Source organism: Chaetura pelagica, unplaced genomic scaffold, assembly GCF_000747805.2.
Source record: "Chaetura pelagica isolate M959 unplaced genomic scaffold, ChaPel_1.0 scaffold66, whole genome shotgun sequence".
Taxonomy (NCBI): domain Eukaryota; kingdom Metazoa; phylum Chordata; class Aves; order Apodiformes; family Apodidae; genus Chaetura; species Chaetura pelagica.
Window position 1 is genome coordinate 6,194,571 of NW_009953811.1, and position 70,838 is coordinate 6,265,408.

General features: G+C 43.5%; 3 protein-coding genes across 3 annotated transcripts in view; 2 read left to right on the top strand and 1 right to left on the bottom strand.

The window, feature by feature from the left end:
• Positions 1-556: 556 nt before the first annotated feature.
• On the top strand, positions 557-17,486 carry KIN (Kin17 DNA and RNA binding protein). Its single transcript, XM_010001298.1, has 13 exons — positions 557-703; positions 2,543-2,637; positions 3,802-3,845; positions 3,976-4,098; positions 6,038-6,219; positions 7,659-7,707; positions 8,030-8,087; positions 11,537-11,660; positions 12,154-12,204; positions 12,701-12,769; positions 13,817-13,916; positions 15,409-15,509; positions 17,169-17,486. Exons 1-13 carry the CDS (start codon positions 557-559, stop codon positions 17,229-17,231), a joined length of 1,206 nt encoding a protein of 401 aa, XP_009999600.1. The 3' UTR covers positions 17,232-17,486.
• Positions 17,487-19,581: 2,095 nt separating this feature from the next.
• Positions 19,582-49,899, bottom strand: ITIH2 (inter-alpha-trypsin inhibitor heavy chain 2). Its single transcript, XM_010001277.1, has 21 exons — positions 49,768-49,899; positions 47,989-48,063; positions 42,481-42,516; positions 41,575-41,747; positions 40,255-40,359; positions 39,748-39,910; positions 38,381-38,488; positions 36,793-36,921; positions 35,777-35,893; positions 34,328-34,496; positions 32,823-32,948; positions 31,770-31,951; positions 30,048-30,233; positions 28,924-29,063; positions 28,203-28,375; positions 25,301-25,444; positions 23,068-23,181; positions 21,835-22,033; positions 21,030-21,202; positions 20,189-20,300; positions 19,582-19,735 (listed from the first exon to the last, which is right to left on the bottom strand). The coding sequence occupies exons 1-21, from the start codon at positions 49,849-49,851 to the stop codon at positions 19,588-19,590; spliced, it is 2,856 nt and encodes a 951-aa protein (XP_009999579.1). The 5' UTR covers positions 49,852-49,899; the 3' UTR covers positions 19,582-19,587.
• Positions 49,900-57,333: 7,434 nt separating this feature from the next.
• The window catches only part of ITIH5 (inter-alpha-trypsin inhibitor heavy chain family, member 5), a 47,358-nt gene continuing 33,853 nt past the window's right edge, over positions 57,334-70,838 (top strand). The window contains exons 1-5 of the mRNA XM_010001278.1: positions 57,334-57,453; positions 61,226-61,270; positions 65,647-65,810; positions 66,984-67,091; positions 69,040-69,290. Coding sequence (XP_009999580.1) covers positions 57,334-57,453; positions 61,226-61,270; positions 65,647-65,810; positions 66,984-67,091; positions 69,040-69,290 — 688 coding nt within the window. The remainder of the gene's footprint in view (positions 57,454-61,225; positions 61,271-65,646; positions 65,811-66,983; positions 67,092-69,039; positions 69,291-70,838) is intronic.

Here is a 70,838-nt window from a genome sequence, read left to right on the forward strand (position 1 = left end):
GACCCCGTCCCGGCGCCGGCCGGGCCTGCGGCCGGGGGGAGCGGCCCGCCCGGGTCCCTCGGAGGGAGGGGGTGTGGGGGGCTGCAGCCTGCTCGGAGGGGTCCCTAGGCCTCTTGAGAGGGACTCTTCTCCTGGAGATACACGGCGGGGCAGATCCCCGCCGTTGAGGGGCTCAGTCTCTTCGTGGCGTCTCTGATCTTCCTTGCAAGCGTCCCTAGGGGCTCCGATCGCCCTTGCAGGGGTCCCTGATCCTCTCGTGGGGGCTGCGATTCCGTTAGGGGGTATGTCATCACATAACCTTTTAGGGTTCCCCAGTCCTTTTGTGGAAAGGTACAGTGCTGTCTCGGATTCCCCTCATAAGGGTCCCCAGGTTCCTTGTGATGGAGATCCCATCGGTGGGCTGCAATCCTAGGGAGCATCTTGGCCTCACTTGCTGGGACCACAGGCAGTTGTCTTCAGGGTAGCATTGGAGAAGGCACTTATTCTCCTCTGGGGGTCCCCAGTCTCTCTTGTATGAACCACTGTCCCCTTGGTGGGGTTTGGAGGATTTCTAATTATGAGGCAATCCTGGGTGATCCCCAGGAGAACTGGAGATCTCCAGTCCACTGTGGGAGAAGCCCTCATCCAGTTTGGAGAAAGTATTTTGGCCCTGATCCATCTCTGGGGATGTTCAGTACCCTGCTTAGTGACTGATCAGCTCAGGGTGAGAGGGAGCACAGGGTGGCCCCAAACGCCCTGAAGGGTGATTGCCTCATTCAGACCTTGAGAAGCAATTTTGTCGCTCCCATCTGCCTGAGAGGGAGGGTGAGGGTAGCCATGATTTCCCTTTGGGCAGGGTGGGTGTAGCAACAGGCCCAAGGGGTGCACATCTGGAGCACTGGGAGGTCCCTTTTCATAGATTCATAGAGTGGTTTGAGTTGGAAGGAACCCATAAATGTCATCTAGTCCAGCCCCCTGCAGTGAACAGGGACATCTTCAATTAGATCAAGTTGCTCAGAGCCGCATCCAACCTGACCTGGACTGTTTCCAGGGATGGGGCATCTACCACCTCTCTGGGCAATCTGTGCCAGTGTCTCATCACCCTCATCTTAAAAAAAAATAATAATTTCTTCCTTGTATCTAGTCTATACTCCCCTCTTTTAGTTTAAAACCATCATCCCTTCTCCTGTCACTACAGGCCCTACTGAGAAGTCCATCCCCATCTTTTTTATAGGCCCTATTTAAGTACTGGAAGGCTGCTGTAAGGTTTCCCTGGAGCCTTCTGTTCTCCAGGCTGAACAACCCCAGTTCTCTCTGCCTTTCCTTATAGCAGAGGTGCTTCATCCCTCTGATCATTTTTCTGGCCCTCCTCTGGGCCTGCTCCAAACAGGTCCTTGTCTTTCTCATACTGACAGCTCCTTTCTTCTGGTTCTGGCTCTTTTTTTTCCCTTCTTCTCCTGTTACAAATACATGCTTTTTCTCTGGAGATTCCCCCTCTTTTTTTACACTTGTCTATTCATTTGGACCCAGATGCCCATGGGACATGAGTGTCCCTTTCTGATTTCCACCAGAGTTGTGCTCCAAAACTGCCTCCACTTAGGTTAACTCTGCTTTTAGTTTAGCATTCTCCATTAATAGGTTTCTTAATGTGCCTTAGAGAAGGGAAGTAAAGCAGCCTCTGGATATTTGACTGTCTTGTTCTTCACCTGTTTCTGCCCTCCTCTCCCTTTTGCCCAAGCAGTTTAAATCCTATTCTCTTCCTAGTGACTACAAGCAAAAAATCTTCACTGCTTTACAACCAGATCTTTTTGTAAGAGGAGGGAGTGGAGCTCCCATGGAATGAAATTTGCTGTAGATACAATCATCTAGTAATGGAAGAGCATTATACTAGGCAAAAAAAGGATGAGGTTGAATATCCTATGTCTGGGTGCTTTTTGGGCAGCTTTGATGACTTCAACCCTGTGCCAGAGGTGACCAGACTATCACAGGCCATAGCTTGAGTTTTCCAGGACCCCATCCCTTCCTTACACGTGTTTGTATCAGTGTTTGTCAGGCAGGAATCCAGCAGGTATTTCCAGTGCTCTTGCACAACTCCTGGATGGGTCATGAGTGGACCTGGGTAGTCTATCCCGTTCCACAAGGGACATAGAGGACTGCTGGGATGTCCTGTCTCTTGACCCCTCTCACATTGGTCTGGAAGCTCTTGGCTTCAGGCAGAGTTTTGTTTGTAGCTTGCCCAGTCAGGAGGAACACTCACCCCATGTAGGCTGAGTTAAGGTATCTTCTGTGGCATCTCCAAGAAATTGTACTTATAAAATGTTACTTTAAATCCTTTGTGAGTGTTGCAAATTCACAGAATCACAGAATGGTTAAGGTTGGAAGGGACCTTAAAGATCATCATGTTCCAACCTCCCTGCTATGAGCAGGGACACCTCCCACCAGACAAGGCTGCAGAAGCCTTATCCAACCTGGCTTTGAACAACCTCCCTGAGCAACCTATTCCAGTGCCTTACTACCCTCTACCAAAAATAAATGAGACTAAGTATATATTTTTATTTTATAGAATGGCTTCAAATGTCATTGCATGTCTGAGTCCCACCAGAGGCAGTTGCTACTGGCTTCTGAAAATCCTCAACAATTCATGGATTACTTTTCTGAGTAAGTTTGCTATATATTCTTGCCCAAATCTTCCTTCCTGTGTCACATCTGCATAACCACACCTCTAAAGCCCAGTCATGTCCCACTCAAGACACTTAATTCTGATGCATTTTAGTGTCAGCTTGCTTTTTAATCATAGAATGGTTTGGGTTGGAAGGCACCTTAAAGGTCATCTAGATCCAACCCCCCTGCAAGGGCAGGGACACCTCCCACTAGACCAGGTTGCTCAGAGAAAGGAGGAGAGTTCTTCCCTCAATGCTGAGCCCGTGCTACTCTTGGTGCAGCCCTGGAAGCCCTGAAGCCCTTTTCTGTGCAGCCCAAGTGCACCATGAGCTCCCCACTGCTCCCAGGAGACCCTGGCAAAGGGTCTTGTGTCCAGGCAAGGGGAGAGAAAAGCATTGGAGAACATGGGCATTGATCCCACTTAATTTAAATTCATTTGAAAAGTCACATGATGTCACTTTCTGATGCACATCAGAGGTTCCAGGGAACCATGATGTTGAACCCAGTTTGACAGTTTCCTGTAATGTCTGAGCCCTGTTCCAAGCTGCTCTGTCACAGAGCATGTCACTCTCTGCCCCAGCTACATGAGAGCCACACCTGAAGAGTGACAGACCTACAAGAACCACTACAGAGAGAGAACAAGTCAGGGGTGTGTCCGACAGTGTCCCCCCAGTCCTTTGTCCAGCTGACCTAGGTGACAGCCGGGTTGACTGGAGCTGTCTTCAGCAGGCGCCTGGAGCCAGGCTTTGTGCTCAAGGCCTTTAATTAGCTCTGAGATGAGTGATTAACCAGCCCCATCCACCCGTGCTGCCTTTTGTCCTGCCCTGTGTTTTGTGTCAGGGAAGATACCTGGCAATGAAAGACCAGCAATTAGGGGGAAGTGTTTAGATTTCCTTCTTTCCATTGTATCCCTTTGAAAGGGAATTACCTTTTGAAGATTTAACCTGTGTGTGCAGGTACCAGGTTGTGTTTCTTTGTGGGTACAAACCACGTTTAATGCTATTTTACTGAAAAAGGGAAACGAGTATCTGAATTGCATTGTGCTCAGTTTAAAGGAATACTCATTTTTTGGACTGCAGATATTTCGTTAATACTGACAAGAGAAAAATGCTTTGTAATTGTTCCAAGTTTTACTAAAATTCTTTCTTTTTATTCCCTGAGGGAATTCCGAAATGATTTCCTAGAGCTGCTCAGGAGGCGATTCGGTAAATACTTTACTGTTTGTTTGCTTGTTTGTGTGTTGCTAATGTCTGTTATTTGTTCAGAACAAGAAGTTTTGGTTTCTTTCTTCCAGCTCCCATGTTTATGTTTAATAATGCTAGTTCTGTATTACAGGAACAAAGAGAGTCCACAATAACATTGTGTACAATGAATATATCAGTCATCGAGAACACATCCACATGAATGCCACACAGTGGGAAACACTGACTGATTTTACTAAATGGCTGGGGAGAGAAGGTAAATGTAGTTGCTCAGGGTTGGGAACTTTTAAAATTATTGGGTAATTGCTTTGCTGATAAGCGATCAGGAAACATTTATGTTAGTTCTCCCATCCCCCTTTTCTTTCTTCCCCTCCCCTCTCTATATATTAACATATGTCTGAGCATATTTCTTTACTAGCCATTAGGAATTTGCTTACGAAAATAAGTCTGAGATAAATGCATCAATCTTGAACCTTTCCTTGTTTCATCTGTTAGTCTATATTTACTGGAAGTATCACTAAGTTCTAACAACTTCCAACAGTTGCCATTTAAAAATGAAAAACTGTGATAGAACATTTCTTACAACTATAGAATCCTTCTGTCGCGAGCCGGTACCAGAGGGCTACCGGCTGTCAGGATGTTTTCGCGACTTTCCCCCCCCCCCAATGAGGAGAGGTTTGTTAAAAAGCCCGAGCATCCACCTCTCTCAGAGGAACGGCCGCTGAGGGTTCGTTTCTAAGAGGGTAGATTAAAGTACCCTCCCACCACGTTCACAAATTATTACTGAGACTAATGTTTAGTTTGCAATTAATCAATTTATTAAGGGATAATACAAACTAAGGGATCAAGGTTCAGGAGAGGTTAACTAGGTATGTATATTGGAAAAAGGATTTAAAGGCACTAAGGTTTGTGAAAGCACACTCCGAAGGAGAGGTGTAAATCAATGAAGTGAAAGGGTAGGAGTTGAGCCTAGCAAGAAAGTTAAAGTGTGTGTGTGTGGTGTGTGTGTATTTACCCTCCTTCCTTGCGTAGTGCAGTTCTCGAAATGTGCTGGCAGGCTGGGCTGGAGATCTGCAGGGGGGCCTGCGTCCCAGTAACCGGGGCGACCCAAAAATGCAGGCTGGGCAGGCTTCTCCGGTCCGGTTCGGTCCAGGCTGGGCAGGCAGGGTCCCTGGGAGCGGGCACAGGCGGTGCCCCCCTCTTTGCTTCTCCTCGCAGCGGAGTGGCACTCAGGCAGGTTCAGGTGCTGCAGCGGGGTCTTGTCCCAGGCAGGCAGAGAGAGCGAGCAGAGACCCCCAGAGAGCAGATCCTACTCTCTTCTTATAGATCAGAGACCATTGTTCCAGGAAGCACCACGGTCTGAATTAGCCAATCACCATTGGCCAGGTACATATTCTGTTAGAGGCAGTTTTTAACCTATTGTCTATTTCTCTGCCACTTATTATGACCCTTGTGCTGCTTCTTTGCTCTGCACTTATCTGGTAGTGCAAGAGGCCTGCTCATTCTGTCCTTGAGTGAATCAGTGAAAAGGCATCACTCCTGTCTTGCTGACTTGAAAGGCATTTGTTGTTTAGTCTTCTGTAGAGGGGAAAAAGAGGGACTGTTCCCCACACCTTCCATATTTAAGGTGACAAGAAATGAGCAGTTTTCATTCCTAGCCTGCTGACAGGGTTAAAGCTTGAGATCTGCAGTTTTGTGTTCTGGGGGAGGAAGAGGGCTTGAATGGCTCTGTGGTGTGGCAGAAAGTTGACTTTGGCTCTGATTGCCCATGCCCTACAGGATACATTCATGAGCTGTGGAGTGTTTGAAAAGTCACTCTAGTGAGAGTTAGTAACAATACTGTGGCAGACTGAAGTTTCCTTTAGTGTGATGCTGTTAGTGTGTATTGTTTATATATGTTGGATATCTGTTTTCTTGTTAAAACAGTGGGAAGGAAGCATTTTCTTCAATAAGGAAAGTGTTCTAAAACACTCCATCCACTTTATTACACTCTCTGGCATATTTCCAAATAGAACTGGCCAGCTGAAACATACACTAAAGATCATTCAAAGTCAATTTTACCAGGCCAGTAAGGGGAACATTGTTAAAGTATCTGCATTGTTGTAGGGAACATGAACTGTGAAGATGATATTTTCTTAGTCCTTTGCTTGGTTTTGTGAGTATTAATCTTACTTTATCTTGCATTAACTGTGCAGGTCTTTGCAAGGTTGATGAGACACCAAAAGGCTGGTACATTCAGTACATTGACAGGGACCCGGAGACTATTCGCAGGCAACAAGAGCAAGAGAGGAAGAAGAAACAAGATCTTGATGATGAAGAAAAAACTGCTAAATTCATTGAACAGCAAGTTAGAAGAGGTTTGGAGGGGAAAGAACTGGTGAGGAAAATGGCACTCTGTGTCAACCTTCAGCTCAAAACTCTTCTTGCTGAAGTTCAGGGTGAATTTGATGTTGCTGGTATCCTTGTACTGGTATTTTCCTTGGCAGTCAGTCAGAAGGTGATGAGTAACCTTCATGCCTCACGTTACAGGCTGATCACAAGTTCAAACTGGGAACCAGTGAGCATATTTGGCTGCATTGCTTTCTTTTCTAAGCCACAAGGAATAGTTTTCTCCCTGATATCTCTGACAGGAACCTTGACTGACTGATTTTTGTTGACATCACAGCTTGTTAACGTTTCCTTTACTAACCAACTTGCCAGTGTTTTTGACAGTTGTGAAACATAGGACCTCTATGAAATTACAGTTTCAATAAATAAATACATAAATAAATAAATAAATTAAAGAAAGCTGAAGTTTCAGCTCCTTTTAGATTTGAAGTGTTTTGAAATCTGGTAGAAATGTGCCCTGTGGCCCTGGTGTCTTGCTTCTGGCCATTTCAGACTTTGGTTTAGACTGTCTTCTTCCATGGTTGAAGTTCACTTATGTTCTGAATTTTCTGCTATGCAGTTATCTTAGATTGTCTATCTATTGTAACTATCTTAGATAGTTACCTTGGGAGAAAACTTGGTGTAATTTTGTACTTGGTTTGCTTTAGTACTAAGGGAGTAACAATTACTTCTCTTCAAGTGTTTAGTGATTTAAAAGTCAGTCTTGAGTTTAAGAAGGAAGAGCAAACAATACAGTAACCAGCAGGATGTCTTAATTTGTGGTATTTTACAACTTTTAAGGCTGCATATAACAAGTACCTTGTACAGTGGGAAGGCTGAGATAAATAACCAGGGGGATAATCTATCATAATCAAATCCATGTAGTACCACACTGCTGGTGTGGTTTTTGGGATCTATTTGGCATCATTCCATGAATTCCATACAGGTTGTTGCCTGGAACTGGAACCTCCCATTTGATTCTGGGTATTGATAGGTACATTTAAATGCTGTTGTAAACGATTATCTTTTTCTTAATTTAAAACTAATTGAAATGTAAATGGTCTGAGCCTCCAGTGTTAAAAATTTGGAAAGATTCCAGAATTTCCTTCTTTGTGTAATCAGTCTGTCCAGAAACCAGTCTAATCATGCTGGTTCAAACAGAGAAAACTAATACAATAAGGCCACTTTCCTTTCATTCTGGAATCAGGCAAGTTTAGACAGCATGTCTGTAGAGAGTGTTAATTAGAGAATTTTGCACAGAAAGCTGTAATGAGATCATGTTTCCTATTTATAATCTTCTTATGAGTCAAGCCAGGTTGAATATTACAGTTCCTTGCAATAATCTTGCAGAAGTCTGTAAAGCTGAGCTAATCAATGATCACCAACAAATGGTATCTTGGCTCAGTGTTCTGCTTGACTCTTAAGATGTGTTCTGTGTTCTTTTGGCAGGAAAAGCCAGTTTATACTGAACTGAACAGAGAAAATGAAGAAGAAAAAGGTAACTGGATTTTTATATATGTTATTTTCTAGAACCTACCAGAGCTGATTTTGTGATCAGAATGACATGAGCTCTGAGGTTTGCTCAGTGCTTCACAGAATGCTTTGAGATCACATACAAAGAGCACTGGAATATAGAAATACAGATAATTCTTTATTATAATGTTTAAAGTAATTTATTTTAAAAGCTGAACCAAAGCATAGATTAGTAAATACATTTCAAATTGATGGTATTTTCCATCTGCAGATTTTTAAAATGTTAACATCCTTCAATGTAGTTATATTTAAAGATAGAAATAGAGTAATGTCTTTTTATTTTTTAGTTACATTTAATTTAAACAAAGGAGCAAGTACTTCAATAGCAGCATCTTCTAAAACAAGGTGAGAAAAGAATTTAAGGGCAACCTTTACTGTTGCAAAGTGCTTCTCTGACAATATTTGTATGGGCAGAAAGATGTGTCTTGTCTTGAAATATTTGAAGTCCAGTATCTCATCCAGTCTTGTTGTTCAGGAGGGGATACTAGGTGACCTCATGGTTCCTTTTGTATTTAAAATGGACTAAAAGGTTTATCTTAAATGTGTGCTGTGAGAAGCCTTCTGGAATTCACCATGGTTGATGGCAGATGCCCATAAGGTAACAGGCAGTTACAGGGTCCTAGAAGATACCCTTGGGTGAAAGGGTGGATAAGGATCAAATCAAAGCATGTGCAGCATCTAGTCCCAGATGCCTTCTATTAATTCATGACTTCTTAATTTTGGTTCCTAAAATGTTTGATTGCCTTGTCTAACTGGAGGGAATACTTTCTCTGATCATCATTTAAGAAGCTGAATCTACTTGATGTAAATCTTTCCAAAGTTTGTGAATGTAACTGTCATAATAAAACCATGAGCAATGCAGGACAAAAGGGATCAATAATGCAAACAATGCTGACTTAGAGCTGTCTGTGAAGCTGTTTGATGAGCAGCACAGCTTCTCATGTGAGGCAATATAGTAATTAAATGTATTGCAGGTAAAATGAAAGCTTTTCTCTCATCATAAGCTCAGCTCTTAGATAAGGTATCTGATGGGAGAGATGCCAGGCAGAAAATGAGACAATCAAGTAGTTCTTTGCAATAGTAGGTACAGATTTCAGGCTTTGAGGAAAACTTGTAAATTATCTCTAAGCATTGAGTTGTGCTTAAGATGAGCCTGAAACTTAATGCAGACATTCACTTGAATAGTTTCAGTGAGGAATACTTAATATGCTTGCTACAGTTTGGCTGAATGTGAAATCATGTATAGAGTAGTGTTATTTTTTCATAGCATATGAGAGATGCTTGTCTGTAAACTTTGTAATGGTAGTGTAAAAGAAAAACTAGGATATCCAAATCCCAGTACAGGAGTCGCTTCAGAGTCACATGGGGAAACTGCTTCCCTGTGTCAGTGTAAAGGTGTCTTCTGCAGCTGTGAGATATGTTGGCTGTTAATGAGGGTCAGTTGTGTCAGCCCTGATGTCCAGCACAGCGTGCAGCAGGTCTCACTGGCTTCCCACCTTCTCTGTTCACAGTACAAGCTACAGAAACCTGGCACTTTTATTTCCTGAGCAGGGTGCAGAAAGAAGACCAGGAGGTTGTAGGTAGTGGATGGTTGATTCTTGAGGGCATGGGGATGCTGCTGTTTGGGTACAGAGATGGAGCTGGAGCTGAGAAGGGGAGTGGCAGGGGAGGTGCACCTTCCCTTGAACATCCGTGTGGCTGACACGAAGGTAGGAGTCACTATGGCTTCTGGTGCTGACTGCCCTTGGGCAGACTGGGAGCCCTTGGCTTTTTCCCCTCAAGAGCTTACATCCTCAAATCCCTGCTTAACTCACTCACTGGACAAGTAAGATTAGAGTTACTTCTCATTAAGGAATAAGTAAAAGCTACGATCAAGGTCAGTGTCTCCTGTCTGCTAGACTGCAAGTCTACCAGTGTACAATCCTGTCTGCACACTGATCAGTTAAGGTCTTCGCACTGGTAACTGTCACCTGTGATTATAGAATCATAGAATCACTGAATGGTTTGGGTTGGAAGGGACCTTAAAATATCATCTAGATCCAACCTCCCTTCATTGGCAGGGACACTTCCCACTAGATGATGTTCCTTCAAGCTCCTTCCAACCTGGCCTTGAACACTTCCACGGATGAGGCTTCCACAGCTTCCCTGGGCAACCTGTCTGTCTCACCACCCTCACACTAAAGAATTTCCTCCTAATGTCTAACCTAAATCTCCCCTCTTCCAGTTAATCCATTACCCCTTGTGCTGTTGCTACAAGCCCTTGTAAAAAGTCCTTCCCCAGCTTTCCTGTAGCCCCCCCTTTAGCCAGACCTCTTTCTGCTTCTGTTATTCTTAAAGAGCTTCCAGTAGGTAGAAGGTAATCAGAGCAACCTTTTCCGAAGTATGGGAGCTTGCATAATGTGCTTTTGAATTTTGCCTTTTCAAAAACATTATTTTTGAGATAAACCTGTCCCTTCTGGTTTTCTTTTTTGTTTCCTCCATATGTATGACAATTCCCAAACTAGGACAATGACTGAACTGAACAGTGTTGGTGGTTGTTTTTGGTCTCTCACTCTTTGTCCCAAGATCTGTAATGAATATCATAGAGTCACAGAACGGTTTGGGTTGGAAGGAACTTTAAAGATCATCTAGTTCCAATCTCCCTGCCATGGGCAGGGACACCTTCCATCAAACCAAGTTGCTCCAAGCCCCATTCAACCTGGCCTTGAGCATGTTGAGTTGGGTTTGTTATAGTATTGACACCCAGGAATCCCTTAGGAGACTCACAGCTAGATGTGTTTTCCTTCTTAGAGGTAGGCACTGCAGTTGTTCTGTTTTAATTGTATATTACCCTTTATGAGATTTTAAGTGCTTGCTATTGGATTTGTGATTTAATGTGCCTTTTCTTCTAGAGCTCTGCTTTGGACAGTCTTTCTCTGCAATACAATTATTTTGCTTTCAGTTTTGTTGCTACTGCTTTTCTGTGACTTCATTTCCATTATGTATCTTCCCTTTACTAGTACACTGAATGTCCTCACCACAGGCAGAACGTGATTTGTTGTAAGCTAATTAGTTGTTACTAATACTACCTTACCCTCCACCTCACAGCATCTTTTGAAATGAGAGAACAACTTAATTTTTTACTGCGTTTAAATGCCTTTTACAGAAATGCCTTAGCTCAAGCTGCCTTTAGGCAGTTCTCACTTTACCTAGATCTTCCCTGATCCCCAAGATATAACTTTTTGTGCTGATTCCTCTTTTCTTTCATAACTGTTGAGCTATTTTGATCATGGTTGTAAAGATGGTGTTTGTTTGCTGGGTGTGGAGCCCTTTTCTGCAGAGTCCTGTGTGTTTTCCCCCTCTGATGGATAGTTTAAGTATCACTGTCTGGAAGAAGTTCTAGACATCTACCATATTTGAGAGTTGCTCTGTCCGCGTGGCTTCTCTAAAGCTAGTAATTTGTCCTTCCAAATTTGAAAGCTTCATTTGCAGACCTGCTTTTTGCCTTCCCCACTGAACTTAAGACTCCAATCAACTCTTTGCTTTTGCCCCAATGAGCTGATCATTAGCTTGTTGTCATTTTACTGGGCTGCTAGCAGCAAACCTCAGTGAACATGGAGTTTGCACTTCAAGGAGATCAGTTTTAGCTGCCAAATGCAGTCCTAGAGAAGGAGGCATGCAGAGTCTGGAAGGTGACTTGCACAACTGAAATTAAATAGATCAGCAGGCCTTTTTGCACAACCAGCTCTTCAAATGCATCTTGGTAGAGAAGACAATTTAAGGTCTGCTGTGAAAACACCATCTTACTCTTCCAGCAGTGTCCTTGGACCAAATGCACTGAAGATGGTGGAAGGGGCAGTTAAAAGAAAAGAATCAGCTCATAGCTCTGGTCAGTCCAAAGAGAAAAAGAAGAAATCTGCACTGGATGAGATTATGGAGGTAATAATCATGCAGGATCTGTGTCTTTATAGCCCTGTGCCTATGGCTGTGCCCACTTTGCCAGTGCTTCCCTTTGAAATGACCTCAGACTTTCAGTTCACGTGGAATTCAGACTTTTTTATCTTATCTGGCAAAATTATTTCAAGTCCCCATTAAAACTGGTTTCTGCTGCTCATCTGTGCCTGTTCCCCAGACAACTGACATGTTGGAAGTAAAGAAATGCAGATTTTGGAAGAGAAGAAAATATGTAGAAACACTTGATGAAACCAGATATAAGTCTCCATAATTTTGTCATGGATTCCTGGATCTCTTCTGATAGTTTTTTATGCAGCAAGTACACACTGCACACTGACCTACTTTTACCTATTTTGGGGCTTTTTTTTATTCCCTACTTGATGTGGCCGTGGAGAATTGGTTCAGCTTTTCAAATGCTTGGGAAAAAGCTGCAGTGAAAGGAGGAAGTAAATGGTGATTATTTGTTGTTGTTCTGTAGCTTGAAGAGGAGAAGAAAAGAACATCTCGAAGAGACTACTGGTTACAGCCTGTAAGTGTCTTTAAATTTACTATAATACCAAGTGCAACCAATTCCTCATTTCTAAAGCTGCTATTGACTTGTGTAGAGATCCAAACTAAATTCACTCTTATTTTCCAACCTGCCAAATGTGAAGTATTACAGTATCTGGAACGAATTACTCTTCTGGTTGAGCATGATCTGCAATCTGAAGCATGGTGTGCTTGATCTCAGATGGGGTGGAATTCTCTGTGGAAGGGGTTGGTACTGTGAGTCTACAGATCATGTGTAACTACTTGTAAAACAAACAAACAAAAGTCTGAGAGACACTACTTTGAGGCAATAATTTGAGGATAAAGACAAGTTCCTGAATGCTGAGTCTTTACTGTCACTGCTTCCTGCACTGTGCTGTGCAGTCTGTGGTTGGACTCAGAGTGATCTGAACGTGCAGTTCAGTTTAGAGCATGAGTTTGTTTGTACATTTTGGCATTTGATTTATTTACTTATTTTTTTCTTTCAAATCTTCCAGGAAATAGTTGTAAAAATTGTAACAAAAAAGCTGGGAGAGAAGTATCACAAGAAGAAGGCAGTTGTTAAGGTAAAGTGTGCAAGTGGAAGCAGGTGGCATTGATGAAGCTTTTCCTGGTATCAGATGACTTCTGAAGTTTTGTTTCATGATTTAAGTTGTTCAGCCATAAGTGAACACTTATGGGCTGAAACTGTCACCTGAACTTTACTGGGACTTGTTCTGAGCAGGGAGTGAATCTCTGTATTGGTTTAGTGACATTTACTCAGCAGTTCTTTCTTCAGCACTGTTAACACATCCATCGTGGAGAATAGTCACTTTGTCAGCGTGATGTGACCAAGAGCAGTGCAATTGAGTTTTAATCTCAGACTATTTTTGCATGGGTATTTAAGCAGCAGAGCTGCCTTTCAACAAGATCCCATTTGTGTACAAAGTTGTCAAGCTGCAAGTCTCTCTCTGTTGTTGCTCAGAAGTACTTTCTTTTAGCCTCTGTCAGTGAATGATGTTGTGCTTGGTAGCCCAAAGCTCAGCAGTCTCTGGCAAAGGCACCAAAGATGACACCCAGGTGTGTTTTAAATGATCTACAAGAATGATAGAGCACAGAGTCACAGGTAGTTTTGGTAGGCATCTGGAAGGCTCTAGGAGTTCCAGTGGCTGTCATCCATGGAGCTCTGAACATGAGGTAGAACATGGTTAATGCTAGGTTCAAAGATGATCAGGGACAGTTGGCCTGATTGAGGCCAGTTGTCATTGTGCAGCTTCAACCCAGCATAACCTCCATAGGGGAAAGGAGCCTCTAATTTACTCCCCAGCTTTGAGAAAATAGTTATAATAGCTGACCCAGAGGTTGACAGAATCTGCACACAAGGTCAGCAAAGTTTGGTCAACTGGACCAGTCATTGATGGTCAAGAGGAGCCCTTTTAATCTGGGCTTAACTTCAGAATGGAGCTGGGCAGCAGTTTGTGAAAACTGGATGCCTTTAGCGCAGCTCAGAAGTACTTGCTGCTTTTGAAAATGTAGAAGTACAGACCTATGACCCTGAGTTTGTTAATTTTGAAATGTAAATTTAAAGAACTTAAAAAAAAAATATTCTGATTCACCTCTGCCTTTCATAACAGGAAGTGATTGACAAATATACAGCAGTTGTGAAGATGATTGATTCTGGAGACAAACTGAAGCTTGATCAGACACATCTGGAGACTGTAATACCTGCACCAGGTACAGCCATTTTCTTTGTTTCTCAGCTATCACTGCAAGACTCGTATCTCAGTTCTTTAAAACTGTAGTTCATCCATTTCCAAGTACCATAGCAAGAGTCATCTTGGGGCATTCTGTAAGCTACTCTGATAATTTACCAAATATCCTTTCCTTACTTTCTAGGGAATTGTTACACTGCTTCTGCTTGGAGTCTTCACAGTCATTCTCATAAGAATTAGATTATTTGCTGAGAAGTGCTTTAGGAATCAGTTCATTGGATGAGATGAAAGCATCTCCCTTCAGCTGCCAGGAAGCACCTCTGTGAACCCTACAGAGCTGTTGGTCATAATTATCCTGTATCTTCCCTCCAAAAGTCATGGGTCCTAGAGCTGTGGGCACTTGGCAGAGTTTACCTCATTTCCTTTTGTGTTCACTGGCATTTCTCTGGCCGACACATGCTGGTGTTTGTGTAGAGCATCTGACCAGTGCTTCAGGGAATGGTCAGGGTAGCAGTGAGCAGAACACTGGTCAGCATACAGGGAAAAAGCATGTAGGATTTGGGGATTCGCAGATTTTTCAGCAGACCTGATTCATTCTGCATTTCTGCAGCTGGTAAAGAGCTGGTTGAGGGTATCAGTGAGTGCTCTTTAGAATAATGTTACTTGTAGGTGAGCTTTGCCCACCCTTGCACTGAGAGTGATGCCCTGAGGAACTGCCTGTGTGAGACAGAAGGCAAAAAAGTACACTGAGCCATCCTTTTCCACAGCTTCCTGAGAAGGGGAGGTGGAGAGGGTGGTGCTGATCCTTGTTGGGATCCAGTGATATGACATGTGGGAATGGTTCAAAGCTGCACCAGGTGAGGTTTAGACTGGGCATTAGGTGGCATTTCTTTACAGAGAGGGTGGTCAAACACTGGAACAGGCTTTCTGGAGGGGTGGTCAATGCCCCAAGACTGGCAGTGTTTAACAGGCATTTGGACAATGGCCTTGGCAACATGCTTTAGCTTTTGGTCAGTCCTGAATTGATCAGGCAGTTTGAATAGATGACCTTTTTAGATTCCTTCAGGTGGAAGGGACAAGGGGCAGTGGGCACAAGCTTGAGCACAGGAGGTTCAAGTTAAACATAACGAAAAACTTCCTCACTGTGAGAGTGACAGAGCACTGGAACAGGCTGCCCAGAGAGGTTGTGGAGTCTCCTCTGGATTCATTCAAAACCGATTTGGACATATTCCTGTGTGATGTGCTGTAGGTGATCATGCTATGGCAGGGGGGTTGGACCAGATGATCTTCAGAGGTCCCTTCCAACCCTTATCACTCTACAAAATATTCTTTTCTATTCTGTTCTGTTCTATTCTGCTTTGGAAATGGGCAGGCTGTAAGACAAACTGGGTGCTGCTTCTGGAGCTGCTGGGAGAAACCTTCTCTCCTTCAGCTGTGAGTGGAGTTCAACACACCCACCATCAAAAGAAGTTGGGAGCCCTGCTGTGTAACTGTTTTCCTACTTCTCATTTCAGGCAAGAAAGTGATGGTACTAAATGGTGGTTACAGGGGAAATGAGGGCATCTTGGAATCCATCAATGAAAAGAAGTTTTCAGCAACAATCATCATCGACTCTGTAAGTAGCCAACACAGCAAAATCTAGTTGCTTAGAGCACTTTTCATCTCTACATGGGAGAGCTGTCATAAGGGAAGATGGTGTCATTAATCCTGGCTCACTGGGTGGCTGTATGGTAAATGCTGTGCTTACCCTCACTTGTTCCCAACCAGTAGGAAACTGCCACTGGAACAGGTTGCGCAGGAAGGTTTTGGCTGCCCCATCCCTGAAAGTGTTCAAGGCTGGGTTGGATGGGGCTCTGAGCAACCTGGCCTAGTGGGAGGTGTCCCTGCCCATGGCAGGGGGGTTGGAACTAGATGATCTTTAAGTTCCCTTCCAACCCAAACCTTTCTGTGATTCTATGATGTTCCCCATTGCAGACTAATGCTCTGCTGTTTGCCTTTACCAAGATGCCAAGATGCTTCATCTGGCAAGTTTTGAAAGTGAAAGAGTTGCAAAATTTTTTGTGTGTTCATTTTGAACGTGGCTGTTGTACTGTTTAGTAGGAAGGTAAAAAATGTGAAATATACAAGAAGGTGAATTTTCTCCTGCCTTTTTCAAACTGAACATGGGCCTTTTTGTACTTACTTGTTGTTTGTTTATGGTTAACTATTACGGTTTTGGGGTCTAAATTATTTTTTTAGGTAACACTTTTCTCTGGGCTAAAATTAGACCATGTCATGTCTTTTGTGTGGCTACTTCTTTGTTCTCCTCTGCAAAACTCATCTTTCAATTCACTGATCCAATAGAGAGGATATTGATTGGCTCAAAGACAAATTTCTTAAACACAGCTTGAAGGAGAGAGACCCTGTTAAGATCCCTCTAAAAGAAGGGCTGCAGAAACTCAACCCGTATTGGGTTCTGGAGAATTGGCTCAAGAAGAGACTGTGCAGGTGTCCCAGGCACAGAAGGAGCTTTGGCTGGAGCTAAGGATCATGATAATGTTGGTCTTGAAAAACAAGGGTAGTTCTTCTCAACTTCAGATGCATATGGATGTTAAGATTTCCCTCTCCTGCATGAACTCTGAGTCTATAAATTAAAAATGAGTGAAACTACTCCTGGAAACCAGTGAAGTCTGTGAGAGTTTTCTTATTGATGACCAGGAATTGAATATGTAATAATTTTATATTCAAAATTAAATATTTGACTACTTACAAGTTCACAGTGAATTAATTCAAAACAGCTGCTTGTGTTTGCTGCAGAATGACAGGGACTGTAACCAATTAAAAGTGTCCTGCAAGTGACAGGATTTCTGGGGGCAGCAGGTTGTTAGTGTTTTGGTTTTTTTGACAGAACCAGTTTCTGTCACATTCTCTGGTCAGGTTGAAAATAATGAAACAGGAAACATTGTTTCACATGCAAATCCCAAACCTGCAGTTTTTGGGATGCATTCTGCCATGCATCCCCTGGACAGCCTCCAGTGGGCAGTTAGTTACCTGTGGCTTTTGGACAGAGCACTTGAGCAGAAAAGTGCTTGTGCTTTTGCTGTGTGCAAGGGAGGCAACGTGAACTCCTCTGATTTCCAGTGCTGTGCACTTTGGCTGTGCCTCTTGAAAAATGTCTAAATGTGGCAAGATTTCTTACAGTGCCTTCAGCTATTTTACTTTAAGCTGCCTAGGAATTTAACAAATAAACAAGTTTATATTTTGATCTTACACCTTCTACTGTGCTATTTTTCAGGGACCTTTAAAAGGCCGCCGAGTTGAAGATATCCAGTACGAAGACATTTCCAAACTTGCCTAATTGTGGGTCAGAGAAGATTTTTGTTCCCAAAAACATCTTTCTGGCATCTTCCAGGCAGACACAAGACTCTACCATGTCAGGGTTTTAATTGTGTGTGTGTGTATGTATTTATAATGTATATAGAAATGTAAAGATCACTATGAATTTGTTACATAAAATGTTTGTGGAAATCTTATCAGTGGAAATATTTAATCTGATTCTCTATCAAAGATATGTTGTAATATTTGGTTGAATTTCTTTTTGTAAAATATAACAGGTAGCAGTTCTGTAAGAGAGAGCATTACCTACAAACAGACAGGACTTTAAACACATTTCTCGGTCTGCAGCCAGGATTTAATTTTGGCTGCAGGAACAAGGGAAGGGATTAAGTGAATAGCAAGAAGGTAAGAGTTCTGCAGGGGATTATTTCCCTGGATGGTGTAAGAATGGTTTGGTTTATTAAGTGCTGTCACCAAGTTATTTTTGGTTAGCACATCAGGGATAGTAGAATGGAAGTCATTACTCCTCTATCATCTTGTTTGTCAGGGTTCCTAATAGTACTAATATGCAATTGACCTTCAGATAGGCTCCAAGATGGATGTTACTTGTGGGGTTTCAAGTATGCCAGCCCAAATGTGTGCAGATAAGAACTGGTGATTCTGCTCTTTTTTTTCCTGAGTCTTTTCCTTTGTTCAAGCTTCATTTTTGCTCTGCTCCATGAGTAACATTGCTCCTGCTAAATTATGTAGCATCACTTTTATTTTTTTAAAAATGTCACGTTTTGTACAATGTTTAATTTCTAAGACAGTTCAGGAATAAACATAAACCTTTCTGAGGTCAGTGTGTCTCTTATCAGCCCTTTAAACCCCTGAGGAGCCTGTTGGTTCATATCCACCCAAGAGCCCAGTCGAGTGCCCAGCTGGTGCACTACCTGATCTGTGTAAAAGGAAGATACAAGTCATCCCAGGCAAAGTACAAACCATCTCCTGATGGCCCAGTTTTCTCCTGGCAAGGTTGTATGTCTCTGGGACCTGAAGGAAGGAAGATACACCCTGTACCCTTCAGAGGAAATACTGACTGATTAATGGGACAGAGTTTAATTGGAGGCCTGTATCTAGTGGAGTCCCTCAGGGGTCAGTAATGGGGGACCACTGTTATTCAACATATTCATCAATGAGTTGGATGAGGGAACAAAGTGTGCCCTTAGCAAGTTTACTGGTGACACCAAGCTGGGAGGAGTGGCTGACACACCAGAGAGAGAGTTGGGCTGCCATTCAGCAAGACCTGGACAGGCTAGAGAGTTGGGCAGGGCAAAATTTAAGGTAGTTCAACAAGGACAGGTGTAGAATCTTGCATCTGGGAAAGAACAACCCCAGGTACCAGTACAGGTTGAGGGCTGACCTGCTGGAGAGCCGGTTAGGAGAAAGGGACCTGCGTGTCCTGCTGGACAGGAGGACGACCATGAGCCAGCAATGTGCCCTTGTGGCCAAGAAGGCCAATGGGATCCTGGGGTGTATTAGAAAAGGGGTGGTTAGTAGGTCAAGGGAGGGTCTCCTCCCCCTCTGTTCTGCCTTGGTGAGGCTGCATCTGGAATATTGTGTCCAGTTCTGGGCCCCTTAGTCCAAGAAGGACAGGGAACTGCTGGAAAGAGTCCAGGGCAGAGCCACAGAGATGATTAAGGGAGTGGAACATCTCCCTGATGAGGAAAGGCTGAGGGAGCTGGGTCTCTTTAGCTTGGAGAAGAGGAGACTGAGGAGTGACCTCATCAATGTTTATAAATATGTAGAGGGTGAGCGTCTGGAGGACGGAGCCAGGCTTTGTTCAGTGATGTCCAATGATAGGCCAAGGGGCCAGGGGTACAAGGTGGACCATAGGAGGTTTCATGTAGTCATAAGGAGAATCTTTTTCACTGTTAGGGTGACAGAGCACTGGAATAGGCTGCCCAGAGAGGTTGTGGAGTCTCCTTCTCTAGAGACATTCAAAACCTGCCTGGACATGTTTCTGTGTGACCTACTCTAGCTGATCCTGCTGTGGCAGGGGCATTGGACTAGAGGATCTCCAGAGATCCCTTCTAACCCCTTACATTCTGTGATTTTGTGAATTTTTTAATGGAGTTTTCCATCCATTAAATCAGAGCCAGCAAGTGCAAGACACCTACTACAACCAAGGCTGTAACTTTATTACAGATTTCAATTTTTAACAGAAAAGGGAGTTAACTTTGCTTTGAAACACTGATCATTTCTAAAGCAAATGGAGGTGAAGTCGCCTTGGGTCAGTCTCACTTGATAGGCTGAGGGTGCCTGTTCAGAAGGGCTAGTTGGGCATGAAAGAGCAGAGAAATTTGTTTTGGTGCCAATCTGGTTTTGTGTTGGAGAATTCAGGGTTTCTTCAGGAAGCTGTAGAGGTGGGGGACCAGGTAATCTTTGTAGTTGCCATCTATGAACCCCTTCCCGCTGTTGTGCACAAACCAGCACTGCACGTCAGTCCCCAGCACACGGTCTGTCCTGTAGTCCTTCTGCAGCCCCCTGTGAGGAACAGGCCACCGAAAATGAAGGTCATGACATGTCAGCTAGACAAGAAGACATCAATCATCCTGCTCATTCATGACGCTGCTCTGCTGAAGTGGTGACATGTGCAACTTCCACCAGCAGAGGGTGGAAACAACCCCAAAATGCAATGAGTTTTACAGTTCTATGACTTTGTGGGCCTTTTGTTCAAGTCTCAGGTGCTTTTACACAGCCTGTCCAGGGTCAGATGATGGGCAGCTGTATAGTCAGAACTGTTTATGTGCAAATATGAAGGAACCCAACTTGTCCCAAGTGTTTTGCCAGCAGCTAAACCAAATTTATTAGCAGAGGGCAAACAGCAATTTCCCCCCCTGAGATCATTGAGAGTTAATACGCTCATAGTCATTGCTGTCATTAAAAAGAGAAATGAGTCAGGTTTAGAAAGAGAGCAGTAAAGCACATTATTCTCACCCTGTAACAGTGAGTTTGTTGCCTTTCACTTCCATGGTGGCTTGTGGTTTCTCTGGAGCTTGCCCAGGTCTTCGGTGGTGGATAAACACTTCTGGTTCAGAGGCAAACTGGCCTGATCAAAGAGAGGTTTAAAGCTCTGTGCATGTCCTCACCTTTGGGACTCTCATGTGAGCTGCTGCTGGGCACTTTGGGAAAATCAGAGTAGCTGCAGCAGGGAAATCCTGCATGGATCACAGGGCACCACATTTCCATTGTTATCACATCACCCACTCTGGGAAGGTAATAAGCTCTGCTTCTGAGCCAGCCAACTTCTTGTAGTGAAGCAGAATGGAGCTGGGAATAGTATTTGGGAAAAGAACTTCTGCTGCTCAGGATTCCCACATCTTAATGGGAGCTTTGGGTGGGTCCAGGGCATGGAGGGTAGATGTGTTCAAGGAAAGGCTGGATGTGGCACTTAGTGCCATGGTCTGGCTGATGTGGTGGTGTTAGGTCTTAGGCTGGACTTAATGATCTTAAAGGTCTTGGTGATTCTGTGATTTTGTGATTTTCCCTGCCTGCAGCAGATTAGCCAGGTTGGAAAAGCCCTGTCAGAGGCACCAAGTCTAGTTAGGCCTCTTTTGAAGAATACACCCACCCCTCTGGGACAGGAATAATTTCCTGGTCCCTGTTCTACAGTGTCCTTGGGGCTTCCAGGACACCACAGGAATCTCCTTTTTTTCCTATTTGAATAATTTTCACGCCTTCCCCATCAGGACACTTGCACCAATTAATTCACTCAAAGATCCAGCAAAAACCCTTCCTAGTGCCCAGCTCTTCCCACCACTTGACCTGCAGCCCTTACCTATCAGCCCATGGGCTGCAGAAGACAACTGGTTTTCAGGGGGAATGTAGATTCCCAGGAAGTCAACATTAACTGGATGATTCTTCCACACACGGTGTAGCAAAACCAAGAAGGACATCTCCTCACCCACGGTGACAGTAACATTGCTTTCCTTCTTCACAGATATGAGGAGTCTAGCAGAGATGAACCAAGGAAGAGCTCAGTTCAGCTGTTCACACACAAGTTCTCAGGTCCCTTGAAATGCTCTCAGGCATCCAGAACAACTACACAGGACTGGCAGGTATGACAGAGGATCCATGAGAAACCCACAGCCTTGGGAGACTGGCAGGATGGTGCCTGATAGGACAGACATTTTGTGCCCTTGTCCAGGCAGCCAAATCTTACCCTACAAATTTAAGCTCTTGCTACAATGAATGGAGATTTTGGAAGTGATCCCATTGCCTGAACAGATGTCTAGTGCTGTGAGGTGTCCAACATGGCTAATAGCTGTTAATCTGCAGGTGAAGGTCTCATGCATGTGCCTTCCATCATGGCAGGAGCCCTGAAGGTATCTCAAATCTCAGGTGCTTGTGTTTAGGCAACTGAATCCTGGTCTCAACTTTCTGCAGTGTCTAGTCAACTGAATTGCTCTCTTGGCCCTGCTGTCTAACTCCATTAATCATAGCAAGAGGTCAGACATCTAGCTAGGATCCATTTGCCCACGTGTAGACACCCTGAGACCTGGATCCCACTTGTGGCTGGGTCAGTCCAGTGCTGTGTTGCAGGTGGTTTTGTGAGGGCAGACAAGAAATGCTGAGCCACTTACTGTCTGCGAATGATGTGCCCGGTGTCAGCCCAGGTCAGCGTGACGCCAGAAGTTCCATCTTTCAGTGTTATGGTTTCTGTGGTGATCTCCACTTTCAGGCCTTTGGTTTTGAAGTAAAACCCGATTTTTCCAAAGTATGTGTTGAGCTTTTTATTCTGAGGCTTCTTGGCCCCAACCAGCTGCCCATTGACCACAACTCCTGTGAAGAGCAGAGAAGCAGATGTTGCCCAAATCTGGAAACACCAGCTTGATACTGGAAGTTCTGATCTCAGCAAGGATCAGCAGAAACAGGCTCCTCCTCCCTGTTTTTCTCAATTTTGCCAGCCAAGAGAAGAGAATAATTCACTCCTCATGCTTCTGTTCACCCCTAAGCATATCGATCTGGTGGGGATCAGTGTTGGGTCTCTCTGGTAGACTGAGCTGATTCATAAGTCACTGGGTCCTTTGCTGTCTGAGCAAAGGCACAGGGCAGCTGGGCAGGGGATAAATGGTACCACATTTCCAGCTTAACCTGCTCCAAAATGCTCATTGCTTTTCATATATACTCCAGAAGTTAAAGAAATGCTAAAGCCCTCTGAGAAGAAGAGGCTGAATCCATTTGATTCCTTTTGGAGCATAATTGTACATTTTTTCTCCTGCCACCAGGGATGCCTCTAGGTTTTCTTTTTCCTTTGTATCTCTCTTTCCCATTTGTCTATAAAAGTTCAAATGAGAGAGGGAAATCCTCACCTATCATGGAGACTTCCTCACCTGTCTTGGTTCCTTTCCCAGTGTTGGGCCAGTGAAAAAGTTTTCCCCTCACTCCTACTCTGAATTTCACCTGTTTTGGTTTTATTGTCTCTTGTCCTTTAGCTATGCATCTTGGAGATGTGCCAGGCTCCATCTTTACCTTCTGATTAGGTGGTTGTAGACAGCAATGACATTCACTGGGGGTCTTCTTAAGACTGACCCATCCCAGCTGTTTCAGCCTCTCCCTTGTACGCCCTGTGCTTCAGCCCTTTACATTATCTTGGTGGCTACTACCTTGTCAACGTCTTTCTTGTACTGACAAGCTTCAACCTGGACACAATATTCCAGATGTGGAGAGAAGTAACCACTCCTCTCAACCTGCTGCCCACACTCCTCTTAGCACACAGTCCCCCCAGAGGTGTTTCCCCTGCTCTGTCTGACCACCTTTCAGAACTGAGAGAAGAAAAGTGTCCTGTAAAGTAAACCATTATTTTATTTCCTTACCAGTACCAGGATCAGAAACCAAATTTAGGATCTTCCCAGGGTCTGAGTCAATATTGAAGCAGATGTTTTTCTGGCTTTTGGGCAGGTGTATGATGAAATGTGGGTCATTGTCAACTGAAACAGAAAAATACCAAAATATATGAAGTGCTGGTAAACAAAGACTCAGACACTTTCCCTGGAGGATTTTGAAGCACTTTTTGAGGCTCCTCAAGTAGGATGAGGGCCCTTTCCACCCCTGCAGTAGCGAAGGAAGTGGTCAGATGCTCCTCAGAAAAGCCCCTCAGAGACCTTCTCCTCATAAATTTTCCCCCTTTAAGGAAAGGACATGGCATTACTGACTTGAGGAGCACTGCCAAATGCAGGGAACAACTGGTTTAACTGGTCAGCTGTACACTAGGGTGCCATAGGCTCAACCTGGAGCTCTGGAGGCCAAGCTTTACTTCTTCCTGATGGAAGCTAGCCTGCAGGTGAGACCAAGGACCCATCTAGACACCAAACAGGTTGGGACACATCTCTGAGGCCTAGATCTGGGAAAGAACCTAAGACACAGAAAGTAGAACTTGAGTGACACCTCTGTTCAAAACTAATACTCAGGCTCCTCCATGTCCAGCTGTTGCCAGTTTCTAGAACTGACACACTCCTGGGAAAACCGCTCTCTCAAACTAAGAAACTCTCAGACATGTTTCAAGTCCATACCATCATACTGATCTTGGGTAAAAATACATCCTGCCTGCCAACATCTCTGAGGAATATAATCCAGGACTTGTGCTCACAGTATGTTTAACATTCTGGTGGTACTGGACTCATCTGAAACTCACAGCTTCTTTAAAATTGGTTTCATATGAGATAAACACCTTCATCAGTCACAGAGGTAGCTGCCTCCCATCTCACCTTGAAGTTCAAAGCACTGCGCAGCTCTTGCTGGTTTGGTGGTGGTTGGCATCTCCCTATCAGCATTCAGAGCCTGTACTCAGTGTTGATGGGGCTAGCCAGGCCAGCTTCCAGTCATTCCCTGGTGTTACTCAACTTTTGAAAGTATTTAAGTCTTCCTATGTGCTAGATAAATCCTACCCCCTTGACCAGGGATGTCCTCACAGGAACAGTGGGGTAGGTATATTCCAAGGGGTGAAGGAGCTTTTGAATCTCTTGAAGCTTTTGAATTTAATGAGTGCCTTGAACATATCCCTCAATTTTTCCTTATTCTCACCAAATGCTTGATCTTCAACTTGATGCCAAGGCCTGTTCTGATCAACATTTCCAGGAACAAAAGGAATTTCCCATGCAAAAGGCACATATAAGATGGACAGGTAGCTTTGCCTTGCTCACCTCCTTTTCCAAGCAGTTTCTTGACTGTCCAAAGTCCTAGATGAACACTTGAGTTATCCTGAGACTGACTTTGATAGCTCTTTGACAGCCATGAAAATACACAGATACAGACACACTCCCTGAGTTATTGCAGCCGTGCTGCTTTTATCAGTGATGGTTCTCACAGATGGTTTGTTTAAGTAGGCATTAAACTGTGGTGAAGGCCCAAAGATTAACAGGATCCATCAGTCATCAGTACATTCAGAGATTTTGATCTACCACCAAGCATTCGTCTGCAATTTCCAACAGGTAGTAGCTCTACATGAGCTTTGCTACCTCAGAGAAGCTGAAGGCACTGAGCTGAGGCTCAGCGAACAGCCTTGAGGAAACAGGCAGCAGAAGATGGGGTCACTGGGATCTTTTTTGGATCTAAAGTAGTCTCCTGCTTGTACCTTAGAGCATATTTTTACAGGTTCATCTATTCCAAGTAAAAATGACTCAGCATTTTATAAAGAAAAGCATGATCCTTGGGCATTAGGTGGATTTGAAAAATATTTGCCTGAGGTGGGACACAGATGATTGTGCCCTGCTCAGAATTGCAGCAGGGGCTGGCTGGAGGACATTTCACACCTCTGCAACAGCAGTGAAGCAGCTTCATCAGCTGTTCTCATCAGCTGATTTGTTCTCTTGTAGACTAGCCCCTAAATAAAGGTAGAGCTTTTACAGCAATTCAGAAACCTCAACAAGAACAATTAGGACACCTGATAAACTCCTCCTTCATTATTGGGCTTTTCATCTTGTCACAGAAGCTGAAAATCCCAAAGTGCCCAATACATTTTATCATATAATTTGTTTACTTGTGTATCAGTTTATTATTCTCAGTGTTGTAGTCATGTGTTTCTTTGCAGAGAAATACTGTAACTTTTACCTCTGTTTACACTCAGAGAGGACACAGGAGGACTCCTTTGCTCAGGCATGAAGCTGACTGGTACAGCTGTGACATTGGCCCAGGCTGGGATACCTTTGTTGTTATTATTATTATTAGGTGCATTTGGAGTTAATCCTAGAGTACCTGTTAAATGACAGCCACAATTAGGGTTTTGTTAGTGCTGATGTATTTAATAGTGTAATTTCTTAAAGTATTGCAGTAGGTCAGAGCCAGATGTAATTACACCAACATAAAGCAAACACAACACTTTACAACAGACAGATTTGTATAATGAACTTAGGCTGGATTTACTGCAATGTCTCCACCAGAGGAATATGACTTACCAGGGAAGTTGAGCTAACCATGAGTTACTGGTGAAAAATGGAGCCTGACTTTTTAACTCTTATTCATGTGAACAGGCCCCACTTTAGTAAAGCCCCTGATGCAAGGGCTTAAGTGTTTTGCCAAATAAAAAGCTAGATTTTAAAAATATAGCATGTGGTGAAAGCTTTGCTGACTTGGGTCCTGAGTTTTGAGGTGCCTGTGAAAAGGTAGAACTCTTTCTGCTTGCCCTAGGATGACCCACATGAGTGGCAAGTAAGTGCAAGTATTTACTATAACAACCCCCTTCTGCTAGAGTCTCTCTGCCATTGCCATGATGGAGGCAGGAGAAAGTAACAAGTGGCTTTTCTCTCATACTTAGTTCATAAAGAAATATGAACTTACATGATTCGTGAAACTTGGTTTCTTTGAATATGTGGGGTTGAAAATGTCAAGAGCTCTGCTGACCCTGCTCTAAGGGGAAAAAGGAGCTGGGAAACAACAGCAGGACAGAAAATTGCACAATTATATTTTCTAAATGTTAGAATCTTCTTTCTGGAACCCCTAATTCAGGCCACAGGCTGTTTTTATTCAGCCAATGTTGCTTCTATAAGCACAGTTACAGGTGAAGTCAGTGCAGACAACACAGGAACTGAAAAATGGGCAGAGAATTCTGAGTTTCCAGGTCACATAAATTTCACAGACTGTTCTGTATGAAGCAGCTCTCACACACACAGTCCAGCTTTGCAAGAAGTCTGTCACAATAAAAAAGCAAATAGTCAATCCTTGAGAAAGTGTGTGATTTCTGTGGATGAGGTCGGCTCTGTCTATGAGGAGAGACAGTGCAGCTCTGATGGGAGTTGTTCCAGGACAGACAGAAAAATCTGTTCCAGATTGCCCATTCCACACACCTTGTATCTGCCAGCTTTTTGGTCCAACCCACATCTTGCACAATCCTAAACACAGATTTCCTTTGACACCATTTTACAAGCCCTGTCCTCTGCTAAGGTTCAAGAGTCATGTCCCACTGTCCCTGAAACCCACTAATGCCTTGACCCTGATTTCAGTGCTGTTAAGTTTTGACTATTCCATCAAACACAAAGACACAAGAATCTACATTAAAATCACCTAAATCATCTGCATCATGGAAATCAAGATAATTATGGTCTGAATTAGTCAGCTGGTGCCATATATAAGGAATTAATTATATGTGAGTGCAATATGTGCTATTTCTGTGCTGAACTTTTTGGTGGCTGTGAATTCATAGAACCACAGAATCACAAAATCATAGAATCATAAAATATCTTGAGTTGGAAAGGACCCATAAGCATAACCAAGTCCAACTCTGTGCTCCTCCTAGGACTACCTAAAACTAAGCCATATGACTAAGAGCGCTGTGCAGATGCTCCTTAGTATGCAGGTAAATAACAACTATTTAATTTCTCTTTGGGACTCAGCTGAAGACTTTAAAATTGAAAATAATCATAAATGAACCAACAAGTAACAACTGACAGACATAACTCCCCATTTCATTGAGGGGCCATTTTTATAGTTATCCAGGAGTGTGAAAAATGAACATGCAGGACATGATCCTGGAGTTCCAGCAGGGTCACAATCACTTCCAGTGTGACACACCAGGATAGATGATGTTACCTGTTGCTGTAACCTAAGTTGTTTCTTTCCTCCACAACCAGTTGCAAACACTCCCGCCCCACTGGCCGTGTTTCCGTCAGCAACAGTTGTGCTTTTAAATTTCTGACGGCTGAGGGCGCAAAGTAGCTGCTCTTCACCTTCATGGGAAGCAGACGGCTCTGCAGGGATGTCTTTGGGTCTGCGGGACACCCAGGGATGTCACCAGCTACTGCTTTGAGACTGAATTCTCTTTTTCATGGAACGGCTGGGGTTGGAAGGGACCTTAAAGATCATCTAGTTCCAACCCTCCCACCATGGGCAGGGACACCTCCCACTAGACCAGGTTGCTCCAAGTCCCATCCAGCCTGGCCTTGAACACTGCTGGGGATGGGACTTCAACAACTTCTCCAGGCAACCTCTTCCAGACCCTACTGTATAGGTATATACCACAGATGTACCACCAGAACAAGCTTCGTTTGGCTAGATATAAGGACCCCAGAATGGATTTATAATCCAGAGGTGTAATTAATTAGGGACTTTGTTGTTAAAACAACTTGGATTCCATGGTGGCTTGTGGTGGATTGATCACAATCTTAGGAAGCTTCCAAGGCTTCATAGTGGTGATAAAATACAGTTTGGTCAATTTTACATCTTCAGTGTAAGTTGTGCAGGGAACTAGACAGTTCAACCTGTGACACTGTAGGCTTACTGGAAACCTTGCCATTGCAGTGTTGGCACATTCAGTCCTCTCTGAAGCCAATGGCTCCAAAGAACTCTTGCATAACAGAGTGTTCTCAAACTGGTTGAAGACTTGGTCACTTTTTTGCTGAAAATACAGCCTATCCTATAAGCACAAACACCTGGAGTAAACAATAATCACAGTTGTTCTTCTCACACAAGAACAAAGCCAAAATCAGAGGTAGAGTAATGGACAGACTAGGACACTGACCTGGGCAGCAGCCCTTTCTGGGGTCTTTGGGCTGGTCTGCCAGCATGATCTCATCCTGATCAGCATTCTCTATCAGCATGGCTGTGAAGGGGGTAACAATATGATGGTCAAGAGACATCTGTAGGATGGTTTTGGTGATGTTCCTCTTCAAAGCTGCAGTGGGGGCTGTGTTTCTGAGTGGCAAATGAAACAGAAGGTATGGTTAGCAGCTCTGCAGGGCAGCTGCCAGGACAATTCTTCCACAGAGTGGTCATGGAGTCAAACCCGTGGGTATCACAAGAAAAGGGGGAGGGATGTGTGAATGCACTCTCCAGAAGACTATTTTTGGCTTCTGTGAGGTTTGGCTTGAGCTCAAAGAAGCCCAGTCCATCCCTCAGTCTTAGCAGACCTCTTCTGCTTCAGAAGGGACTCATCCTGAACCTCTCCATACCTTTCATTCAGGCTCATAAGGCAAATCTCTCATTCATTTCATTCACTCAGCCCCACAGCCAGGTCTGTTTGACTCTTATTCCTCTAATTAACTGTTCCAAAACTCTAGTCCCTCATATCTGTGAGTACTAAAAACAGGAGGAATGTGGCTGAAGATATCACGTCTTAATTTTGTTTTGTTTACCTTACCCATTTCAACCACCGAGGGCAACTTTACGGCTGTGGTCTCAGAGAGAACCAGATTGCTCCCAAGCTTCTCTTCCCTCCCATCATAGACCACATCGCTCCTCACCTCTCTGCCATCATCTGGTTGACAGTCAGATAGGCCCACAGCTTCCTAGTGAATTCAGGATCTGCATATTTGTCTTTCTTCATGAAGCCATCCAGTTCTTCAACATCTCGCAGGGTTTCCATGACCAGCTCTGCATTTGCCTACACAATCAATGGGAGATAAAGATAATGGAGGGTGAGCCAGGAGAATGGGGTGGCTTTAGTTTCCCCTCTTAGGATCCACTCTGGCTCTGCCCATGGTGACTTCTAGATCAGAAAGTCCCAGCACCTTTGGCCTGACTGCCACTGGGAGAGGTGCTGTAGCAAGAGAGTCTATTGTTAAAGACATTTCTGTGACTGAATTAAAACAGAAAAAGGACCTGTCAGCAATAGCCAAAGAGGGTGCTACCACATGCCAGAAGAAGAGACTCTTAGCAGAACTCTGCTATCCTCCCTTCAGACTTTTTCACATTCAATTCCTATTGAGGAACAGGAACCAAATTCTACTTTCTCCCACAGACCTTTGGGCTGCACTGTCTTTTGGCAGGGAAGAATATTGAACATATTTTATTTTTTCCAACAACTAACAAATGGCAACTCCTAAGCCCTGCAAGAGTGAGAATATTTCAGTTCCTCTGCAGAAAGATCTGGATGTAGTATTACCACCCCATCCCACTCCATCTGGAAGAGCAGCCCTGAAAACATGGGGAAGCTCTCTTCACACATGCCACAAGGCAGAGCATAAAAGGATAGTGCTAGGACTTGACACTCTGTAGATCCACCAGCTTGAACCCCCCAAGAGCAGGAGGTCCAACCATGGAAGGAGCTACCTTAGGGGATCTCCTCTGCAACTTCACAAAGTATGAATGGAGGACTCCATAGTCTTAGTCTGGTTTGCAATTGAAGTTTGTGTGGTACATCTATTTGAAGGAAGTTTCTCTGGCAGGATGTGTGGAGGGGCTACCCATGGCTGCACTTGAAGCTATTGCTAGACAGCCCTCCCCCGAATTCCTTCACAGTCCCACCCAGCACCCAAGTGGACAATACACTCTGCTGGCAATTATCTCCAGCAAGGAGACTGTGCACATGGGTGAATAAACCAGCCCAAACCCCAAGAGCAGGTATCCCAGGGACACTCTCACTCACTGCTGTTGCTGTGACGATGCTTTCCAAGTGCTGCAGGTTTTCCGTGTCAACCTTCCCGGCCACTACTATCTCTGAGCCACCAAAGTAGTTGTGGAAGCTGCTTTGGGTGACATCTGACACTGATTCGTCAGGGTAGTTGAACTGGATCTTCTTCAAGAGTGGGGTGGAGACCTGGTTGTAGAAGTTCTGAAAGGGAGGGAGACAGACAAGTGAGTCTGCTGTGCCTGAAGCTAATTTCCCATGTGCCACTCTCACTGAAAGGACAGCAGGTGGCAAAACCAGGAGTCCTAATGGGCAAGTGGGACTTTTCTTGTCCCAGTGAATGCAGATGCCTTTATACTTAGATCTTAGTAAGGGGGTGCATCAGGAAGATTTGGTCCAAGTGTTGCAGAAGTCAAAGGATGTTCAGAAGCCTATGGCCTGTGTTCTTCCTAGACCTGAAAGGCTTGAGCACAGGCATATATGGGCCTGAATCTATCATCAGCTTGGTCAGCTCTTGGCTACTGTGTAAGACACACAGTGGCTTCCCACCTAATTCTTGCCAAAAACTAGACCTGTGTCTCACTTGTGTTTGCTTCTGTACTTTTCTGACTTTGTTGTTCCTGGCTGACATGAGCTGGGGTGTGTGCACAGCTGGGCTGAGGATATGGGACCAGAGAGGGAAAAGAGGTACCCATGCAGTGCTGTGGGTGGAGGCTGTCTCATACCAGGGACTGCACTCTAGAGCTGCTCTGTTTGGCAGAACACCATGATAGTATGTGTTCCAGCACACCTGTGTGTGTCCTATCACACCTGTGTTGGGAAAGAAGAAGTATGAGAAGCCTGCAGAGGTGACAAAACCAGTGAACAGAAACAGAATGAGAATGGAGGATGTTTCTCAGCAATTGCTGCTCATGGATTTGGAGCCATAGCCTCCTATAGTTGAACTTTTTCTTACACTGGTAGATTTGGGTTTAAAATTTAACATTTCTGTCTAGGAATCTTGTTAGTGCTGAAGTGATCTGAGGTAAAATCCAGGCCTTAACTTTAATTCAGATGGGTTTTTTTTGTGGTTAGGACTATTTTATAGAATATAAATCCTACACAGAGCAGTAAAGTGTCTATTTTAGATACTACAAAAACTAACTAGGTGCACTTAAGTTCATAGAATCATAGAATCATAGAATCATAGAATCATAGAATCATAGAATCATAGAATCATAGAATCATAGAATCATAGAATCATAGAATCATAGAATCATAGAATCATAGAATCATAGAATCATAGAATCATAGAATCATAGAATCATAGAATCATAGAATCATAGAATCATAGAATCATAGAATCATAGAATCATAGAATCATAGAATGGCTTGGGTTGGAAGAGACCCCAAAGATCATCTAGGTCCAACCCCCCTGCCATGGGCAGGGACACCTCCCAGTAGATCAGGTTGCCCAGAGCCCCATCCAACCCACCCGTCAACACCTCCAGGGATGAAGCCTCCACAACCTCCCTGGGCACCCCCAGGTATCTCACCAACCTGTTCCAGTGTCTTCCAGTGTTCCTGTGCACACAAAGTGCATGACTGTCACCTTGCAGGAGTCTCATGAAGAAACAACGCTCTTCGTAACCTCCCCTAGGAACCTACAGTGTCTCCACTCTTCCTAGTGGAGTTATCCAGCTCCACAGCTGTGAACAGAACTGGACCCTCAGTGTCAGAGGCAACGGGCCAGAAACGCACCTTCATTTGGGCAGAAGTCTCCTGATTCCCAAAAATCCTCTGGGCCATGCCACGGTTGTCAGTTGCGATTCTCTGCAGGAAATCGTAATCGACATCGAAGCCGATCCCGAGGCAGAAGAGAGAGAACTCATCCTTTATGCTCTGCTTCACATTCTTCTGGATCGTTGTCAGCTTTAGCTCACCTTGGAGACACACAAAGGAGGACACTCACCTGAGCAACAGAACAAGTCACCATCCAGGTAAGGGCATTCATGTTCTTCCAGTGCCTCTGTCTCTCTCTTAATACAAGGGAAATCTAGACAACCAGCTCAGATGCCAGATCTCCATCTTGAAGTGCCTACAGAGACATTAGAGCTTCTCCTGGATGGAGACTAATGAATTGTTGATGATTCTTTTGAACTCTTTTTCTAGGTAACTGGTGAATATTCTTTGCATATCCGGGGCCCTTAGTAACTTCCTGGGGCGTGTATGATTATAACACATCTAGGCTTCTCCCAGAATTACTTCTCCAAGCTCTCTGCAGACTTAAACATCCCCATAAAAGTTTATTTCTCCTACTTCAGATGTTTTCTGCTACTTTTGGGACTGACTTTTTTCAGGCTTGTATTTAATGGCAGCCTCTTCTGGGCTGGAATCTTGCAGCAAAGGATTGCTTTTCACCTTTACCAAGTCCAGTCAAAATTAATTCACCTTCTACTTTATTTGGCTGATTTTGTAGTTAGACTTGGGACTGCATAGATCTATGTGGGCTAAGGGCATTGGAAGAGGACATTTTTTCTGAAGGTTATTGTGATTACCTCTCCTACAGGACTGGTGCATATCTGTAATTGCAAGAAGTACATAATTTGCATAATAAACCCTACTTTTTTTTTTTTTTTAAGTTTCTGTGCAAAGCCCCATGGCACCTATAGCCCTTGGCAAAAGAGCAGCACAAGCATTGGGAAAAAGGGAAACAGACTTTTTTTTAACTTACTGTCAAAGTGTCTATGTGTTGCATGCTTTTCTCAGGCTAGTCCTACTGGCCTCTCTTCTCACCTAAAGTAGGATCCTTACCTACTGTTGGGTCTCCATCAGACACCAATACAATCATGGAGACTGAGTTGGGGTCCAACATGCCTAAATTCTGGGCTTCGTTCAGGATGAATGTGGCTCGGAGAAGGGCTTCATTGATATTTGTGCCTGACAAAGACACAAGGAAGAAACCAAGGTTGATTATTGCCAAGACTCTTGTCAGATCCAGATCAGTTCTGAGAGTCTAGTGGAATTAATTAGTTCGGATAAGACCTGAGACCAAGGCAGCAAAACCCCTCCTTTGTGATGCTTATGGTACATCTGCTTCACCCAGGTTCCTTTTTTCATTCCAGGCTGTCATCCCCACGTTATCCCTCCTTCCCTCTTCACTAGTTCCACTGGGAACATTTGTGGTGTTGGGAACTATTCACTGTGGGGAGTTTGCAGGTAGATGATTGAATGACAACATGAAGAAACTTTCTTCTCTGACATCAGCTTGTTCCTTGGACATCTTGATTGGAAAAAAAGAAGTGTATGTTCGCTGAGCCTGTCTAAAGGTTTAGCTTGTGGCACAGAAGGGAAAGAAAAGAAAGAGTAAGAAATTACTATAAGAGGGACAGGAGTAGGAAGGCTGAGTACTCAGAAAACAGACCTTTTGTTTGTAAAGAAAGAAAAATAATATTGGCTCCAAAGACAGGACAAAAAAATGTTGCATTGCAAATTGGCTTTGCTGGACAGGAGCAGGTCTCCTAGCAATTCTTTTGAGGTAACAAAGTCAGGCTTATGAGGCCCTTTATTTCTAACATGGGTTCCTATTCCCAGCACACTGATGATCTAAGACAAGTTTAGAACTTCATGTTGATCCTACCTTACATGTTGCCTGTAAAAGTTTCTGGGAATGAAGGTATCACAGCACCAGAAGGCTCTGCTGTTGGGTAGAGCCTCTACATACTGTTGGTGCACAAATAACTGGACACCTAAACCAGAACTGCACTTCAGAGAGCAACAAATTCAAGAGATCATGAGCTCTTTCTGTACAAGTAGCTCAAGCCCTAACAAATGAAATATCCAGAGTGCTGTAAGGCTGAAAAAGTCAACTGTCTTTGTTTATCAGACAGGGAATGAAAGCACAAAAATTATTAACAGTTTGCCAAGGCAATGTTTAGTAGATCATAGTGTTGTCTACAATTTACAGCCAGTGGAGACCCTGGGCTGCTTATGAACTGCTTTAAAAAGGCATGGGACAGCCTTGGTCTTCCAAGGATGTTTGGGATCTGGGAGGCTGGAGGTAGGACCTATAGATTAAAGGCAGTTGTTCCATGGGCTATGTGCTATCTGTTCTACCTTATTCAGTAGAAAGAAATGCCAGCCCACCCACTGGCACAATACACTGGAATCCTTGTTCTTCTTTAGCCCCAGGACATACTTTCCCCATCTTGGGAATCAGACTTTTTTTTTAAGAACACTTTGCCAATCTGAAAGATGTCTCAGGTACCCGTTCATGTGACCTCTGACTCCATGAGCACCTTGCAATCAAAACCTCATACCCCCGTTAGGATGGATTGCCTGGATGTACTTCTTAGCATCTTCAACCTGGGATGGGGTGGCTGAGACTAGATTGTCTCTCCAACATCGAACATTGTGGTTGAAGTCAATCAGGGAGAACTGATCAGCAGCACGGAGCTCACTCAGGATTGCCTTCATGGCCTCGATGGTCTGAGAACAAAAAATGTAAGAGAAGTTGAGTTTATCCTTCCTCTTGCTGAGAGCATCTTCTTAACTTGTGACTACAAGCAAACAAATGCCTCAGATGAATGAGAACTGAAATCCAAAATAATATCTGCTCTACCTCTCTCTCTCTCTCTCTTTTTTTTTTTTTAAATTTTCACTTCTACGAAGTTGGACTTTTCTCCAAAGAAACAAGGAAAAAAATACAATTAGGAAGAACAAACCAATGTGACTCAACTCCTGCTTGCTTAACTCCTGCTACCAGAGTGAGGTGAGAGAGAGAAGCAGTTTGTGAGTCACGGTGGTTCAGAAGAGAGGAATTGCTCATTTCAGCTCAGGAGTCTGAGCTCTGCCTGCAATGTTGTCATTTCAGGCTGGGTAACATCTGTTTGAAGATGTGTGAGTTAAACAAGTGACAGTTACCCTGTGTCCCAGTTCTGCAGCACTGATTTCCCCAAGAAAGCAATCTGCCAAGCCTTAGTATTATGCTCCACAGCGAATTCAAATATACCTAGATCATCCTGACTAATATTTGTCAACCCAGTTCTTAAAACCCTCATTGACACCTCACACATGAACTCCTGAACTTCCCCCTCAGCACTACAAAGTTTTCCCTAATATCTAATATCATTCTCTCCTGCTGTAAATCCATCTGATTCCATCTTATTCTACCCTGGGTAGGCATGAATGTCAATTGATGAGTTTCTCTTTCAGAACAATTGCTTGCCTATTTGGAGGCTGATTGTGTCTCTCCAAGTCTTTTATTTTGCAGATGAAAACATTCTATTTTTTTTTTTTTTTGCATTTCTCCCCCCTCCCCATGGGTTATGTTGTCTAAACAATTCTCACTGCTCTTCAGTGGGCTGCCAGCAATTTGCCCAAACCTTTGGAAATCAAGGGTGTACTATCCCCACTGAGACTTTCCCAGGATTCAATGGAGGAGATTAGAGAAAAGGGGGATCAGAGCTTTTGCAAAATGTTTTGCAAAATGTGAGCTGTCAATTAAAATTGTAAGTTAGAGCTAAAATCTGCATTCTGATGTCATCACCTCTTCCTTACAACATGGAAGGAACATTCTAAATGAAGAGTAAAGTCATTATGTTTTTGATGGACTAAATTTTCTCCAAATTCAGTGAGGCTTTTGATGGAGTAAAGTTTAAAGAGCTTAGCTGGTGATTTTGAATGCCTGTCTGCTAAAGAATTGTGTGGTAAGGCCATTGGGAAAAGTTGGCAGAAGGTTTGTGTTACAATAGAGGTCAAACACTTACTTGTTTCATTTTCAGTCCCCACATGGAGCCACTGACGTCTATAACAAATAAAATGTTTTTGGGCAGAGGATCAAGATTTTCCGGAGCAAAGAAGTGAATAAAATAACCATTAAATATCTGCAAAATGAAACATAAATATTCACAGTGATGTGAGCTATAGTGAAGATGTCAGAAAATTCAGGACAATGGCAGAACAGAAAGTGTTATTCTTCTTGATAGGCTTGTCTTTCAGCTCTGTACATCTCTGCGTTTGTAGCCTTACACCATTTATGCTCCACAGTCCTTATTTTTTTATCAAGGAAGCACAGCCTGGTTCTCAGACAGCTGCCATGCACTAGCATAGGGAGGAAAGAAAAATATTTTGAAAAAGACTGTTCTGTCTGTAATAATTCAACGGTGCTTCATGTTAACATAAAAATAGTGATGTTCTGGTTGTCTCCTTACTTTTTATTGGTACAACCTCCAATGACTCTGTCCTCTGATTCAGCATTGAATTACCAGAGTGTTGTTAGGTATAAAAGACATTGGCTTTTGCACAAGACAGGAATCTGCTCCTGCCTGTAGGTAGGACTATGTCGTAGTCATAAATTAATGAAATCCATTCTGCTCACTTAAAATCCCTCTGTGCTTTCAACTGGAGAGCTTGCTCTTATGCTTATTCTCCTGAATGATGAAGTTTCTTTAGTTCAGTAAATGACAGTAATTATTGTATTCATGGAATCATAGAATCATAGAATGGTTAGAGTTGGAAGGGACCTAAAAATTCCAACTTCCCTGCATGGGCAGGGACACTTCCCACCAGATCAGGTTGTTCAAATCCCCACACAACCTGGTCTTGAATGTTTCTAGGAATGGAGCTTCCACAACTTCTCTGGGCAGCCTGTTCCCGTGTCTCACCACCCTCATACTAAAGAATTTCCTCGTTATCTCTAACCTAAATCTCCCTTCTTTCAGTTTAAAACCATTACCCCACAGATTTCACATATCTCCCTTCCCAGTTAAACAGCACCACTTACTTCCAGTTCTCCACCTGTAGTTTCTCTGTTGACATCATATTGCACCACAAAATTCCCATCTACTGCTGTGGATGAGCACGTGGGGCACTTTCGTTGCTGAGCCATTGTTGGCTTGAAAGAGACATGAGCCTTGAGATGAGAAGTGGTCGTCAGTCAATCAGATGTGTCAGAAGTGGATCATTCAAACAAATTTCAACTACTTATGATGAAATATTTTATTTCACTGAGCACTTAATTTAAGCAGAAAATGGACTTTTTCACTTCAAAAGAAAAGCAGCACTGAGGTTTGCCTGGAAATGTTGAATCAGTCATAGCAACTGGGATACAAACATGGTGACCTGGATCTACAACACCAAGTATTTCCATGAGAGCTGTGCAATCCATTTCTAGTAACTAATATGTTGGCTCATTTAACATTTTCCTAGCTGAAAGTATCCATACTTTTATCTAATTTTAAAAAATATATTTTCAATTGATTATTTTTTTTTCCCAAACAGCTTGTAATTTGTTTGTAAATGGAGTACTAGAAATCATTTTCACTAGTCACATGTTTGGTTGTGCAGGCTTTAGAGTGTTACTTCTCTGCTTTGAGTGGATAACTTGGAATTTCCTGAGAGGAGAAGACATAGTATATTTAGCCAGCAACAGGCTTTCTTAGGCACTCAAAGGGCCTTGTGCTTGCACAGGAAATTACTTATAATGTAAGAACTTTGGAATATGTGAAAATTCTCTCTGCATTAATGTTATGAACAAGACTGCTTGAGACTATCTCAATATAGGCAATATTTTGCTGTATCCTAGTAACATATGTCATTAAAAATATTTCTGTCCCAGTGAAGTTTAATAATAGCAAGAGATAATTGAAATGAGCAGAATAATAACAGCTCAATGGGGCTCTGAATTAGTGTTCCCTTATTTGCCTTCAAATCCATAATTAAATGTTGTCAGAGGTTATCTGTCTATATTACTTCTGAAATAATTTGCTAAACTAGGAGTGTGGCTGAATGAGACATGAATTTGGACCTGGACATTGAGAAACAATGCTGCCTGATATATTATTATAGTAGTACAGACAGGCTTTTGGGGCCTGGTGCATATACTCTGTGTTAGGTGTCTACATAAGAGTAATAAGAGCTGTACCCTCCCAGAGCCACTGCTTGAGGCTTCATGGGGAAAACTTCTTTATAGTTGGAGGGTTTGCCTATGCACAAGTGTTAAGGAAAAGAGCAGGCCTAAAATAAGTCCCTATGCAGATGTTCTCAGCTGAAACTGAGATTGTGGAGTTACTCCAGAATGTTTTTTCTACTTGATATTAATCCCTTGCCCTTTTCACATCCAGCAACCTCAGAGCATTGTTCCTCCAGAATTACAAATCTTTTTAATAGATGGACTACACGTTATGTTTCTCCTGCTGTCACAGTAGCATTTGAGCATCCTGTACCTCCATTTAAGTATCGACAATGAAGACACCATATTTTTTGCCAGATTTTCTCTTGCCTCCGGCATGGATGAAAAAAATTACACCTACTGTGTAGGAACATGTGTGGAACCCACACTGCTCATGTTATTTCCAGTCAGTGACTGTTACCTTTTTCTCTCCCTTGGAGATGCTGGTGATTCCATCAAAATGATCTCCGAGTGAGTTCGGAACGTGCACGTAACGAATTCCCTGCGGCTCAATAATGCGGACGTCCACCTGGAGGCAGGAAGGGAGGACACTGAGTGTGGGGCAGAGCCTGTGCTGTACCAGGAGCTTGGGAACCCTCCAAAAGAAAACTGCAGCTGAGGGGTGGGGTTGTCCTTGAGGGTGCTGCAGTGGGGCTAGTCTCATTTGTGGTGGGGGTGCTGAAAAGAAACTATGAGGGAAAGGTAAAAATCAAAGATGTCCAAAAATCCAAAATAATTTGATGGAAATTCTCATTCTTTCTCTCTCTCTCCCTCCCTGGGGCAAGTGGTGGGACAGGAGTTAAGTGTGATACCATTGTTTATGCTGTAAGCATGGAAGAAGCATGAAGAGAGTCTGCCTATATGTTGCTTTGGGTTAGGAGACCAGGAAGACCATGAGTTCTCACAACTGTTGAGTTCTCTTCCTCTCCACTCATGCCATTGAAAGGACAGAGTATTTTCCCTTTAGGTTGGATGAACAAGGTGATTTGGAAAATAAAGATTTTGTCCCATCCACCTGAGATAAGGACTTTTTCTCTGGTTGTGTTTCTGCATGGTTACTGAGAGTACTAAAAGATAGGACATGGCATCCTTTTCAGTAAGATTAACTCAGGCCTTTGGGCAGCTTGAAGTAGATCACAACCTGCACCAAGGAAATGTGAGCAACAAACTTTCATACACAGCTTGTGCTGAAGTCATGGAAAGCTGAGGACAATATTTCTGAAAGAGAAACTTGAGAATGGCCAGATGGAAATGTCCATTTAGCTCTGTGTCCTGTATCTGTTGATGGATGACAGAGGTGTCATCCATTCCTTGAATATGTTTAACAAAGGAAGAAAGAATAAGACAATCTTCTGGCTGCCAGTTGTGGATGGACTGTCATTCAGAGAACATTTGCTCTCATATGACACTATCTCATGAAGTTGGGATCCTTGTGAAAGCACTGTTCCAAAAAATCCACAAATATTCTTTGTTTTCCTCCAGTCAAGGCAAGTTTACACAAGGGTATATATAGGCTAAAACTTGTTTGCCCAAGTGGTTCTGACATGAGTCAGTCCCAATTCAGAAGATGCCCAACTGTGTTAGCACAAGAGGAGGCAGGACACGTTTATTCCTCACATGTACCTCCAGGTTTGAAGTGCCTCATGTTGATCTACACAGTGACCTTGAAGCTATTTGTACTGAACTATAGATGAAATATCCAATTGTGGTGCTCAGAGGAACCTTGGCTGTTTTCTCCATGAGGATTCACCAGTGGGGTGCTGCCTACACACAACAGCTCTACTTTACCTCCATGTGCTTTGCCAGGCGTCCTGGCTTCACAGAGATGACATGTTCATAGGAGCTCAACTTCCTTCGAATCATTTCATGGTAGTGAAGTTCAAATTGAATCCTTGTCCCTGGGGGCACATTCACTTCAGTTTTGAAGTTTTCCATATCCAAGGCGTTGCTCCTAAAAAGTCAGCTGTGGGGTTATTTTGAGAAAATGCAAGGAGAAAGAGAGCTTCTTTGCATTTTGGTTTAGAGTTCAGTGTTTGCTGGGCCTTACTCTAGCTGTGACCTGTAGCAGGGAACTGCATGTCTCTTAGCACAGTGTATTTTATCAAGCTGAAAACAGGAGCTCAAGCCAAGTCTTTGACAATTAAATATCAGAGTTGCTGTAATTAAGGAAAACCTGCCTCTTGGACTCATTTTAATTTCCAGAATTGTCCCTCCACTAGCCCTTCCTGGGATGGGTCACTTCAGTTCTCCTGTGAACAAGTTCAGTACAACAACCATATGCCAAAGTTTTTATACCTTACTATTCCAGCAGCTTTGCCTTTGGCTTTTGCTTGAGAGTACATTTTCCTGGCTTCAGATTTTTCCCGAATTTTGCTGGTAAATGTTATACCATTGACATCCCTAGGAGAGAGAAGCACAGTCAGTTTGCAAAACAAACAACTTCACAGTCAACAGCTGTTTCTTCAATTTAGAAAAATGTCAGTGAAATCTAATCTGGTGGGAAGTAAAATAATAAGGCTCTTGTTTAACCCCAAGGTGGTGAAGTCTGGTTTCCACTAGATCTGTATTTTTTCCTTACCTGTTCTTTCATTTCAAGTAGTCAGCAGTCTTGTACTCTGAGGAGGGTCTGCTCTCCTCCACCTCCTTCACACTGTCCTGTCCCTTGGGCAGGGAACTCATGTTATGGCTGTTTTGGAACAAGGATCAGGAAGTGTCTGCTGACCTGCAAGCTGGCTGCTGCCTCTCTGAATGGGCATTGAACCAGGTTAGTTTTGTTCTGTTCAGTGAGAGCTCTAATTTGGGTCTCTTTCTCTCCTTTGATCTGGTGCCATCTTGCACAAGACAGGTGAGAACTTTGCCTATTTGACACTTTTGTCCTTTTGTCAAATGTTGTTGATGTTGGCCAATGGCCCAATAATCACTGGAGAAGAGGAAATGGACAGACAGACAGTATGACCCCACCAGGAGTACTGTGTCCAGTTCTGGAGCCCTCAACATAAAAAAGATGCGGAACTCTTGGAGCAAGTCTAGAGGAAGGCCATGAAGATAATCAGAGGGCTGGAGAACCTCTGCTATGAGATAGTTGGGGTTCAGCCTGGAGAATAGAAGGCTCCAGGAAGACCTCATAGTGACCTTCCAGTGCCTGAAGGGGCTACAGGAAAGCTGGGGAGGGATTTTTACAAGGGCTTGTAGTGAGAGGACAAGTGGCAATGGATCAAAACTGCAATAGGGGAGATTTAGGTTAGACATTTGGAGGAAATTCCTTAGTGTGAAGATGGTGAGACAATGGAACAGGTTGCCCAGGGAAACTGTGGATGCTCCATCCCTGGAAGTGCTGAAGGCCAGGTTGGATAGGGCTCTGAGAAAACTGATCTAATGGAAGGTGTCCCTGCCCATGCAGGGTGTTGGACCTAAATGATCTTTAAGGTCCTTTCCAACCCAAAACATTCCATTATGACATGAGCCTTTTTTCTTTGGGACAGTCTGCTAAAATCACACTGGAACTGGACAATAATGAGGTGTTTTGCTTTAACAAATACCTCTCTCCCACCAGATTCTGCCACCACATTCAATGACACTGCCAGAGCACAAGGCTGATACCTGCCCACTACTTACATAGTAAAATTGTCAATAAAAGCTCCTTTGGGGACTTGTACATCAAACACTATGTGCTGGGACCTTTTGGCATTATTCACCATTTTGGCTTGGATCATTGTGTTGGCCAACCGTGACGTGATTGTGGATTGAACTTTGTAGCTGTAAAGACCTATCTTGTCATCGTCTTCCACCTGTAATTGAAAAAAATTGCTCTATAAATTTGGGGCACAGCTAGAAAATGTGCCCTAGAGGACAATATCAACCCCTTTTATAGTCTCAGTGCCTTTTTTTCCCAACTGCTGTTCATTACAATATGGCAGCCAGATGGGCCATGAGCTCAAGTTCAAGACACCTCCACAAATTACCTGGTAATTGTGTCAGGATACTCCTTTGAATATAGTTTATTGTAACATTTCATCTGAAAGGGGAATTGACTAAGCTGGAATGTTTTCCTTTTGTCTGACCATGCAACCTGTTCTTGAAATGACTCGGTGTAATCCAGCATGGAAGGGTACATACATAGTAATCTTCAACATCATATACTGAGGAGTAGAGAGCTTGAATTTTCAATAAAGGTCCTAAATAAAGGAGACCTGAAGCACTGGTTGCTGGTCTAGTCTTGTAAAGGGTTAAACCATGGCAGTGGGAGAACAGTATTAAGATATTTTAAGATTTGTCTAATCAAGCTTGATGCTTATTTCTCCCTATTTGCCATACCCTTCTCCCTTCAAGAGCAGTTGTACAAACAGCACTGTGCAAACAGTGGTCTGGTGAAAGAAAATAGGTTAATACCCAACCAGCAGTAAAAACAAGGAACTGAGCAAACAAAAGGATTGATTTCCAAAAAAATAGTTAACTAGGAAATCACTTTGTCAGGTTTTTTTTGTTGTTTTTTTTTTTCCACAGAGGAGTTAAAAAACTCACCAGATCTCCAACATAGCCCCAGTCAGACGTACTTCGCTGGAAAAGAAAGATAGGGAGAGTGTATTTCAGCAAATTGAAGAACACAGATTGAGGCTGTTTCAAAACAGGGATCAGAGAGTGGCAACATCTAAAAGCTGCTTTCCAAGATGATCAGAAATAGTTTGAGATCTCAGGCGCAGAGTGCATATTCATTTTGTCTTATTTTACATAGCTACACATGGGATGTTGGAGCATGGGATCTCCCAGCTGTGACTTAGAGGGTATCAAAACCAGGACAGATCTCTTCTTCTTTCTTGTGTTTTTTATAGAGAACATTCTCTTCTAGAACAAAAACACTCTGAAAGCAATACATGCTAGCAAAAAGTCATACTCAGAAACTCTAGCTTTTAACACAAACATTCTCATTTCATTTTTCTAGGAAAAGTGGAAAAACCTCCAATCCCAGACTTTTAAATATAATTTTGTTTTAATTTATGTTATAGAATATATATTACTGTATTATATGCAATATGTATGTATAAAAACCCCCCATTGTGCAACCAATATTACACTTATATTCTTTTATGTATGTGAAGTTAGTTATGTATGCACTGCTTACAAGAGCTGAAACTGCTCATTAATGGTTGTTTTTCTCCCCTGCCCTATGAATATTTCCATTTTAAAATTTCTGTAACGAGGTGGTGACATCTTATGGCCACTGGAATAATTCCACTTAATTCCCTAAAATTTAAACTCCTGGGTTGGGATTTGGCTCACCTAGTTCTAGGGGGAGATGCAATTGCTTAATGCAGATATCTGCTTGGGTGTTGTCGTCACAACTAGGCAAGCTCAGCTCTTTACAGTCGATGGAGTGTTGCCTTTGATCTGGCAATAGGTGCTTCCCTTTTTCTGAATGAGTCTTGCCCCTAAGCCAAGCTGACTGTACTGATTGAAGACTGAGCACCTACTACTGCTCCAGGTGTCCCAGGTATCACCCTGCCCTTCAGCTAGGGCTCCAGGAGATCATGAGGCTTCTGTAGGCCTTGTGTGATATCTGACACCCAGTAAGATCTCTCAGACACTGCTAGATCTGTACATGCAGGCAACTAAACTGAGCCATTTAATTCTACTGATGATGAGCAGGAACTTAGGGAGACTAATTCAGATAGGAAGAATTATAAAAATATACCAGAAGATACCAATCTCATCTCAGATTTCATTTGCACTCAAATCCAGGAGGACCCAGAATCACAGAGTATGGTCACGAAAACTGCATTAGTCACATGGCTGTTAGGAAGAAGTTCTTTACTATGAGGGTGGTGGAAGAACTAGCACAGGTTGCCCAGAGAGGTGGTGAAGTCTCCGTCACTGGAAACATTCAAGGTCAGGCTTGACAAGGCTCTGAGCAACCTGATCTATTTAGAAAGATTTTTGTGCACTGCAGGGGGGCTGGACTATATGACCTTAAAAATTCCCTTGCAACCCCACACATTCTGTGAGTCTATGATAAGGCTTGCTACACATCATTCAGTTTATTTGAAGCTAATTAAAATACTGTTACTAGGAAAATCTTGGGCTACATAAAAGATACTAAGTGTCATAGGAAGATAATTTCAAGAATCCTTTAAAGCCAGATGGACAGATTCCAGAATTTCTGCCTCCATGAGAACAATTGTGGATTTTTGTTTACTAGCTATACAGGATGCACCTGAAACAATCTGACTGGGATTTCAGGATCTGGGAGTTCATTGGTTCTTTAGAGACTGTCTGCAAAGCCTGATGGACTGGTCCTTATTTAGTCCGTCCTGACACCCCACAGATGTCACTGTACAGTGAACTGGACCCTTCACATCTGACAAAGAACCAGACTGAAAAATCACCAGCACAGATTAAGACTAATAAACCTTGACTGAAACAAAGATAATTTTGAAAAGATGAAGACCAAGACCTTAGCACAGAGGGGATTTGCTTTATTGTGGTACTTCTCCAGTTCTCAGGATTGCTTAGGGTTCCCAACTCCCTTTATGAATGGTGCTAAAGCTCTCAAGATGCCCAGGTTTCCTTCCTGTCTGCTTTTGTGAGGGTGGAGGAGAAGGGGGAGGTGCTGATGAAGACAGGAATTTATTACTTGCACATGCAATGACTCCCACTGCTGTTGTCAGAGATCAGATATGGGGTAGGCCAATCCCCTTAGGATCTCTAGGGTTGTAGGGGGCAGCCACTCCAACAGGTCAGGAGGACACAACTGTAGACATAAATTATCATTCAGGTCTGAGTGCTGGTGTGGTTACTGGGAACACGGGCTTTTTAGGGACTTCTGTGGCACATGGGACTCATTCTGTTTCTGGCATGAGGATTCATGGCTGATCCTTGCCTTTGAACCACATCCAGATCTCCTGATGACCACACTGCATAGAAACACAATCATGTGCAATATCTAATGTGTGTTTAATTGCTGAGTCGTGTGGAGAAAAATGCATCAAAAACTGTCTTAAGGATCTGGTCTTGATAGATGATGGGCCATCTGTTCAGGTACTGAGACTTATCTTCTCCTGACATCTTGCAGGTTATGGATACTTAGCTTTCCATAATGATCTTTGTTCAAATCACTGTGCATGATGACTGTGACTACTGTGCCATCTGTCATCAAGATACTGGATACTTCATCCTAACTAGTATCCAGGGCTGCTAACCTGCTCCTCCTTTCCTGTCTGTGGAAGAAGCCATGGTGTGTGTCTAAGGGAGAAATGCATTGCAAGAGGTAATCCACTACAAGGGATTGCAGGTTTTCAGCCATCTCTGGGATGCCTGGCTTACCATGGCTTTCAACTTGCAGTCCACAGGCTGCTCCTGAGATGTGACTCAGTAAAACAAGGAAAGCAGATTCAGAGAGGTTATGCTGCATTTGAAGGAAATTACTTTTCCACTGGGGCATGACAATGCCTAGGCAAAGTCGTAAGAATCTGTAAATTAAGGAAAAGGTTGAAAAGTAGATGTCCAGCATGAGAAACTAAGAGGATGAGATCTACCTGGCATGTCGTCCCAGCTCTTCGAGGTTCTGTTTCCTCAAGGTTTCACTTGTTTTCATGTCAGCCACTTCCTAAGGAGCTTCTAACATGCTGCAGTTTCATTGCAGCCTCTTCAGACTCCTTTTGGGGATGATGACCCTTACTGTGAAGTGCAAGAATTTCAAACCAAAGTCTTGGCAGAGTTTGTCTCCACAGTGCTGAAGGTGAGTCCTGATCTTTCTGGTCACATTTATACCCTAGAAGCCCTAGGAGTTCTCCAGCCCTCTAGATTCTACCCTCTCTCTTCTTCCATATTTCCTTCCTGTGTTGTTTCTCATGAAGAGGAAACCAGGAAGGTGGGACAGTAAGGAAACAGCTGTGACCTCATCTAGCTCTGAACAGCTAGAAATCAGGACCAGGACTGGGGGACATGCTGCAGAACATCCTGCCTTGAAGTCTAGACATGAACTCCGTTATCTGTCTCCAAACCAGAGATAACAGCAGTGCACCATCACATGGAGATCCACAAGGTTACCTGCATTCCAGGCCATGGAGTGCTCAGTTTCTGTGGTCACGAGGACCATTCACATACCTGAGACACAATATTTTTTAATTACTCAGGAGCAAATGTTTATCACCAGAATACCTGATCTGGACATAGAAAACAATTATTTCTATTTAGAGCTAATCAGTAGGGTCTGCAGGGAAGTTCTGTTGTCTTGTTGCCAATGGGCTAGTGACCTCACTGTAGGCAAACATAGCCCTAAAACAATAATTTGGAAAACAGTCTTTCTCTAGTGATTAACAATAAATAACTGTGTGCCTGTTCTTGGCTAGGGGCTGCTGTCTCAAGGTGTTTTCAGTAGTTCAGTTTAAACTAATGTATTAATTTTCGTTGTGACTCAACTAACACAAGGGTAGGTCATCCTATAGCTGAGCTCTTAGTTCTACTGGTTTGCAAAGACTCATTTGACAGGTAAAGGATGGGAAATAATATGTGGGAATATAAGGAATAACTTGTATAATAAAACCACTGGTAGACTGCATGCAGGTGTCTGTATCACTGTATCACTATATATCCAGAAAGTCAGGGAACAGAAGGAGCAGAATGCATGTGGCACTAATGCAGACATGTTGGAAAGAAATGATGTCCTGAAGAAATGCAGCTAGAGAGGATTTCTGCTTAGATGATGGTTAAAATAAATTGAATCTCTGGAGGCTCCTGCACAAGAAGGACATGGACCTGTTGGAGCAAGTCCAGAGGAGGGCCACAAAAATGATCAGAGGGCTGGAGCAGCTCTCTGATGAAGACAGGCTGAGGGAGCTGGGGTTGTCCAGCCTGGAGAAGAGAAGATTCCAGTGGGGACCTTATAGCGACCTTCCAATACCTGAAAGGGTCTTATAAGAAGGCTGGGGAAGAGCTGTTCACTGGGGCATGTAATGATAGGACAAGGGGTAATGGTTTTAAGCTAGAAAAGGGTAGATTAAGTTGGACATGAGGAAAAAGTTCTTTAATATGAGGGTGGTGGATCACTGGAACAGGTTGCCCAGAGAGGTGGTGGAGGCCCTATCTCTAATTCAAGATCAAGCTTGATGGGGCTCTGAGCAATCTGGTCTAGTTGGAGTTGTACCTGTTTATTGTAGGGGGACTTGACTAGATGACTTTTAAAGGTCCCTTCCAAGTCAAGATATTCTATAATTCTATGATTCTGTGATATTATTTATGTACTGCTCTGGGAAATGTGAGCAGGTTTGATTCATATTTATGCTAATATCTTCCACCTTTCTGGCAGTGTAATGGGTGTTTAGGTGTCAGTAAGTTACAGTTACACTCTGTGTGAGGCCTCTTTCAAAATACTTTAGGATAAAGAAGAACCATGTTTGTCTGGGCTTAACTAAAGATGCTGGGAAATCCAACTGTACTGAAAAGGATCTTTGCTTTCACTATAATGAACAAGCTCAAGAAAGGCAGCACCAGAACTTAGGTGGATGATAAGGTCCACCCTGATCGAAATTTCTTTCATTCAGTGCAATAGAAATTAATACCTTAAACCAACTGCTTTAATTATTATTATTGTTAATTACTAGTGTGTAAAACACAAATGCTGCTTTAAACTCCTCTGTTTCAGAAGCTGACTGAATTCAATAATCTGCAACCCAGATTTCAGCCTACATTGCCAATGTCCAACATTCTTTTCTATTTCCTCATGGAAAAGCCTCACCAGTATCAATGGGATTGTTCCCACAGACAAAGTCAGACAGACAAGCAACTCCATTGTTTAGCATCTGTATGATTGTCCTTAGGAGCTCAGATAGGGAACAAAGCATTTTCATACTAGGTCCTACATAAAGGATAGTAGTAGGTCTTGTCCCAACAAGAGATGTGGAGGTCTCAGTGCGTGTAAGGACCTGCTGGTGCCACCTGGTTGCACACGCACAACTTTGGCGTGGAACAAGCCACCTGGAGAGAGCTCCCAGGCATTCTTACTTGCCTCTTTTTGAAGCATTTCTGGTACTGTACCTGGTACCTGCCATTTCTCATCTTGGAGCTTGAAGGAAATCCATCGATTTCTACATCAATCAGGTTTTCCACTTCCTAGAGAAGAAAGAAGAAGAAAAAAAAAGACATGTTGCTGCTGCCTTACTGTTTGATTTATGACTTCATTTATTATTGATTAGCACTCTATTATAGAGTTCCAGAGAGAATTTACCTCCCTTAGGTCCAAATGGGGAGCAAAGGAAGAAAAAAAAAGACATATTGCTGCTGCCTTACTGTTTGAATTATGACTTCATTTATTATTCATTAGCGCTCTACTATAGAGTTCCAGAGTTTACCTCCCTTAGGTCCAAATGGGGAGCAAAGATGCAAACCATTTGAGATCAAAATGCTGCCTCTTCACACTTTTAGTTTCCCCCTCTGGCCAACTAACTCTAGACACTCTTTAAATACCATGGCCTTTACTATAATTTTGCAACCTTTCTTTCTGAAACAAGGAATAACATTTAACTCACTGAAATCACCATAAAGAGCAAGAGGCAGATTGTCATCAGGATGGGTCCAGCTATGGTAACTACAGCATTTCAGGTCTTGGTCTGACTTAAAACAGCAAGTTCAGAGAATTCTGCTCAAACTAATTTAAATTTTCTTCATTTTTTTTTTTTTTTTACTAATATACCTGAGAATCATATTGTTCCATTGACAGAAAATGTCTTTTCCAAGTGCAAACTGCACTGATTCAATTAGAAGCATGGTTCTTACACCACAGCCATGCTCTATACTTTGTTAGGATTTTAATTTGTGGAAATAAAGAAGTTTAAGTTCAAGAGTTGCTCTCCAACTTGTATGATAGCATGCACACAGAGATTTGTACAAAATTAACTTTAATTGCTTAAGCACATTGATGTTAAACTGATATGGCATCTAAGATTAGAAAGGACCTTAAATCTGGAATATTTTTCCAGGGAGTTACAAACTCAGGATAAAAATCTCACTGTCTCATGACAAGTGCTGTAAGAAGAAAGAAAAAGAGGATATCTCTGCTCACTAATTCCTTTTGCTAATCTTCCAAAAGAAAAGAAAGCTTCACATCATCCCTACAAACTTCACAAAATATTGCAATTCACACTGCAGTGTGGAAATGGATGTAGACACCCAAACCTAAGCTCACCTGAGTCCAGGTGTTTAAATTTGGACTCAGCTTCAGAGTCAAACTTATAACTATACTTCTTTTCTTCATTGTATTACTTGAAAAAATTACAAGCTCTTCTGTAAATTACCTCATTCTTCTGCTGTGGAATGTAGAGTCAATTGGATCTTAACTGCATCTTTCAATCCCTCTTAGAAAAACCTAAGACCATATGAAGATTTGCTGGAGTTTATAGTGATCCAGAGAGGAGACCCCATCCAGAAAGATATCTAGGTGGTCTGCTTCTGATATTCCAGGGATACAGTTTATAAAACATGCTGAAGGTCTGAGCAAAGAAGCCCACTTGAATGTTTAAAGGTTAAAACCACTAGAAAAGGCAAAGGTGAGGTAAAAATATGAGCCCTGCTTGAAAAAGAAACTTGGAGTTATGCCCTTACCATCTCAACTTTAGTAATATAAAGAAATTAACCCACAAACAGTGAAAACTGATTTTCAGAACAATCCCATTTACAGCTAAAAGCAGAAGAGAATTCATGAGATATAGGCAGATCTATGAAGCAATGACCCAGTCCTGCTCCCACCACCGTCAGCTGTGTCCTCAACGTTGACTTCAGCAAGGAAGGGAGACCTGGGCCCTGCCTTCCAATACTCACATCTGGGATTTCATCGATAACGAGATCAAAGCTTCCTACTCCAGAAATGAGGAACAAACCCAGGAAGCAGATCAGAGGCTTCATTTTCTTCCTGCTTGTCTCCTGAGAACAGTCCACATAGGTGCTAGACACAAGATCTTCCCTTCTCTGAGACAAGTTCAAGGAAACAGCTCACTGTTATGCAGTATTTTTGAGCAAAGTTTTGAAACGCTGACTTTGTTTAGGCCGTGGGTAAATATTTGCCTTGCAACGCAGGCCTGAGCTGTGGTGCCTGAGCAAGGGTTATCCAAATAGTGTCTTCACTCACCTCTGCCTTCGATAACAGCTTAGGCTTGGATAGGCTCATGTCTTGCTTTTGTAGCTTCCCGTGATGTTTGACTAATTTCCTGCTAGGCACAGACCTTGGAGTATCCAAAGCTTTGAAAGATCAAAGCAAGAACTCCCTCCTAACTTGTTTGTTTATAGCAAATGAGGTGCAGACTGGTTCTCAGAGAGATAGAGGCACCACCACTGCTTCTCCAAAATCCATCCCACCCAGTTCTCTCACAGTGGTTGGCAGAGACCTTTGGGCTGGATCATGACCCACACACATACCCTTTTTCCACTCTGGCTGGGAAAGGATCCTAGCTGGTGGTGGGGTAGTTCTAGTTTTTCCAAGTTAGCCATGTGAAAACTTCTGATGATATATTCAGATGCCCATTGAACAGCTCCTGGGTGCTTTTTAAACTCTTTTGGCCTCCCTATCTCTTTGGGTACTTACATCATTTTATGCTCTGCTGCCTTAGCTCATGCTACATTTTGGTGTTTCTGTAAAAGAATTCTGCAGCACCAGTCTGATGTTATACACCCTTCCTCCATCTTTTTGACAGACTGTCTCTCAAGCAAAGACCCAAAACTACATTCAGACAGTCACAAGGAACTCAAGCAGAATAGTGAGCTTTCAGCTCACTGCTATGGAAGAGTTGCCAAAGGTGTTGAGGAGAGAACATAAGAACTGGAGGAACCATGTAAGAAATTTTCCGAAGGCTCCCCTAGTCTCCACCTGCTTGTATCTATCATCATGATCAGGTGATGGTTTCCATTTATTTAATGGTCCTCAGTTAATTTATTTATCAAAAGCTTCTCCTGTCCTCTGAAGAGACTGGATAAAATATTAACATTCACAGCATCATGTGAGAGGGAGTTTCACACCTTAATTGTACATAGAATGAATCGTGGCCTTTGGATCACTTTGAGATTGTCACATGATAGCTCCACATGCTATTTCACAGATGTTATGTTGGAAGAGGCATGGAATAATTAGCCTTGATTTGCTTTCTCCCACAATCTTTTGGGCAATCCTGGATCTTGAACTTGGAAACTACGTAGCTCCAGCTTTTCTAGAAAGCTTAGGAGCCTGCAGGGTGTACCCAAACTCATACTCAGCCTTTGCAGCACATGCATCCTCCTTTTGCGTTCATCTATCCCCACACAAGTTCCCCACATCACGTATCTATAGTACCTTCTCCCTAAGCTCTAGTTTGGTTCTCAGATCATGCACATGTAGAGCCTGCAACATTGCTCCTCCTGGTGAGACAGTTTCTGAATGCAGAGACCACTTCATAAGCAGTTCTGCATCCCTCAGACCCTAGTGGTATGAACTGGCCAGCCTTCCTGTCCCCTATGTTACTCCAGATCACCTTGCATGGTGCAGCTTCCCATGGAGGTGGAGCTAAGTGGTGTGCACGGAGGAGAACAGTGTACAGAAGGAAAATGGGGAGGATTCAAGTTTTTCAATAATCATAGAATCATTTAGGTTGGAAAAGACCTTTAAGATCATCAAGTTCAACCGTTAACCCAGCACTGCCAAGTCCACCACTAAACCATGTCCCTCAGCACCACATCTACATGTTTTTTAAGCAGCTTCAGAGATGGTGACTCTGCCACTGCCCTGGGCAGCCTGTTCCAGTTCTGTTCTTCTTTCAGTGAAGAAATTTTCAGTGAAGAAAATTTTCCTAATATCCAATCTAAACTTCTCTTGGTACAACCTGAGACCATTACATCTCATTCTATGGCTTGTTACTTGGGAGGCATGACCAACACCCAACCACTACAACCTCCTTTCAAGTAGTTGTAGAGAGTGATAAGGTCTCCCCTCAGCCTCCTTTTCTCCAGGCTAAACACCCCCAGTTCCCTCAGCCACTCCTCATAAGACTTGTTCTCTAGATTCTTCACCAACCATGTTGATCTTCTCTGGACATGCTCCAGCACCTTGATGTGTTTCTTGAAGTGAGGGGCCCAAAACTGGGCACAGTTTCAAGGTGTGGCCTCACCAGTGCCCAGCACAGAGTGACAATTTCTGCCCTGGCCCTGCTGGCCACGTCATTGCTGAAACAATCCAGGATGCTTTTGGCCTTCTTGGCCACCTGGGCACACTGCTGGTACATATGTTGTAGACCAAATTAAAATAATGAGGGATGGGATTAACCTACTGTCAATCTTCATTTCCCTTTTTAGTCCATGGAAATATATATATATAATTTTTTTTTTCCAACCATATGGTGCCTGACTCAATTTTATTACCTGCTGGTAATGGGATGAATCTTGCTCTTCCTGGGTATAATTCATGTCATTTACAATATAGGGAGTCCAGTCAGATAAATCAGAGGAAGACATCAGCTTTGAGGACATCTACACTTCATCAGATGACTTCTGGAATAAGCTGCTCTTCATTTATCATGATTAATCACTCCAGGCTTTTTGAGCAGGGGGGAATGTCACGTTAAGGTCCCAGGCATGCTGCTTCAAGCAGGGGGTTGTTTTACAGCTCTGTGGAACACGAAACATCCAGGTTGGCTTTAGATCATGTAGTCAAGGTACTGACAGTCTAACCACACACCTGGAACTCAGTGTTTACTCACCTTCTTAGGTGGATTTTGCTCAGTGCTGTGTACCTGTAGTCCTAGCAGTATTTAGGTCAGCTATCTTAAAGTTAGCTTAGGAACACTTCATGAGTGTGGTTGGAGCCATGGTTAGGACAGGGCTTATCAAGGACTGCAAGAGCAGCAGGCACAGGGCACCCAGTCTTTGCTGTTTTGATGGTATCTACCATAGCTTGAATTTTCTGTCTAAGCAAGAGTTCTGTTCACACATGTGCCCTTAGCTCCAAGTGACCAGTTCTTTCTCATCAAAACCGTAAGAGTTAAGATAGCTCTTCTGGAGGCATTTGGGACCCTGGACCTGGAAGCTAATCACTGCTGCTCTGGAGAGTCAAAAAAGCCATTTTAGAACAGAATTTAATTTAAACATTAATTTTGTAACCCCTCATTTCAGTCCTCTCACAACCACCAAACACGGCTTAATTTTTCTCTGTAAAGGTAGCAGGATTGAGAAATGTGTGTGACCGCTAGATGGCACGAACTGCTCAAATATACTGCCCAAAAGAGTCAAAAAAGCTGAAATTTCTCTAGGAGAAGGTAGACAAAACGTACAGGAGAAAGAAGTGCTGAGGATGCTCAAAGCCCCACCACGTGCTATGAGGTTAGTTGAACTTCCTCAGAATGTCATGGGGAGGACAGGATCTCACAGAATCACACAGAAACACAGAACTGTCAGAGTTGGAAGGAACCTCTAGAGATCATCTAATCCAACTCCCCTGCTAAAGCAGGATCACCTGGAACACAACACTCAGGACTGCATCCAGGCAGGTTTTGAATGTCTCCAGAGAAAGGCACTCCACAACCTCCCTGGGCAATCTGTCCCAGTGCCCTCACCTTAGGGAAGTTTTCCCTCATATTTAAATGGAAATCTTGTGCCAGTTGCTCCTTGTTCTGTCACTGGGAACTGCTGAAAAGAGTCTGGCTCCATCCTCCTTGCACCCACCTTTTAGTACTTATAGGCATTAATAAGGTCTCCCCTCAGTCTTCTCTTCTCCAAGCTAGAGAGTCCCAGCTCTCTCAGCTTTTCCTCCTAAGAGAGATGCTCCAATCCCCCAGTCATCATTCTGTGATTCTGCAGCTCTCTGGGACTCATGCCAACAGCTTGATCAAATTGCTGGCTTTGAATGCCTCTAAATTCTACAGTTTGTTACTGCTTTGGTTAGGTTTAATTCCTGGCTCAGTTGGGCATTTGATGCAGGTGCCTCCGTGTGAGGTGGGTATCTGCTGTTTCATTTTTCTGCTTAGGAGAAAAGACAACTGGAAGTCTTTAATTTATGAATCTCTGCAGTCAAGACACCAATGTTATGACCTAATGTAGCTCTGATCTTTTTCAGTCAGCTTCAGTCTGAAGTCTGGAAAACCCCTGTTCTTGAGCTAGAAGATGCCAACTTTTTCTTTACCTTTCTTTACTCCCCATAGGGTTTATTCACCTGGCATGGTGAAAATGGGGAAGAGCAGTCCTACTAATGAGCCTTGCACTGTAAAAGAAGGGGATGCATATGTGTGAAGACAGAGCAGCACCAGGGTGCATGTGTTTGTGTGCCAACACAAAGAGATTCTTTCATATAACATGATCCATTCCAGGTGAAATGTGTGTGGAAGCTCAGCTGTTGGATCCTGCCTCTCTCCAATGTGTCTGCTCATGCTGGCCTCAGGCATGCCAGGCAATTTCATTTCCTGAGCTCCCACCCAAGGAACAGCTGCTCATCTTGCTAAGTCAGCAAAAGTCAGCATCAAACATGTCTAATGTGAACACACCTGAGTAACTGCTGATCTTGGTCTCCAACAGCATCCCCGGAATGATGCCTGCCATGTTCCTTCCAAAATCAGGAGACCATATTCCCAGGAGGGAGATAATGTGAACAATTAAGACCTCGGGCTTAATGTTCACTCACCAAGCCTAACCCCAAGTGAACCACATTAAAACACACCTTAGTCCTATTTAGCTACGTGCTGTGTCCTTATGTGCCCTTGCTGAGGAGAACACGAGCAGACCTGGCTGCTCCTAATCGCTTTGGGAAGGGCAGTGTTTTTCCCAGCTCATTCTTTCATGTCAGTTGGTTGTCCTGTACCTGCCCTAGGGTGCTGTTTTGGTCTGAGTATCCTCCTTTCACCAGATGTGTTTTGGAGCAGTTTAATTGCAGTATCTTCGCACCATCTCACAGTTTTTATTTATTCTGGCCCTCACATGTGCAATGAGAGAAGCAGAGGCTGTAGAAATGAGCTGTATACTGATCAGGAGGAAAAGAGTGAGATTTGGATGCTTTTTGTCAAATGCCTCCTGATGGTCCAATGATTATTTGAAACTGTCAGACACCTCCCCTTCCTGCCCAGCAACCACCTACCTCTAGGGTTAGCAGGTTAGTTTTGACTTGCTTTTACAGAGGTACCTTGGTTTCCCCTAGGTTTTCCAAAACAGTAGGAAAATTATCCTGTATGTATTGTTTTAAATGCTCATTTCCAGCATTTCTAAGCATATGCTGCAAGGCTTTCATTCATTCATCCACGTCCCCTGGTTAGTGAAACACGGACAGAGCAGGTTGAGAAGCAGCCCATCCTACTGTCAGTAGTGAGGGCACAGGAGGCTGCAGCCCTGCTCCTTGTGCTACTCCAGTGCACTTCTGTGTCTGAGCTAGGTAAGACATTCAAGAGCTGAAACAAACTGGACCCAGATGTGAAACACTAAAACACTTCAAATTTGTGTGTGTGTGTGTCCTTAAATCAGGACTTGGCCTGAACCATTGCTTTGAAGTCTTTCTTGATTCTCAACTGAATCAATGAACCTTCTTCCACATCGCTTTGTAATGGTGAGGAGCTGAAGATAATGCCTTGATTATCTTCTAGCAGGGACCAGATCAGCATAGCAATCATTTAGGGTGTCTCTGGTGGCCTGAACCACCCTGCCCAGCCTCCGTTCAGCTTTCTCCCATCATGTCCTCTTCTCCAGCCACATTCCCTGCAGTGCTGCCCAAATCTGCAGCTCTCATCACAGATGTGGCCACTCCAGAGGCTCTTGTGTCTACCAGTGGTTGACTGGTTCCAGTGGGAGAAGGACTGGCCAGGGTTTTGATTCCTTCCCTCCTGCTGGCAATGCCAGAAGGGGCCTGCATGTGAACATGGTGTGGCCTCAGCCTAAGTCTGAGCCATCTATTTGCTAAAAGGGAGTTCCAAAGGCACTGACTTTGTTGTAACTTCCTTTTACTCCATCTCCAACTCCCTACATCCCTTCCAAATGGGAAACAAGCACCTTCCTGCTCCTCCATTACACATGCTAGATTTGGATGACATAATTTTCTCAGGACATATGCTTTTAGTGGACAAATGCTTTTAGGTGGATGCATGTGTGTCTGTCCAGATGGAGAAACTTGAGTGGCCCAAAGGTGTGTTTATATATCCCAGAAAGGCCAGAGAGACATTGAGCCACTCACTGGGCTGTCACTGCCATGGAGTGGAGCTGGTGAAATCCAGATGGAAAGCAAAAAGAAAATACAGTGTTCAGATTCCTAAAAGGCTTGTGTGTGCAGCACCTAGAACCTGCAAAACGAGAAAAAGAACCCCAAACAAACAGAAGGAGAGGAAACGTGGGTCTCTGGGATTTAAGAACTTACTGCTGGATTAGAAGAACAAAGTAGCAAATACACCTGATTTGGGGTTAGGTGAGCACTGCAGATGCAAGTTCCTGTGTGCCTGGGGATGAGACATGCCCTGTCTATGCCAGCTGGCACAGAGGTGGCTGAGGGAATGTCCCTGACAGCTGGCAAAGCCATGGCTGGGGGGGAATGTCCCTGGCACCTGAGCTCTGGGGATCCAGCAACCACCTTCACCCTGGAGCTGGCCAGGGAGGAGAGGGCTCAGCCTCTGGGAAGCAGAGGGAAGAGCAAGGGGATCTCCCCAGCTTTGCCCAGATGGGAAAAGGAGTCTAGAGGACAAGAGAGGAGGGTGAAAGTGTGGATCTTTGTCTTTGCTGGTGGGGAGGCACCTGGGTGCCCAGAGGGGTGCCAAGATGAGAGTGTGGAGGGAGCCCTGCCCTGCTCCAGGATGACAGGCCCTTGGGGCAGCTTTCACAAGCAAACCAGGGCTCTGCAGATGGAGGAGCCTCCACCCTCACCTTCAGAGAGGGCAAAACTGAAGGATTTTACCCCTCCTGGGTTAAGCACCCCAGGCCAGTAGGTGGATAGGAAGGTGTTTATTAACACGGACGTTAACCTGGGCACCAGCCCCTCAGGTGGGCACCGTGTGGCAGCGTCCTCAGCCCTGTCCCCCCACTGGAGGCCACCACGGGGCTGGGGTGCTGCAGGTACCAACATCACAAAAAGCAGCACCCCAAGGACACCCAGTGCCACCTCTTCTCTGCTGCAGAAGGCGAGATGGGGGCTGAGGGCAGCACGGAGAGGGCAGTGGCTCACACCTGGTGGTCCGTGCCACCTCCAGCTGAGGGGAGCAGCTGGAGGAGGGAAAAAACCCTGCCAGGATCTCCCGCAGCCCCTGAAGCCGCCCTGAGTGGAAAAGGGGCCGGTCCTGAGCTGGGAAGGAGGAGGAGAGGGTGGATCCTCTTCACAGGCAGCCGGGCAGGCAGGGCAGGCAGCAGCTGCAGCAGCCCCGGCCTCCCTCTCACCTGTGGGGTAGGAGCAGGTGCTCCCTCTCCACCATGATCCTTTGGCTATGGCTCTGCTGGGGCTTCTCCACCTCAGCAGGGCAGCCCGACTCGGAGCTGATGGCGAGGTACCTGGAGGAGAAGCTGCTGGCAGACTACAGCATCATGGAGCAAGTAGGTTTCAAGTTGGTCGTCGTTTGGGAGGATCTGGTGGCCGGGGCTGGTTTGTTCCATCTCAGCCACCAGTATCAACACGCAGGGCAGTTTGCTAAAGCTGCATTTGTTGCACCCATCCCTGCAGCGGCTGCTTGGCTCCGTGGGTGCTTGTAATAACGAGCAAGGTACTTGTTGGGAATGTAAAGCCAGGAGAGTCTTGGCACCCTCCTGTGCTGGGTGCTACTGCCTGGGGATGGGTGCAAAGCTGACCTCCCCGTAACGGTGCTAACCAGGCATTTCACAGGGACAAGGGAGTTAACGCAGTGTCCTGGCCACCTGCCAGGCTGAGTAATCCCGAGTATTTCAGGCTCGGAGGAAAGTTTTTCTGCCTGTGGTCTCGGTCTTACTGTGCTTGATTTTTAACTCGTGCTGGATGAGCTGAACCACATGAGTTTCAGCTTGTAAAATGCTTCTTAACCAGGAGAGAAAAAAATATATATATTCTGTAGGTGAGGGCTGTTATGTTGTGTCATTGTGTGGCTTAGATATTCTGGAGAAATAGGACTGAAAAGCTAATGAACTCTTTACAAGTTAGCAAGAGAGATTTAAAAGGCTAATCTTCAGATCTGTGCTCACACCTTCAGATTCGTACCAGCCAACATATGTGGCTTTGGGTCACTTAGGGCATCCGTCAGTTACCTGAATTTGATCAGGTCAGAGAAGCTCTGTAGTGTCTGAGACATTCCTGTAGGACTGGCTGATACAAAGCAGGATCTGTGGAAGGTCTATGCCTTGCTGGAGGGCAGGTGGGATACCCGAGCATGTCTGGAATGTCAGTGAATGCCTGTATTGGGATTTTTCTGCCATACCATAGGCAGAAAGAATCAGAGTTTTACATATGTATCTGTACCCATCTTAGAGTTGGTCACTCAGTCTCTCATCACACCCAAGCTAGAGTTGCACCCTACAGAAATGCCCATGTCTCTCCACTACAACTTTGCAACTCACTCAGCAATTTCACTGTCAACCCTAGTTACCATGAAAACATATTCCTGGTTGGGAAGTTACACCACAAACCAACATTTTCTTGTGGACCCACTTGTTCAAGTGGGAGAGAATATTTCCACCATTGTTCTTCCAGTGGGATGGTGTCTGGGTGCACTCACATATCTGCTTTAAGGGGGAAAATCCGTTGTGAAGCTCAAGCAACTTGCTCACAATGTTGAAATAACCTGGCTAATCTTGCTTGAGGCACATAAGGGTGTTTTCACTGGAGCTGTGTTGCTGCCAGATGAGTGGCAACAGTAACTTCCAGTAGAAAAGCAGAGATGTATAAATAGAAGTCATGATCTAGTCCCCTGTGGCAGCCAAGTCAAGATGAGGGCAAGTCTATCCTCACTGAACACATGAGCCAGGTTAAGAACAGGCAGGTGTTTCCCTAGATCAACATAGTAACTCTAAACAAATCTCTGAGACATTCTGGAGAACATATAAAGCCACATAACTGTAATATTCTGGGAGGATCTTCCTAGACAAAACCAAGTACAGTCACAGGTCTTTGCTGGATTGTGGTTTTTGCAATAAATGTGGATTGTTGGCTCATCCAATGGTTGACCACTCTGCTAAGGTAGTTGACAAGGCTGCCAGTTATTACCATTGCCTAGAAGTAATTCTTCAGGAGAGCTCTTCACAGGCAGTTGAGTTGCTACTGCCCAGTTTATTCTCCATATACCAGGTCAAGACTAACAGATGGCAACAGTTATGGGCTCACTACTAGCAGTTATTGGGCTTTCATGAGTGCTTTGGAAGGCTTGAAAGCTAATGGTTGAGGGCAACTTGGAAATTGTTCCATTACCTGATGCTAGTGGAGCTAGCTGGTTCAAAACACTTTGGTGGATGGATCAGTATCATAAGCCCTGCATTACTGACTTGGTGGTAATAATGAAGCCCTAGGAAACAGAATAGTGTTACCTGGTGATCCTTAGCTACTCACAAATATCTACTGGTTATCCTCAAGACTTTAGAAGGTAGCTTTTTGAAAGAACCAATTCATACAAAGCCTTCTCATGCAAATAAGCAAGCAAACAAAATGGATGTGTGGTGGGGAAAGATAAAACCAGTAAACAAATTTCCAGTTCTACCGATTAGCCAGTAAAACCACTGTGACCATTCCATACAGGACAACAGGTGGATTTGTTCCAAGAGGTAACCTTTAGTAAAAAAAGTACTGAGGGTCACTGGCCTTTCTTCCCTGCTTCTGCTTCAAGCAGAATCAAGTTCACAGACATGTACTGAAGAACCTACAGTGATGGAGACTCTGCAGCCTCTCACAGCAGGCTCCTGAGGTGATTTATTTGCCCAAGACAACAGACCCAGATAGAAAGTTTTTTTCCAAAATTCAAACTACAGAGAATTCCTCTCCTCTCTGTTGAGAACTTCCCTAGGGAGCTGCTTTTCTTTGGTTCCAATTTTACAACATGTTGGCTTAAATAATGAAGAGAAAAATAAAGATGCTAGCAGAGAAGATTGTTTAATTTCTCCGCTGGGCTTTTCTTCCTTAGCTTTGCAACACATGATATAAACACACTTAAAGTCATCTCTTTGGCAGGGAGGGCTGTTATTTCAGTGTAAATCAACAGAAAGGGCAAATCAGGTAAAAAGATATCACTGCATTCTTCTGCTCTCTGGAGTTTCACCAACATTTTAAGAAGTTACTTGGCTTCCCTCATTGATGAGAGATTTGTAATCTCTGTTATGGGAGGGATTTGATTTGGAAATGTTGCTAAGCTGAGATTTACCCCACGTGCAGGGAAGAAATCAGAGGAGTTGTTGTTGTGAAAGGCAATACATTGCATTGTCATAGGTGAAGCACTTCATTTCATCATAAAATCTGTGGCTGAGTTTAAATGTCTTTATTGCCTGTCTGCACATAACAAGTGCTTTTCTGTCGCTGTGCAATAAATCCACAGTATTGGTGGAGAGTTTTTAGGCAACAGATCAGCTGTTGGGGTACTGTCAATAAAGGTAAAGCTAACACTTAAAGGTAACATTAATTTACACAAGTTCTCCTGGGGAGCAGGTCCAAACAAGCAGCAGGATGGGGTTCTTCTTGCTGATCCCCACCACAGGGGTGCTTGGTGTTAACTCGTTGGCTGTTCAAGCTCCAAGCAGCCACGCTGTGCTGAGCTGAGGACAGGTTCAGGTGACTGGTCTTGTTGTGCCCTCAGCCCTGTCCCTGCCCAGTGTCTGTAACCCCTCAATGGGTGCAGAGTGTTGTTGCACTGATAAAGACCATATCTGGAATGAGGAGTAGGCTTTGACTTTTAGTTGCTCAAAGATGCAGATGGGCCCTGCATTGCATTTCATGAGCATTGTTGACCTTCCAGCTGCCTTTCTCATCATGTGTCATATACCATGTAAAAATCAGTGACACAGACCCCTTGTGTGACTCCACATGAGGCTGTAAAAGAATACACTTACAGGGCCAAGACATATAGTGTCCAGGACTTGGGCCAAAGGCTGAGGTTCCTGTCTTCATATAGAGAGTTTCTTGACAAGTAGCACTTGCAAAACACACTGTACCTCCTCGCTTGAAAGAGCCACATTCCACTGCTGAGCTTTGATCAATGGGACTGTTAATATGGAAGAGATTCAGGTTTTAATTTTAACCAGAGGAACATTTGAACCTGGCCATGGGTGACCAGTCACACAAACCCGTGTCTGGATTGAAACAAGTGACACGTCTTCTGTAAGTTGACCAGGCTCCACTAACTCCCTTAACTCTTTGCAGGTCGCACGCCGTGTTCCAAGACAGGCCAAATTTTTGCAGAGGCTGGTATGTATGACACATTTTACCCCATGGGAATTACATATATGTGTACATCTCTGAGCCCAGGAATGAACTATGTCAGTGAATGATGGTAGAATGAGATTCTAGGTTAAAAAAAGTAAGCTTCATTTTGATAAATGCAACAGGTACAGGTTCTTCTACTACTTCCCAATTCTTCTTCTTGACCCCAGATTTTGAGAGTGAACATCCAATGTTGCAAACCTCAACCATGCAGTGAACATTAGCCTGATGAAATCTCATTGGATTTGAAGAGAAAGGGAGAGTTTGCTTTAAAGTTTGAAGATCTCTGTTGTTCTCTGTTGATGCAGAGGCCAAAATTTACTGAAGAAAGGAAGAAAACAAGGAAACCAACATTATTCTTTCAGCATGGCAACCTAAGCTTTAAGGTGTAAACCTGTAATCATCAGATGTACAACAAATCTGTGAAATCTGGGTATATTCCTGCACTGAAGGTTGCCCAGCTTAGATCAGAACCTTGGTTAAAGCGGCAGCCAGTAAAATAGCTGTTCACAGCCAGCTATTTTTCTGTCTTTTCTGAGGTCTGGGGGCTTCCCAGTTGAGAACTGGAGGAACTAATTTCACACACGGAGCAGCCATCACACGTTAATAGCTCTGGTCCCTTTGATCTTTGAAAGATGTGAATCATCATCCTAGAGGAGAACAGATCTCAGTCTTATTACCAGTTTAGTACTTCAAATCTGAGATACAGTCAATTTGTTTTGATGAAAGCAAGTGATAAAGGTAAAAAAACAGAGTGTATTTCATTGATCTCCAGTTCTCTTCTGTCTTTCCAAACATTTGATGTAAACAAGTATAAAATAATTTGTTTGGCAAGAAAATTTCAGCTCCCAGTTCATCATAATCACCAGGACACCTTCATAAAGAATCCAGCCAAAGTGCCTCATAGCAATGTGCTAATCTGCCACCTTGGAGCTTTATTTTTAATAGGGATAATAAATCACAGTAATAATACTATTAAACAAATGATTTGTTTTGTTTTTTGTTTGTTTGTTTGTGCTGCCTCTCATCTTCTGAAGGCCTTAATAAAAAGCAGAGAAAACAAGCAGGCATTTGCACAGATGTCAGAGCATCATGCATTGATGGATTGTGCAAGAGCTCCAGGGAACACACAAGAACAACAGACTGGAACTTGGGCTGCTTGCCAAGCCCAGCCTAGCAACCTGTTTGGAAACTGCATCTGCCCCCAGCATTTATATTTGCTATATACAAGGAATAGCAGATCCCTTCCAGAGATGGGGAGATGAATCAATTCTTTTATCCTCAGTTGTATGTGATACCCTTTTTCAGTGATTTCTTTCTTCAGCAGCAACTCTGAAACACCAGGAAGAAGCAGAGGTGTAGAATGTCTCTTTTAATTTGGTTTTTCCTTTCCTCAGTCTGTGAGGTTATCAGAATTGGAGCTTGTTCAGTGGGATAGAGAAATATGACAGAGATCATTTGAAGCCAGCAAGTATTAGATTTAAAAAAAACAAACCTAAGTGATGCAGTTCTTTGTATAAAATATCATTAAGCTGTGGGACAAGATGTTGTGGATGCTAAAAGCTTTGTAAAGTTGTAGAAGAGAAATCAACAGAGGTTTACTAAGCACAAAAACACCATCTTTGGGTCAGGAGTTCCTTCAGCCACAAATGACTAAAACCAGAATATTTCTGTGTAGTATCAATGCAGGTTGGACTGATTTTACACTTTTTACATTTATTTAAGTTTGCACTATTGATCTCTGCCAGTGATAGGCTACAGGGTTAAAATTTCTGTTGTTCTTACCCAATACAATTATTCTTATAGTCCTGTCATAACAAGAGTAAGTCCATGTCCTCTGTGATATTCTAAAGACTTTCTGACTTCAGATTAATCCATCTCTGCATTCACAGTGTTGGACTCTGTGTCAGACCTGTCACTGCAGAACCACCTTGTATCTCAAGTGAAAGGTAAAGGACTTGAGCTGTCCACTATGTTTGAGCCCACAACTTATGACAAAATGCAGAACATGGAAATGGATGCAGAAGATTTGGAAACAAATAATTTGCTGTCCTGTTATGAAATCTTCTTTGTGTCTTGCTATTCCATAGCCAATTAGTGCTGTAGAAGACTGAATGGAACATCAGCTCAATATATCTGGAAATGTTTCCAGAACACTACAGATCAAAATCCCCCATCCTCTTCTAGACACTGGGCCTGGAAAAACATGCTTTTATGGCAAGAAAGGTCCTAAGAAGGGCAGCATCTAGTTCTAATTAACAGCATTTGAGTAAAAACTATTAGTAGCCTAAGGGAGAGACGTGAGATCTGAGCAGATGTGTTCCAGTCTAGGTCCATTGCTCTGAGCTGTGTGAAATCAGTGAGACAAATCCCTCCCTAAAAGTGCTAATTTCTTGCTGCTGTGCTCCATGTGAGCTGAACTAAGCAGGATGTTCATGGACAGAGAGCACACCACACATTCTCCAGCTGTTAAAGATATCTATCATGATTAGTTTCATCTGAGACACATTTATCAGAGTCTTCCCAAGCCTTGAAAGTGTAGGCAGGTGGGGCTTTATTCCAAGTCTCCTAATACTTGAATATTTGCTTCCCATGGATCCTCATTCTTCCATTTGCCTGGAATTCCCTAGCCCAGCAGCTTCATTAGTTGGATGCTCATTTATTACTGCTTCTGGTGCCATCAGCTACTGCATAAATGTTCCTGTTTCATACTTACTCATACAACCACTTGTTCCCTTTTTTAAGCCATTTGTCAAAATTATTTTTGTTCAGAAAAAAAATGCCCTGTAAGTGCAGCTGAAAAGCATGTTTTTCTCTTCAAAAGTCTTACATGTGACTTTTTATCAACCTCAAGAAGAATCTCACTTCGCTTGGCTCAGTGAAGTTGTTCTGTTTGCAATGTATGTTACCCTTTTAGTTTTATCCTTCAGCTTTTGAGGGTTCTGTCTTTGACTGCTTAAGGCAAACACAGGATTTTGTCTTTTTTAATGTGGACTGCTTATGGTTAAATGCACTGAAGTCTTCCAGGAAAAAAAAAACACAACTGTTGAGCTCCATGGAGATGTTGCTGTCAAAAAATAATGATCGACTGGAGAGCTGCTCCAACTCAGGACTTGTGCACAAAAACACATTCCCAAGAAGCAGAAATTGGCTTTTAGCTTCCATTGCTACGTCACGTGTCATTCACTGAAGTCTCGGCTGCTTCTCTGCTGAAAACAATCCAGTGGGGGCTAAAAGTCTTAAAATATTTTACTTGAGACATCATGGTGTCAGTGTTTCTTATTAAATCTCTTCCATCCATTGGCTGAGACCTCCAGGATGGATTCTCAGTGGAGGAGGACTCAGTCAACTCCATTGACAACTAACTTAGGGACCTCATTGTATGAATCTGAAGATGCTGCTTCATGCACAGTGACTTCAGTCTTTCAAGAATTCTTTCATCTGCTCTTCTGGGCGGTCAATAGGGCAGTTTCTCTGACATAAGTTCTGGGCCCTACGGGGAAATATTTTGAGCTTCTCTTCTCAGGCCACAAGGGACTGTTCCTGATCCTCTCACATGGTCAGAGTTGAAGGGTGAATTTAGGATACAGATGGATTTTATCAGCGCATTTCACAACATAAAGGCTGGCACAATCAGACCTCTCATCCTGCCTGGACCCTTCCCAGGCATTGGGGGATGACTGTGGCCTTTGTCCTTGTGTTTGCACAAAGGCAGTGACATGTCTCTAGTTTACCTTTTGCAGCTCACCTGAAATGTTTAGGACAAGCCCACCTTGCCTGCTGTTGGCTGTTTATCATATGGAGTCTAACCATAGAATGGCTTGGGTTGGAAGGGACCTTAAAGATCATCTAGTTCCAACCCCTTCATGGGCAGGGACACCTCCCTCTAGACCAGGTTGCTTAAAGCCCCATCCAACCTGCCCTTGAACATTGCCAGAGATGAGGCATCCACAACATCCATGGACAACCTGTTCCAGTGTCTCACCACCCTCACTCTAAATTTCTTCCTAATGTCTAACCTGAATCTATCTTCTTCCAGTTTAAAACTGCTGCTCCTTGTCCTGTTTCTACAAGCCCTTATAAAAAGTCCTTCTCCAGCTTTCTTGTAGGCCCCCTTCAGTTACTGGAGGGCATCTACAGGGTTGCCTTGGAGACTTCTGCAGGCAGAACAACCCTCTTATCTTTTTTGTGACCTTCCTCTGGGCTCAAACTAGGAGCTCCATTTCCTTTCTGTGTTGGGGGCTAATACTAATAGGGTGATTATTTGCTTGAGCATATTAATTATTAAACCCAGTGAAATACTGAAAATGGGTGAGTTATCTATCAGTCAGTGTTACCAGGTAACCTTTGGATGCCTACAGGAAACCAGGCCTCGGATGTCTGAATTCACTGTGAAATCCACCATCATTTCTCGATATGCTTTCACCACGGTGTCGTGCACGATGGTGAACAGTGGATCTGAGGCACGTGAAGCTGTGTTTGAGATGCAGATCCCAGCTGCAGCCTTCATCTCCAACTTTACCATGTAAGTAAGTAGTGCTGACAGCTATCTCCCATCCCACAGGCAGCTCTCTGATGTTTCAAAAACTGGCTAATCTGGAGTAGGACTCTGTCAAGGCCTTTTTGCACTTCTTCGGGAAAAATAAAACCACACACATGATATGCTCCATCTGAGGCTTGTTGTGTCCCCAAAGCATAGAGCATGTCCTTGAATGACAGGATGCTAAGGTTCAAGTCCTCAAGGCACACGAGGAAGAAAATAATTCTGTTTCCCATCCAATTGTCTTTTAACAACTTCCTTCACCTCCTGTCTCCTTGATTGGCATAAAAAAAAATCTCTCCTAGCCCTCAGAAATATTTCAAATTAAAGTTTCAGCAAGACTAGCACATGATCTTGCCAAACTTACTGTAGTGCCTAAGAAGCTCGTTGTTCCACGTTCTCCATATTGTTACTGGAAGAGGAGAGTCAACTCCAACTAGTAGAGAGGTTAACTTGCTGCTGTAGGTGCTAGTCATTCTCTGTGTATAACAGATCAAGCAGAGGGCAATGAAGCTCATACTGAAATAACTCACCAAGGAATAAATTAACCTCTGGGTTTCAAAAATGTTTTTGGTTTGGTCATGCTCAGAGCCTCCTGTGTGTAGATGTCAGAGGCCACAACTTTGGACCTGACTATGGCAGGTAGGGGAAAGGCTCTTTTAGGAAGACTTCCATTTGAGCTGAATAGGAGGAAAAATGGTCTTTTGCTATTGGCCAGTCAAGCTGAATGTTAAGGGCTGTTTCCTTATGCAATCCATGGCCCTGTAACTCATTGCCAGAGAAGAGCATTTTAGTCAAGAAGATGGGTACTTGAGAGCAGTCATCCTGAATATTGCCATGGGTGTTGAACCAGATGGACCTGAGACCAATAAAAAACCAGTGCTGGTTTGGAATCTTGGCTTTTGCTTTGCTTTCTAGTTTCTATCCTTATTCTTTGGACATAACTTACTGAGGTGACATTTTAGAGAGGTAAAATGCCTGACTAAAATTATGCTCTGCTGGTCTAACCAGCCAAGGCATTTCTAAGTTGGCTTCTGCTCATTGACTTGAGTGGACATAAGGAGCACAGCAGCAGCACATCAGGCCTATGAGCCTTTCTATAGTGAGCTGTAGTGTATGAGTGCAGGGTGGTAATGCTGACATCTCTGGTCTCTCCAGGTTCATTGGCAACAAGACTTACTATGGGGAGGTCACAGGGAAAGACAAGAAACACAGCAGCGATGACAAAGCAAGGCAGAAGAAACCTCCAAGTCCCACAGATGGAAGGTAAGTGTTGTGCACTTGGCTGTGTTCTGGGAAGTGATGTACTCTCTTCTTATCTGTATTTGCACAGAATCATAGAATGCCAGGTTGGAGGAGATCATCTTTCTAGGTACTACGATAGTTGATATGAGATGGCTCGGCACCCTGTCAAGCTGAGACTTAAAACTGTCTGATGGGGGGGAATCTACCACTTCCTTTGGGTGACTATTCCAATGTTTGACTGTTCTCATGGTGAAAAATTTACCTCTTGTGTCCAATCTGAATCTTCCAAGGAGCAACTTGTGCCCATGACCCCTTGTCTTTTCCATGTGACTCTTTGTAAATTGGGAGTCTCCATCTTCTGTAGACACCCTGTAGGCACCATTTTGGTGGCTGTGCATACTCATCCAGGGATTCATAAAAAGCAGCAGTTAAATAGAGTGTAATCTGCTCTACTCCAAGTCATGTAAAATTGCAAGTGGTCTTTTCTAGTCCTGTTACACATTTTCACTTCCTAGATGTTTCAGGATGTACTGGAGAGGGAAGAAATCTTGTTCTTTCCTGGATAACAGGTAGGAAAATTAGAGCACACCAAAATTCAATGAGTTATAACTCCAAAGCTACAAAGTTGGCTAGTGGTAGAATCACAGGTAGCTTTTTGCAATCATGTTTACTTGCCCTGCTCTCAGTGCTTGATTATTTTTAGTCCTCTTGGCAAAGCCCTGGCAGAAATTCCCATCCCTTCAATGGTTTAAAGCCTATGTGTTCACCTGAATGCATTTCTTCAGCAGCACTATGGGCTATTGTCCCAGGTGCCCAAATCCCCCCAAATGTCTTCTCAAAGAGATGCACTGTGGGATGGATTGTGTTGCTCTGGAAAATCCTGCATTATTTCCACTTACCTGGGACAGTAGCACTGGTCCAACATAAACACATGATCAGGAACAGCTAAACAGACGATGATTTTCAGGTCAGAAAAATTATCAGCTGTGTGGAGGGAGAGATCTGAACTAATGAGTAGTATGTGGAAGGAGAATAAAGGTTTATTTTCTCTCTTTCATAGAAAAAAAAACAGAGAAAGCTGAATGAGATTATCACGTCAGGTTCAAACAATCCAAAATAAGGGATTAGTCACATAAATCATGCTTCCTGCCACTGGAAATTGTGGATGCCAGATTTAATGTAGGTTAAAAAACTGAGTAGACAAACTTATGGTAGGAAAACTTACAGTAAACCTTTAGTAAAGGATGCTGTCTCAGGTTCCAGACACAGACTGGCAGAACCTGAAAGAGTGAAGAGAAATCACCACATTTCTTTTGTCCTGCTCTGCTGCATCCTCTTCTATAGGTTATTACTACTTCTGATTGTTAGACCACTGATATGACCTGGAGATGTCATTCCAACTACCCTAAAGGTAAAATATATTACCCCAACAGTAAAAAAAATAAAATCTTTTTCATATGCATTAGGGAAATCAAAGTCTCAAATACTTTTCAATACTCACTGAATTGTGAAAATCTCTCATCAATGAGTTCTGAAGTTACCCCTACATGGCATTAATCTGATATGACAGAAATCTGACTGTCTCTTGGGTGCTGGGTGACTAATGGCACACTGTGATGTTGCAGAGTCCATGGTGGCAAAGTCAAGAATTTAATATGGATCTTGAAAATCCTCTGTGCAAGAAACCAAGAGACCAGCTTTCCTCTGGTCCTCTTCCATGTTACATCTGTCTGTCATATTTCTCTCCCTAAGAAATCTTCTAATTTTTTGTGACCTTTCCTCTGGTGGAAACCTCCTATGTGCCCAATGCATTGTGAAACATTAGGATGTTTTCATTATTGCTGCTTTCACGTATTCAATGATAAGAAATACTTTTATTGGACCAACAAAATCCAGATTCATCATTCACTGGAGGAGGTGGTGTGTGATGTGGATGGGGTGTGAAGATGTCTTTGGATTTTCCTTCCAGGGAGAATGGCTATGAGACATTCAAAGCTTCTGTCTTCATTCCTCGCAAGATGCAGGCCAAGTTCCTACTGCATTATGAAGAGCTTTTGCAAAGGAGACTGGGCAAATATGAGTACACAGTCAGCATCCGGCCCCAGCAGCTGGTGGGGAGGTTACGAGTAGAGGTCAACATCCTGGAAAACTCAGGCATAGTTTCACTGGAAGTGCCTCCTCTTCGAAACAGCAAGAATAAAGGCAATGGGAAAGCTGCAGGTAAGGAGACCTTTTATGACCCATGCTTCTGCTACTAGTGACTTAATCACTTCTCAAAAACTGGTCTGGCAGCATTGAGTGCTCAGACTGGACTGGAAGTGTTGGGTGTTCTCCAAGGCAACCTCAGACAATTGGGCAGACTGGTGTTGCATTCACTTTCTCTGTGCTCCAAATGAGGCATTCAAATACTCCAACATCGTACTGAAGCAACATTGTCTACAATCAGGGCTATACTAGAAACTAGAAGAAGATCTCATGAAGACAACAAGAAAAATGAATATTAGCAGCTCATCAGGCTTAAATTCTTCTGGAAAATTCCAACTATAACTTTATTTAGAAAGAAATATTTTTTACATTCCCTTCTTCACTCTTGCTGCAATTTCTGCATGACAGGTAAATTCCCCCCCAGAGGTGGCTGCATTTGAGTGACAAGCAAGTCTCTAAGCATTGCAGGCCACCAGCAACTCCTGTTCAGAGATCAGTCACTGGCAGGGCAACCTCCAGGTTCATGAAGGCTGGTATAATGGCTACAGATGGAAGGGAATTCAGGATTATGGACACAGTGAGGTTCAATGGTGGGAATTCAGTCTCATCATAAAGGCTGATGCCGTTTGTTCTGGTTTTTTTGTAGATAGTTGTGTCTATGTGGAATCTGTGCATAAGCATGTGGAAACTTTGAAGCTGAAGGAACATGGGGCTGATCCCACTCAACTCAATAGGATTTTTTTTCCTATTGTCTTTACGAGCTTTGAACTGGACCTTCAGGCCTTGTGCTCGGCACTTGAACAGGCTCTTTGCTGGCTCCACATCTCCTGGGAACTGTTTATTTTAAGTGGATTGTTTTTTCCATCCATCCATGCCAAGGCTGATAGGAAATCCTGCATTTTAGAACATGGGAAATTCCAAGAGGAAAATCCATGTTTTGCCAAAGCAGTAAGTGCTGTCCGAGTAGTATCTACTCTTACCTCCAACTGCCCTCTCTTGCTGTGCAGACAGTGTAAAGCTAATTTTTCTAGTGTAAACTAACAGTCAGGAGCACAGGATACTGTGATTGCTACATGTTTACATATTGAAAAAAAACCCTCACCAAAAAAAGAGGGTGAGTCTGACCTGGAAGCAGGATGTGGAGTCTTGTGGGACTGGATCCTCAGTTTCTGTAAGTGACATACTGCCAGTAAAATCAATGGAGCTGTTCATGTCTGCCAGGTAAAGACCTTACAGTCCGTGAACTGGAGTTAAACTGTTCAGTGTGATCCTACTGATTTCTTCCAAATGACAGTGAAATCAAGGCTCTCAGTGACTTGGACTACCTTCAGACCAAGGTTCATACAGCTCATTGGTCTCTCTGCTGCATGGCCAGGCACTGTGTGATGAATGTGCTCTGCCCCTCATCAGGAGGGACAGGAAGACTTCTCCACCTATCAGGGAGTATCATACTGCATTGTGGTGTGTGGTTTCCTGCAAAACATCTGGCATTGTTCAAGGTTGGAGACAAACTAAGCAGAGCACACACGCTCTTCGTCTGGTATGGAAATTACTATATGTAAG

Excerpts from the sequence above, each read along its gene's own strand:
- ITIH2 (XM_010001277.1), bottom strand. The coding sequence starts at position 49,851 with ATGAAGCCTCTGATCTGCTTCCTGGGTTTGTTCCTCATTTCTGGAGTA. Across the intron at positions 42,517-47,988 it reads TGAGAAATGGCAGGTACCAG|CGAAGTACGTCTGACTGGGG; the intron begins GTACAGTACCAG and ends TTTCTTTTCCAG. Across the intron at positions 38,489-39,747 it reads GCCTGGCAAAGCACATGGAG|GTGGACGTCCGCATTATTGA; the intron begins GTAAAGTAGAGC and ends TCCTGCCTCCAG.
- KIN (XM_010001298.1), top strand. The coding sequence starts at position 557 with ATGAGGCAATCCTGGGTGATCCCCAGGAGAACTGGAGATCTCCAGTCC. Across the intron at positions 12,205-12,700 it reads GAGACTACTGGTTACAGCCT|GAAATAGTTGTAAAAATTGT; the intron begins GTAAGTGTCTTT and ends CAAATCTTCCAG. Across the intron at positions 15,510-17,168 it reads CAACAATCATCATCGACTCT|GGACCTTTAAAAGGCCGCCG; the intron begins GTAAGTAGCCAA and ends GCTATTTTTCAG.